General features: G+C 41.3%; 5 protein-coding genes across 9 annotated transcripts; 4 read left to right on the top strand and 1 right to left on the bottom strand.

Moving 5' to 3' along the window:
* Positions 1 to 1239: 1239 nt before the first annotated feature.
* sez6l (seizure related 6 homolog (mouse)-like) lies at positions 1240 to 23937 on the top strand. Its single transcript, XM_027020687.3, has 17 exons — positions 1240 to 1848; positions 11758 to 12225; positions 12639 to 12778; positions 13615 to 13810; positions 14549 to 14734; positions 14843 to 15014; positions 15100 to 15269; positions 15392 to 15586; positions 16429 to 16567; positions 16720 to 16916; positions 17997 to 18191; positions 21396 to 21587; positions 21773 to 21967; positions 22064 to 22099; positions 22285 to 22399; positions 22700 to 22805; positions 23059 to 23937. The coding sequence occupies exons 1-17, from the start codon at positions 1764 to 1766 to the stop codon at positions 23086 to 23088; spliced, it is 2817 nt and encodes a 938-aa protein (XP_026876488.3). The 5' UTR covers positions 1240 to 1763; the 3' UTR covers positions 23089 to 23937.
* Positions 23938 to 24133: 196 nt separating this feature from the next.
* Positions 24134 to 27172, top strand: tpst2 (tyrosylprotein sulfotransferase 2). Of its 4 annotated transcripts, none has more exons than XM_027020696.3 (5): positions 24134 to 24223; positions 24874 to 25388; positions 25619 to 25936; positions 26217 to 26415; positions 26574 to 27172. In XM_027020696.3, the coding sequence occupies exons 2-5, from the start codon at positions 24892 to 24894 to the stop codon at positions 26631 to 26633; spliced, it is 1074 nt and encodes a 357-aa protein (XP_026876497.1). In that variant the 5' UTR covers positions 24134 to 24223; positions 24874 to 24891; the 3' UTR covers positions 26634 to 27172. The 4 variants fall into 4 exon arrangements, with proteins under 4 accessions (XP_026876497.1, XP_026876515.1, XP_026876506.1 ...); XM_027020714.3 differs by having other exon boundaries at positions 24138 to 24223; positions 24869 to 25388; XM_027020705.3 differs by having other exon boundaries at positions 24152 to 24223; positions 24826 to 25388.
* A 2959-nt stretch (positions 27173 to 30131) lies between these two features.
* Positions 30132 to 32032, top strand: ubc (ubiquitin C). Its single transcript, XM_027020902.3, has 2 exons — positions 30132 to 30273; positions 31243 to 32032. The coding sequence occupies exon 2, from the start codon at positions 31250 to 31252 to the stop codon at positions 31937 to 31939; it is 690 nt and encodes a 229-aa protein (XP_026876703.2). The 5' UTR covers positions 30132 to 30273; positions 31243 to 31249; the 3' UTR covers positions 31940 to 32032.
* A 4792-nt stretch (positions 32033 to 36824) lies between these two features.
* scarb1 (scavenger receptor class B, member 1) lies at positions 36825 to 49920 on the top strand. 2 transcript variants are annotated; one of them, XM_027020881.3, is made up of 12 exons: positions 36825 to 37215; positions 37875 to 38035; positions 39805 to 39946; positions 40334 to 40537; positions 40734 to 40829; positions 40980 to 41095; positions 41356 to 41522; positions 41941 to 42059; positions 44614 to 44687; positions 44999 to 45050; positions 45257 to 45403; positions 48878 to 49920. In XM_027020881.3, the coding sequence occupies exons 1-12, from the start codon at positions 37096 to 37098 to the stop codon at positions 48971 to 48973; spliced, it is 1494 nt and encodes a 497-aa protein (XP_026876682.2). In that variant the 5' UTR covers positions 36825 to 37095; the 3' UTR covers positions 48974 to 49920. The 2 variants fall into 2 exon arrangements, with proteins under 2 accessions (XP_026876682.2, XP_026876691.2); XM_027020890.3 differs by lacking the exon at positions 48878 to 49920 and adding an exon at positions 45741 to 47024.
* Positions 49921 to 54041: 4121 nt separating this feature from the next.
* tacr1b (tachykinin receptor 1b) lies at positions 54042 to 59904 on the bottom strand. Its single transcript, XM_027021152.3, has 5 exons — positions 59498 to 59904; positions 58259 to 58453; positions 55877 to 56027; positions 54937 to 55133; positions 54042 to 54806 (listed from the first exon to the last, which is right to left on the bottom strand). The coding sequence occupies exons 1-5, from the start codon at positions 59902 to 59904 to the stop codon at positions 54569 to 54571; spliced, it is 1188 nt and encodes a 395-aa protein (XP_026876953.3). The 3' UTR covers positions 54042 to 54568.
* Between the last annotated feature and the right edge of the window lie 10995 nt (positions 59905 to 70899).

The raw sequence follows: 70899 nt of genomic DNA on the forward strand, positions 1-70899 counted from the left end.
TGTCATTTTACGTCATGTTCAGTCCCTGACAGGTACTTCAGGACAGGTACTTCCTGTCCTGTTTTCCTCTTGTTTACCCCCCAGGTCTCATTCCTGTCATGTGTGCCTTGGCTCTTCTTCCTGCTTCTGGCCCAGTCTCAGTCTGTGTTTAGTGTTTTCTGTTGGATGGGGGGGAGGGGTATTGTGATACTCTGGCGCTGATGTGCTGGAGAAAAATCACCTTGAGGTTCAACAGACTTACCAAACAGAGAATGTGAACATTATCAGCATATGAGTCATCAGACTTGTCATGAATCTATAGATAACTGTGCCATGAACCTAAAAAGAGATACAGTTAAAAAATACATCATACAGCAGTTTTAAGTATACCAGTGGTAAACCAGCATGAGAAGTATCAAATTTTATCTTTAAATGGCATGTTGAAGACAGTGCACTGACAGCCCCAGCACTATGAGATGTACCTCAGTGATCGTGCTGGTATGTGCAGACCCATGTGGCCTGAATGAACACGGATTATCCTCATCAAGGCCTTGTTGACGCAGCGGTCTGAGCTAAACATTAGACCCCACCGTACAGCCTCATTGTCAGAGTAACCAGTGAATAGTAAAGGTCTCAGTAGAATGGGCATGAATTAATTTTAACTTCCTGTTTTAGCACAAAAACAGTCTTTGGTCTTTTTGTTTGTTCTGTTTCAGCACCACGGACAGGTAACTGCTCCATATGTTGGGCACGTGAGGGCAGAAATGTTAATTTCTGCTTCATTTTCTCATTGAATGAGTTCCTTGAGATGATGAGGCATGTTCTCAGCACTCTTGGAGATATTAACAGTACTTGCCAGACAAAGCACTGTGATTCAGTATTTCAACAAGTCATTTTAAAAACAACCTTCTTTTCTAGCCAGCAGATGATGAGAAATAAGGGTCTGAGCACAACTGATGCCTCAAAAGCTCTACTCTTTTAGGTGTTCTCCTACCCACAGACTGACTTCTCACGCAGTAGAGATCAGCCCCTTGGTTTGTTGCCAGTACGGACCATGGCTGCATTGTCTCGCGAAGTGGCCTTTCCTTGCTCTGCACTCACCGTGCATAACAAGAGCTTTTTCACAGCGGGTGAGCGCAAGACACGGAGAGCGTGACACAAGCTCGTGCTGTGCCGTGACTAGACTTTAGCTCGCCGTGATTGGTCAGAATATTATGCCCAGCCCTGGCTAATGGGCGGTGGTTCTAGTTACTTCCATTTGTATTTGGTGACGCTAAAGTAATAAAGTTTCGTATTTTCATTATTCAGTGTGAAATCTTTGTGAGTTTGAGAATTTGGGGTAATATGAGTTAAAGTTTAAAGGAGAACCGGAGGCTGGTTTTTGTTTTTGTTCTTCTTCCTCTTCTTTCAATGCCCCTTTATAAAAAATAGAGTTGCGCATAAAACAAAAAAAACTGCTCACCAGCAGTTATGATACAGTAACTGAAAACAGCTTTAGACCTGCTGAAAGCAACATAGCAAGAGGGCATCAGCAACTTTTATTAGAGGCGGGCGGGGGTGAGCGAGTATGCTGTGAGCCACACTGCGGAGTTCCAGCAAGGGAAGAGATGACTCGGTAGTGGTAGAGCGGATACCGAAAATCCAAAGCACTTGGGAACACGAGACATCGACAGCGCCTGCTTGGTTAACCTCGACGACTACATCCGACTTGTTCCACGAAGCTGTATACTGGACTTCGTGGTTCTTGTGCGGTTTTTGGGGCAGCAGCCCTTTGGACTGTTATCATGCAGACTACACGCTCAGTTGAAAGTCGTGCCCTGTGCGCCGTGCTATGGATGGGTATTCTGTGGAGAGTAATCTTGACACAAGGTAATGTTCCTCTCAGCCTGTATTAAAATGACGGTCCACTGTTCGAGCCTCTGAGGAGATGCCCTTGACTTTGAGTCACGTTCTTGTAGCTATTGTGCCACGCGCATAGCCTTCCTTACCATGGTGACTTCGGAAACTTTGATTTCACTATTTGCTTCCAATTGAATTATTCTGCGACAAAATTATTTTGTTTTAGGATGTTTTCCGTGCAAGTTCTGTGCGTAAATCTATACGGTGGACCCGACATGTGGAATTCATATAAGCTAGCGCACAGATTTTTATAGGTGTCGTATGCGAATTTCTGTCAATGTCTGATGTTTTGAACAGTTAAGATTTGAGATGTGCTACTTCTGGTGTTTCAGGGAGAACGGGGGGACCTAGATAATGTTGAAAAACCAGTATGTGGGGCTGTTTTGTTCTGCTGCATGATAACGCGTATCAACAAAAGAAAACACTGCGGGAGATGTTGTCTGCGTGCCTGTGTACAAGTGAATATGTATAAATCAGCTTCCCCATATAACGGCGCGCTACTGAGTCAAACAAGGGCAGTTTTTGTGCGGTCGTCGGTAGTTAATCTTGATCAAATCGGAGGTTTAATTTTATGGCATAGACTACACGTCGGGGTTGAAAGGGAAAGAGCAGCGTTCCTTTCCTTTCAATAAAAACGTGACTGAGGAATTGTTGAAGCTGTAGCAACAGTGCCAGTAGACATTACAGTGTTTTTAGATCATTCTATGTGGCTATTTACATCACCAATAAATTATTCAGGCAAAATCATATGAATGTGTGTTATTCATACAGACAACGCAAGACACGTGTGAGTCCGCTTAATATGGTACATAGGCCTAGTGTTAGATTATTCATAAATGCATCGGCTACACTGATAAAGTGGCATAAATACAAGAAACGCATATGTGCCCAACTCTGCATCAGATCCTTAATTTAACCGTCACTCGATTTTCAATGTAAAGCAGTAGTTGTATCGCGGAAGTCATATTTCAGTAAGAAAATATTACGGACTTGTAGTGGATAACTGACCTAACCATTTGCTCCAGTTTATGAAGACAGAGTAATATATGCAGTACAAGTGGAAGATATAAGAATGTCACGATAAATTAATTGATTAGACTGGCACAGGACAATTGGGAAATGAAACGAAAACCGAAAATATGTGAGATTTAACAGCCGCCACACTGACTAGGCAAACGGTGGGATAGCACGTGGGCCAGCAGCGTCGCCTGAGATAACGTCTCATTCTACAAGCGTCTCACATGCAGTTTGCTTTGCAGCAGCGCGGGCAGCAACGCATGTCTGATTCCTTGATCCTGGTGTGCGGACGAGCGCGCACCTGTTGGTGGAGTAATGTCTCTAACAACACACAGAACATGAAGGCCCAGTTTCAGAACCAAGCGTCTGATTGTTTTGTTTTGTGATTTTTTTTCTTTCTTTGAAGCCAAAATATGTGTAAAAACGACTGTCAATCGTCACGACATCTGTGCTAAATCTAGTTAAATTGTATATTTCTGCTCCATCTCTTGTGATAGACAATTCGGCACTCGGAAAATCAGCTAGAATTGCTCCTCTCATCACATCACTTCTCAGCAGCATCCTGAGATGCCACTGTGTCTGATACCCTGGGCTAAATCAGAAGAGAGAGGCTGAGGGTATGTAGGCAAGGGAATGTCTGGAAAGAAAATAGACTGATTGGAAACCAGGAAAAAACAGATAGGAAAAAACAAGCAAGATGGCAATACAGATTTTTAAGAGATTTAGGACAAACATTGTGTTGTTTTGAGGAACAGGCACGTGAGATTGGCTGCATGTAATACAGGTGTGAGGGGGGCTTGGTCATTAGGTAAGAACTAAGGGGCTGAAATAGGTGTGTTGCTTGTGGTTCCTACTCCTTGTTCTTAACATAAAAGGAAAACAAACATTAACTCATTAAATCCTTCGAGAGCATGCATGTTCAGTATATAGGAGCATACTTTAATCCTCCTAATGTGTTGCTGGACTAGTGACATAGCGACTTTTAGAACAACCAGTGCATAAATGAACCCTAAGCTGCCAGCCAGAACACACAGGTTTGACTTCCATTTTATCCAACATCACAACCAAGGTCACAACGTTTATAACGTTGATGTGAACGTGAATGTTTATAACATTCAACACTGGAACGTCTCACAGGTCAAGGATTGCGTTCAATCCTTGTTATGGCCCCCACAGTGGGTTGGCAGGTCCCACATTTAGAACGTCTTGGAAAATTCTCTCTGTTGTGTTCTCATCAAACATGCACAGCTTGGGTTTGAAGCCCTGAGGCTTCCCAAAAGTGAAAGGGCTCTGAGATGTCTTCCGCCCTGCCCATGGGGCACTTCTGCAATCCAGGACCCCCCTTTGACTCCAATTCTCTATCCCTTTAGCCTAGCTCTTGATCCTTGGAACAGTTCCCTTAGTCACCACGGATGGGTGAGAATGTCTTGTGTATCTGCATTCTGGTCTTACAATGTCAAGAGAAAACGAGGGAATAAAGAGAATGCATCATGATGGCTGATTTTTAAATGATAAAATATATTATTAAAGCTGCCAGAAGTGCAAAAATGAACTAATGACTGAAAGTTAAAGAGGTTAAATGAATTTGATTTTTTTTTTAAATATGCCTTTGACAGCTCAGCCTTATTATGACACTGTGTTAACACACTGTGCTGTGTCAGGTTCGGCATCCCCAGGTCAGCTACAAGAATGGGCTAATTCCAGATCTCCAGGCAACTGTCAAAATTCTTAAAATTCCCATCTGCCATTATAAAACGGCATTACTTATTGTTAAGGTATTTTCTGGCACAAACAGGAATGGCAAAGATGAGGCAAAGCTCAATATCACAATTTAAAGGGAAAAAAAAGAAGTCTGACAATGGATTTGATGGGCATCGTCTCAGCAGGCGCCACGTCCTGCGTGATCCCAGTAGCCTGTCACATTTAGCATGGTAGCTGGAACTTTGAATACTGGATCTTAGCTTACAAAGCTCAGATCAGCATCTGTATAACTGAAATCAAATTCAGTTTTAATCAGTGATGACATACTGATGAATTTGCCCCTCCACTTACCTTGATAGGAAGCCTCATGGACAAAATCCTTTTTTATTTAAAGTGAAGCATTGTCATTGTTACTGCACACATGCATCAACTCTACCAAGTGAGAAGCTCACTTAGTGATGAGGACAGAACGACTCGTGACAGGTTGAGTCAAAGAAAAGTGAAACTGCATTTCATATTACTGGCAGTTTGAGGAATTATAGCAGGGCCGTATGAAAGTGTATAATATAGATAATAGTAGTGAACTCTCTCTCTCGCACAAGAGATTTCAATTCAATGCATTCTAGAAGATCTGTACCACACAGTTATGTCATGGAGGTTTATTCTAATATGACAGTGTCAGCTCAGGCAGATGGAATGGATTGGTGAAAATCATGCACCATCTGTCTAGCACATGACACTTTGATTTCATCCGGAGCATTTAACATGCTTAATATTTCAATTTCCCTTTGCTTCAAAGCAGGGGCCAAGAGTTTGCACCCCGTGATTCTTCCCAATTCATTGCCTTCCTTTGAGAAACCCACCGACACCCATTGATGTGTCCTCTGTTTGCAGATATACCAAAGTGCCACATGTCCTATGACAAACATAAATCAGTTCAAGGCTTGTTGGTAGCATCCTGATCTCAGAGGGAGAGTGTCAGTTGTAACACTGGCACGCAGCTCATCAGCCAAATGGCATTTCATTTACATCTTTTGACTGGGTTACTAAGCACTAGGGCTTAGTGTCGGTGGACATTCTAGGACATCTTCATCTCAAAATAACAAAGAGTATTTTTAGAGAATATTTAAGCTTGACTAAATGTTTCTTGTGGTGACTTTTAAGTCCTTATTCTACCCTCTTGTGTTTCATTAATGTGAAGAATTCCACAAAATTGTGATACTGCACACAAAAACACAGTAGGCTACTGAACCTGAGGAATATTTCACAAAGGAAAAAAATAATTTACAACAAAGAAATCTTTAAGAGTGTACAGTGATAGATTTTATAGCTGAATGAATGAGATGATGACATTGAGGTCATAAAAAGAAAGCTATGAGGGGTCTGAACAGGCCTGACGGGGGGATCTGTGCCGCTTCTGGCTGTGCTCACATGCAAGTCCTGCTGAGAAGCTGAATGAATGATTGGCGTAGTGTGGAGGCTCCTTGGCACGTCTGCCCATGGCAAGCTCAGTTCTCTGATGTGGGCAGCAGTCATTGAAACACTGCTCACACATCTCCCTACTTCATATCCACGTAAGGAGGTGAGCACAGAAGACAGCATGGGGTGGGGGGGAGGGCAGAACGCCCCACTCTTAGACGCCCTACTGCCGCGTTCTGCTGCGGTTATGAAAGCACTGTGTGATTATGGCATCACCAAGACAATAAGATTTGTCTTGTGCTAAAGATGTTGAAGTGTTTGTGTGCTCAGTGTGCCCAGAGAAACTGTATAAAGATTTCAAGGTTGTTCAGTAACGTTATATGGACTTCAGAGTTGTGCAAAACTATTAATAAATCAAAAAGTAAATGTTTTAAAGGCTGCATTAATTGTGAATGGTGCGTACTTTGAAAATGGGTTGTCATGGCAATACGAATATCAACACCGGGAGTCTTTCCAGAGAGGGAGAGAGAGCTCAGATCATCTATCTCAGTGCCGATCTACTTGATCCTCTTGTTCATGTAAGTTAAACGAACCCTGGAGAGGAAAGAATCACAAGGATATTACCTTTTGATCTGTCACTGCTTTTTGTTCAGAGCACAAGTGGTTAATGAGGTGTTCTCAGTGTTACTGAATCACGGATGGCGTTATTCATTGTATGTCACCTTAGGGAACGACGTAATCACAAAAACGACATTCAGAGAGGGGAGGCTGGGGTCAGCGAGGAGATGAAAGGCAGACGGGTGCCCAGCTGTCGGAGCAGGCTGCTTACACCTGCGAGGCTGGAGAGAGGAGCCTGGGCGAGGAGCTGGCAGTCCATGCCATCTGCTTCGCCCGGCTACCCACAGCAGTGCCATCCTCAAGAGTTCAGCTGCAGCCAGCCAGCCAGAGCCATGAGCTCTGCCCAAAAAGTGCACACTCCCACCAGGCACTGGGGGTTTTCACCCATATAACACAGGAAATTACAAGTCGCAAATTTGTGTATATTTTTAATTATTTAATAAAAATACTGAAACCTTTCCGCTTGTAGACTTAAGGCTTCCATGTCCAAGTCTGTTATTTGGTCGCTTGGTGTGTTTAAAGTCATAAACCTGCTTTCCACCCTAGTTTAGTGGGCTGGAGATTTTCACTGTAACCCCAATTACTGGCTTACATTGATTGGTCCTGAGAGGCAGTGGAAGCCATTGAAAGGCTTTGCCATCTGTCTCATTGGACCAAGATTGGCACATCTCATTTTGCACACCCACATGCACTTAAACCACTGCAGTCACCAACAGACTTGACTACACATACCTACTGAACGCACGTCACAACTGAGCTGTGCTTCGAACATATTACTGACGCCGTTGATTTCGTCCCCGGTCAGGAGAACAAGGCCAAAAAGCATCGATCCAGCGATGACAACACGAGAGCACTTTGGCTGAAGATGATTTGTGCTGAGGCTCGTACTGTGGGAATTGATGGTTCTATTTTAGAGCAGTGGGAGCATGGTCCTTCAGATGACATGGTGCGGACATGCTGCCTGAGTGGCACGGCATCGACCGCACAGCGCGCCTGTCTGTGCTGCCCTCATTAGCCCTCACTGGAAATCATTAAACATGCTCATGTGCTTTCTCTCTCTCTCTTTCTCTCTCTCTCTTTCTACATCTATTGCCCCTGGTGTGCTGGGTTTCTCTACAGCGATAAGCGCCATGGTTGCCGGTGTGCTCGCATCACACACGCTCATCTGATGAGGTAGATGCAGGAATTAGCAGTCCTGCGCAGGACTCCTCAGCGAGGTGATCTCAGTCACAGAGAGGTACTAATGAAAAAGTAGGGTCACATGGAAAGCGTACATGTAATTGTCATGGAGAGATGTTATTGTAGGATGGGGGAGAATGCAGTGACCTCTGCAGAATGTGTGTGTGTGTGTGTCAGCTTGATCACACTGAGGCAACACGTGTTATTTGAGTGGATATGAGATATGTGGAATGAGATATCTTGTTTTCCACAGTAGTGAGTAGTTTTAGTTTTAAGCACCCAGGTGGAAATGGGAAGCCACTCAGTCGCAAACAGCACAACATGTCAACGAATCTCTTGTAGATTACCTGTAGTAGACCTGTTTACATTTAAAACAAATACCTCTGCCATCTTTATCTCTTATGAAGTTGTTGCTGTATTTCTCTTTCAAAGTGACACTATGGAAAAGAGTTAATTTTATGTAGAATGTTTTAGTAATTACTGCAGATGGCCTTGCAGGTCGGAATTTGCACTGTTTGTGACTGTTGTCTCCAGAAAGGAGGCAGGTCCTCCCCTGAGCTTATAAAACCACATTATTAAGCAAAGTGTATGAATATTCAGTTCACACAACCATTAACTGTAGAGTGTGTTCAGAATTACACAGTGCAATTCTTAATCTACTGTCACACACTCACACATCTCAACACGCTGGCACCCAAAACACACATTCCATCCACACACACCTCACTGACACCTTTAATGAGTCAGCACCCAGTCATGGTGCTAAACTGTGATAATGGAATGCTGTGACAAGAAGAGACTGTGTGGAGCACAGAGGTTGTGCCAGAGGGAAAAAAAAATACCGTTTCTTTAACAAGCCAGTCAAATGAAGCCATTTATTTCATTTAAAGAAATGCTGGTTTTTAAGACGTTAAATACGTGCCCATTTTGTGTCAATTTGTGTAAATTGGCTGGCATCTATTCAAGAGCAAAGCAACTCTCCCAAAATAAATAAATTAATACAAATATTAAATTAAAAAATGGCCTGTTACAGCGATCCAATTCCCACCCTGTGCCAATAGGTCCGTGACGGAGAGCCCGGACAGCTGTTAAGCATGGGGACGCACGTGGCACAGTCTTGGGGGGCATTCCGCTGCAGATTTGTTAGTTCCCTTCTGTCAGCGTCATATAACGAAAGAAATCTCCCTCTGCACGTGGGGTTGAATGTGGAATGATTCTGCTGAAAATAACTACTTTTGCATTTCAGGGAACATATAGAAGAACAGAGTTTAATAGACTTTATAGGACCAGGACATCTGCTGTCTGTATGCTTTTGTAGCCCCTTAACAAGGGATATTTGCAGTTGGTTCAACATCTCCAACACCCCCGTTTTATGGGTGTAGGCTGTGTTTACGATCTATTCTTCTCCTGTTTTCGTAGCCCTTAAACTGAATGGATTCCACGTGTCATTCCTGCAGATTTGTGACTAACACAGATGATGTTGGGATTAGGTTTTGCATCGATTCGGGTACTGATATATATATTTTTGTATTACCTTCTCCTATGTTGGCCATTTACCGAAAGCGACTGCTTCGCCTCTGCAGAGGGGAAGACGGTCTGAGTCATAATCCAACAGCGGGGGAGCAGGAGCGGAGAGAAACACAACCATGAGACGAGAACAAGGGCACAGAACAGCACACGGTTGCGTTGAAAAAGGTTTAACACAATGACAGGCCGAGGATTCATTCTTCAGTCGGCGCATGGCTGGGTAGCGGGTGTGCAGGACTGCAGGTGTGAGCCTGTGCAGATTGGGGCTTTGAGCTGGATGCTGCAGGCCTTCATTACCTCCTGCTTTTGGATGAGTGCTCGCTCTTCCTGCTGTTCTCAGGGCTGACTCAGCCATGCAAATGGGTCTTCTTGACAAGAGCAATTTCAAATGAGATAGAATAGTTTGTTCGTCTTTCCACATAGAGGAGGATATTAGTCGCCATAATGATTTTTATGACTCCAGTTATTGAGGTTTTGTCAGTAGAGTCAGGACCCGGGCAGGAATTCCACCAGTCTTCCTCCCCTCGCGCGTTATTTGGATAGCACTCCCATGGCCATCGTTGGGTGGCTGTCTTGCTCTACTCTCCTCTGGGATGCTGAAAGGTGTGAATAATGACTCAAATCTTAAGTAGCCACAACCTACCCAGTGCGAGAAGCAAGTGGAGTGTCAAATCAGATTGCATTCAGTTTTTCTGACCCACTTGCTAAAAATAAGTAAGAACAAGAGTGTGAAACAGGCAGTCGGATGGAGGGGAATGCTGAGGGGAAGGACCGGAGAGCAAACGCGCTGCGGATGGCTGTGCACATGTCTGTAGGCAAGCACATGGCAGAAAACAGGCACATTCTGTTTCCAACTAAGACTTCTCAGTGTTGTGACAGAATATAATGAGCCAGGCCTTAAAATAAGAACATGAGTGCTTTATTTTTGTTACATTTTTTACATTTTTGCTTTTGTATAAGCAACTAATCTCACAATTTAAAGTGATTAATTATAATGGTTAGCTTGGAGGAACAGTACCAGAACAGCTATATGATTTAGTCGCTTTAGGACAGAGAATGTGACCTTTTGTTGTACTTTTTATGAAACATCAATAAAAAACAAAGGGATGTATCTTCTTTTTAATGAATAGGGTTATTTAATTTTTATTTTGTTTATTAAGTTTACATGATTAGAGCAATTGCACTGAGCTGCAAAAAACACAATTTCTTGGAACCTCCTTAAAATGAATTCTACTTAATTTTTAAAGTACTGTCTTTCAATAACAATGTATGATGGTAATGTATAGTACAATAATAGAATATGCAGTTGTTATTACTAAGACACAACACCCCACATAATCACTTCAATACAACAGGCTCAGTTCTTACTGGTTCACCTCATATCTAGATACTAAAAGCTGTCACCAGACAGTCTTTCCCATCTGAGACCAACTGCGTCTTTTTTTTGAGAGTATTTAATTGATGAGTCTCTTACTTTCTCACCTTGAGTTATGATAATGATTAATCTTAAATAGCTAATATGGCAGAGAAGTTCTCGTTTGACTATTGTAAGTGCTATTGTGCTGTTTGTGTATGTGTTCATATATATATATATATATATATATATATATATATATATATATATATATATATATATATATATATATATATATATATATACAAACACACACACACACACACACACACACACCACACACACACACACACACACAGACTATCTATATTTCTATCTATATATCATTGTAATCAACGGTGGTTTCTGTTATATAATTCTGCTCTTATATTTTTTCCCTTTCCTGCAGTGCAGAAAGAACAGGCATGTCTAATAACACTGATCTAGTTCAGTACAGCTGCTGTGGCATTCTCCCCTTCCTTCCTCTTTACAGCTGTGATCTCTAGTCATGTAAGGAAGATTATTCCTACTTCATTCACTTCTTATCAGCCAAAAAATGAGCTGTTTAGATGTTGTGTAGCAGCTGGCTGTGGGCTGGCATGCAGGAAACCTAGTATGGAATATTAGCATGCGTGGGAACCCGTGTCCATCTTTTTTCCCGCGACATGCTCAATTTGTGCTTCAATCCCTTCCTTCCATAAAAGAGTGTAGGCCTGAATTAGAGAGATGCAGCAAGAGAAAGGACGCAGTAATAAGGAGCTTTTCGTGGAGAGCTGGACACCCTTTGGACGCCCCCTCCCTCACCAGCTCCTGTCGGCTTAGCTTCTTTGAGCATGTGAACCAAACTGCGCTGCCACACTGTTTGCTGAACTGCATTTCAAAAATAAGATAATTCTGCGATTTACCTGATGTTATTATAAGGCTGGTGAGGACACAACAGTGAGGATGTAGTCTGTCTTTGGTGTCATTTCAAACAACCATATACATGTCATGCTATCATCAACCTCCTCACCTCTCTCTTCTAGATGAAGCTCCAACTCCTCCCCCCACCTCCCCTCCTGTGGTCCAGGGTGCAGCTCCGCAGGAAGGCACCAGTGAGGCTGTCTCCATGGGACAGGAGCTCTTGGAGTCTGTCTTGGCCCATAAGGACCAGCTGCTGGCTCAGAAGGGCATGGAGCTGCCCACGGCGCTGCCTGCTGACCTGCTCCCTATGCTGGGGAAGAGCCTGGGGTCCAGACCCCCAGCCGGAGCTCTGTCTCCAGAACAGCAGCACCTCCTGAGGAAGATACTGCCTGCACATGGTGGGGCTCCCCACATGACCCAGCCCCTAGCTGCTCTTACTGGTCTTATTGAGGTGCCCAAAGCCACAGCGATGCATGGCTCAGTCAGACTTGCCACATTGCCTCAGGAGGCTGACAGTGGTGCGCTCTCTGCCGGGACTGTGGTCACCACGGCTACGGCCACAGGACGTGAGCCAGGTGCTCTCCCCTCAGGTAGGCAAACCTTCAGAGCAGCTTCTAATCAGGATGAATTTTCAGTCAAGCTGACATTATTAGAACTTGTACGTTAGCTGTAGTACATAAATGAAAGCTTTTGAATGTGCTGGATGTTGCGTGGGCCTATCTAGCATTATTGCTGGACAGAAAGTATGAGACACAAACAAGACTTGTTGCATAAATAATCACAGTGAGGGAAACTGAATTAGACATTTTCAAGCTTGTTTAATATCTTTAGTCTCTTTACATCTCTTACAGCTCTTCATCCTTTTCTTAGACCAGTCCTCCATATTCTCACCACACATTTGATTAAAACCATAATTTTCTACTGGGCTTTCCTTAAATTCCTTAAATAAACCAGGCCATTTTGTTTGAATGTTGAACACTGAATGGCCTCTATCTTCTCTCAGCTGTGTCGAGATGCTTGGTGAGCTTCTCAGACCCCGAGGGCTACATCGATTCAGCAGCTGATCCTCCTCTCCCAGACGGCACGTTCCTGCGCTGCTCATACACAGTGAGCGTGTACATGGGCTACGGCGTGGAACTGCAGGTATGCAAAAGCACATTTCCGGATTGTTTCTGCTTTTTCTTCCGATGTGGTCTTTTCATACCTTATGCTGTAAGTTTCTGGTTTTACACCATTAAATTCAAATGTTCTGAATGTTCCTTTATCACTATCAAGTTTGTTCTTTGTCTCAATTTTAGAAATTGTAATTGAATAAGCACGATTTAATTACACATAATCAATTTTATTTCTCTCAAATTTATTATAGGGATTTCAACCAAAATATCATATCCTGTAACAGTATGCAGTTCTACATCACAGTGATTCATTATGGCCCACTGGGAAATTCAGTGAGAACAGTGAGGTTGGATTCCAGCAAGCTTTTGCTTTCTGATCGATCAGATTTCCCCAATGGACCACAGAGATCTTGACTACAGGTGTTGCAACTAGTGAAACCCACAATAACAGGTTGAAGGTGACCTCCACTGGTCATTGAAGGTACTGCGTGCTGTGACGCACAGCAGTGTAGAGCTGCTGCCACACAAACAGATGTTAGTGAGAGGCGCTAACCTGCCGCCTGCCAACCTGCTTTAATCCCATGTCTTTCTCACGGCAACAAAATCTCCAATTATCTCTCTAATCCGGAGCCCCAGTGGGGAGAACCCTGCTTATGCCATTAATGATCACGGCGGTTAATCTACTGTGCACCAAGATAGTGAAACTGGATCACTAAAAAAAATTATATTTGCTCACCAAAGAATGGTGTGTGAGTTAATATTAGTATTGTCAACCACTTTATTAATTTCCATGATGTCTGTAATACAGATCATATAGGTATTTATTAAGTACAGAAAATTCCTTTGTTTTCTTCATCATTGTAGGTCAAAAGTGTTAATTTGTCTGAAGGTGAGGAGTTGTCGATCAGAGGGGTTGATGAGGGCGGGGATCTACTGGTGCTGGCTAATCACACACTGCTGGTGGAGGGGCAGGTGATTCGCAGCCCAAGCAACACCATCTCGGTCTTCTACCGCTCCTCACCTGAGGGTGGTGTAGGCACATTCCAGCTTCATTACCAGGGTGAGTCCATAGTACGTAGAGATGTTCCACATAGTGTTTCAGAACGTAGAGAAGTTCCAGAGTGGTTCAGTACATAGAGAAGTTCCACAAAGTTGTTCAGTATGTAGAGAAGTTCCACAGAGTGGTTCAGTACATAGAGAAGTTCCAGAGTGGTTCATTATGTAGAGAAGTTCCACATAGTTGTTTAGCAAGTAGAGAAGCTGCACAGAGTTGTAGAGAAGTTCCATAGAGTTGTTCAGTATGTAGAAAAGTTCCACAAAGTTGTTCAGTACATAGAGAAGTTCCACAGAGTGGTTCAGTACATAGAAAAGTTCCAAAGAGTGGTTCAGTACATAGAGAAGTTCCAGAGTGGTTCAGTACATAGAGAAGTTTCACAAAGTTGTTAAAGTTACATTGTGTCTGAACTTTTAATTGCATCATTTCCCAGTTGGTTAATTTGGTTAATTATCTGTCTGATAGGATCTGTTGTGTCCATTAGCTGTGCAGTGTACTCTTAGATTCACTCATGAGGATAATTTCCAAGGACCACTGAGGTCTTTCTTATAGTGTCATTTACACCGGTTTGTTTTAAACAGTGGCTTACAAGAGAGACTTCTCATCCAAATTAATCTTGTTGTGCTCATCAGGGTCCCATAAGATTTTCTGTAATTACATTAGAAGATGCATATAGATATGGGTATTGGTTGTTATTTATTATTATTATATTATATTATTAATGATTATCTTTCTTTTCTTCAGTGTTCCGTCTGAGCTGTGCCTTGCCCCGCCGGCCTCACTTTGGTGAAGTGTCTGTACTGGATCTGCACCCAGGAGGCACTGCACATTTCTCCTGCCACATGGGCTACCATCTGCAGGGGGCATCCACACTCACTTGCCTCAACGCTTCCCTGCCCATCTGGAGCCAGCAGGAGCCCAGCTGCAGAGGTGAGGGTCAGGACAGGCCTCGACCAGTACACTGGACGAAACAAAAGTCAGTGCAACCCTCTGGATTACAGGTTTTTATAAACGAGACCCAACCGTTTCCCTCTCCAGCTCTGTGTGGAGGTATGGTGAAGAATGCCACCGTAGGCAGAGTGCTGTCTCCTTCACCTCATCCAGGGCCCAACAACACCCTGGACCGCAGCTGCTCCTGGTCCTTGGAGGCCCCCAACAGACAGAGACTACATCTTCACCTGGAGAGGATGGTCCTGGGCCACACAGACAGGTCAGTGCCAGTGTGTCTGCCTGGGCTTGTTTTTCTGCTCGTGTCTCTGCTGTAGATTCAAACTCTGCATCTCTGCTCTGTTCAGGCTGGTTTTGTGGAGTGGCCTCGATGCTGGCTCTGTCGTCCTGTTCGACTCTGCTCGAGGGGGTCCAATCCCTTTTGAGGGAGTCATCAGTGAAGGTCCAGCAGTCAGGGTGCAGTTCATAACGGACCAGCCGAACCAACACAACACTGGGTTCAGCATCCGCTACGAGGGTACGCTTCCCAAGTCACACATACCCCGTTACGGTAAATGGGGACCAGTAAAACCAGTAAAACCATAAATGATAGTAGAATCCCAATCACTCAGCTTCCACTCTCCCAACCCACCTGTACAGCTTTTGAGAAGGGCCACTGTTATGAGCCCTACATTCAGAACGGAAACTTCAGCACCACAGATACATCCTACAGCGTGGGCACCATGGTGCAGTTTAGTTGTGACGCGGGTCACTCGCTGGAACAGGGTCCTCCAGTCATCGAGTGCATCAACACACGAGACCCCTACTGGAACGACACCGAACCCCTGTGTAAAGGTATTCAGCATGCAGCGCGCCGTGTCTGCAGCAAATGTGAATGTTGAATCCAAGTGATAAATCTAGCACTTACTCCCATGAAACTAATTACCAATTATTTTCCCATTTGCTCTGCATGTAAGATTAGCTGTTCATTTTCTGAATATTTATCATCTCATCCCACAAGCAAATCATCTTCAGTCTTTTCAGCATTATTCTTTAAATATCATGCTTTACACACACACACATATATATATTTACTTTTTTGCCAATAGTAAGTAGATCGTTACAAAGGACGGAGTAACTAAATGTCTTGTTTTATATGGTAGTGAAGATATTGATATTGAATAAAGATTTGGATGGGAGGCAAAGGAGAGATAGTTGCAGATTAATCATTACTGGGCTAATGGAAGCAAATGGAATTATCATAATTATCTCAGGCTCTGGGTAGTGACCTCAGTTAGCCTCATTATACACAGCACAGTGAGCCATTACTTAGGCTTAATCAAGGAAACCAAATTGCAGTCTAGAGTCTCACAAGAAAACCCAACTGAAGAATTAAGAGCATGAGCCATTCACTAGTAAAGGGCTTGAAGTGGAACTGGATGTATTCTGTCTTTGACAAGTCTGTTGTCATTGGATTAATGACAATCAGTAAAACTCATATGTCTGAAGAGACAGACTGTTCCAAACTAGTGGAAATACAAAGCTACTCAGAGAGACATTTTTTAATGTTTTTTTGCCCCACCAAGAGCTGGGTGAATTGCCAGAAAAAGATGATAATTGAGACAGTAGCAGTGTAGAAGTGATGAGTGGTGTGTTTAGTGAGCATGCTCAGTAGTGCTGGTGCCGTGTCTGCACAGCACTCTGTGGTGGAGACCTCACTGGGCCAAGCGGCGTGGTCCTGTCCCCGAACTGGCCCGAGTGGTACGGCGAGGGCGAAGACTGCACCTGGCGGATCCACGTCGGCGAAGACAAGCGCGTCCTTCTGGATGTGCAGCTGTGAGTTTCTGCTCTCTCCTCTCACCAGTTCTAAGCCCAGCATGCTGCCTGGCTCAACACTGTGATTACTGATGTTTTCGAGTTTTGGCATAAGATACTGGGAGTTACTGACCCGCCTGTTCACACCTTGCGTTCTGGCTCTCTTTATCCAGGCTGAATCTTAGTGACAGTGACATGCTGACCATTCTGGACGGGGAGGAGGTGACCACACGCATCCTGGGCCAGTATGTGGGGGGCATCAGCCCGTTCAAGCTGTCCTCATCCACGCCGGACCTCACCATCACGTTCCATTCTGACCCAGCTGGCTTGGTGTTTGGCAAAGGGGAGGGCTTCGTCATCAACTACATGGGTAAGAGGATCGTGATTAAATGGCTGTGGAAGAGAACTGTGCTCATGAGAGAGGCAAGCAGCACTCACCATCACTGTCTTATTCAGGGGAAGGTTGTAGGCTTTTAGGGAGACCCTTAATAGCTACTTTTGTCGGTACTTTAAATTAAGTATTGAGCTTTTGAATCATGACATTTTTTGCATACAGTTTTATCCAGAGTAACTTACATAGAAGTATCAGTACGACAGTCTGTGTGTTCCTTAGCAATCGAACCCATGACTAATACACATAAATCCTTCTTATTTTCAGTGGCACAACATGAATTAAAAGTATTTGGCACCAGACTAGAACACACAAGAAAGTCACGTCAGAATCACTGTTATTTGCTGTGAAGTGTTTTGGACCCCTCACAGTTCCCCAGCTGGGCTGTCTCCCATTTCATTTCACCGTTCTTTCTCTGTCTATTTCTTATCTTCTACTGTCTGCATCCTCTCATCTCTGCCCTCATTCTCTCACATTGGATTTTTGTCCCACTCTCATGGGACATGGAAGCTCGAGTGTCTTCATGCAGGTATCCAAGCACAGAACTGCTGTGAATGGCTTATGCTAGCCACTCCCTCTCATACACAGACCCAGTCAGTTTAATTTTCCTCATCAGAAAGTACAGAGACCTTTGGCTACCGGTTTCCACTGTATCTAGACAACAAAGCCAATTTAAATGACATTAGTACTAATCCTGTATCCTAGAAGAGCAAAATGTAAGTTAAAACCTGTAATAGCTATAACTCTGTCTGTCATTTTTAGAATCGAATGAAATGAAATGAAATGAAAAATTCATTTATTGCTGTTTGGTGGGGAAATGCTGGTTTGCCCTTGAGGTTTGCCTGATGGGTCTAACTTTTACTGAGTTTTTGCTTTTAATTTTAAATCATATCTGAAATTTGAATGCACATCACAGTCATGCCTTACAGTGCAAAGTAGTTTGTGCTTCTCTGGCTTTTCACCATGCAGATCTATGCATACTTCCTCTTTCAGTGGTCCATCCAAGCACTAGAATTTGTTACTAGTCCAGTCCTAAGGATCCATTTCCTCTGGATTCAGAGGTCTCCCGAAACGATTCCTGCCCGGACCTGCCAGAGATCCAGAACGGCTGGAAGACCACCTCCCACACGGCACTGGTGCGGGGTGCTCGGATCACCTACCAGTGTGACCCGGGTTATGACCTGGTGGGGAAAGAGACCCTGACGTGTCAGCTGGACCTGATCTGGAGCAACCAGCCCCCCTTCTGTGAGAAAAGTGAGTCCAGAGGAGCAGAGAAATAGATTAAATCCACAAGTAATTAGACAGTGATGCCATTTCTATGGTTTTACCTCTGTGATACAGCACACTGGTTTTAACATGAAAGAAGGACTAGTGGCATGAATTGCAGAAAAGTGGGTCAGGGACAGGTGATGTCTGTGAGTCTGAGACAGGTGATGTCTATGAGTCAGGGACAGGTGATGCCTGTGGGTCAGGGAGAGGTGATGTCTGTGGGTCTGAGACAGGTGAGGTCTTTGGGTCAGGGACAGGTGATATCTATGGGTCAGGGACAGGTGATGTCTAAGTCAGGGACAGGTGTTGTCTGTGGGTCAGGGACAGGTGATGTTTGTGGTTCAGGGACAGGTGATGTTTGTGGGTCTGAGACAGGTGATGTCTATGGGTCAGGGACAGGTAATGTCTGGGTCTGAGACAGGTGATGTCTATGGGTCAGGGACAGGTGTTGTCTGAGTCAGGGACAGGTGTTGTCTGTGGTTCAGGGACAGGTGATGTCTATGGGTCAGGGACAGGTGATGTCTGAGTCAGGGACAGGTGTTGTCTGTGGGTTAGGGACAGGTGATGTCTATGGGTCAGGGACAGGTGATGTCTATGGGTCACAGTCAGGTGATGTCTGTGTCAGAGACAGGTGATGTCTATGGGTCAGGGAGAGGTGTTGTCTGTGGATCAGGGACAGATGATATCTATGGGTCACAGTCAGGTGATGTCTGTGGGTCAGGGACAGGTGATGTCTGAGTCAGGGACAGGTGTTGTCTGTGGGTCAGGGACAGGTGATGTCTGTGGGTTTGAGACAGGTGATGTCTATGGGTCAGGGACAGGTGTTGTCTGTGGATCAGGGACAGGTGATGTCTATGGGTCACAGTCAGGTGATGTCTGTGTGTAAGGGACAGGTGTTGTCTGTGGATCAGGGACAGGTGATGTCTATGGGTCACAGTCAGGTGATGTCTGTGGGTCAGAGACAGGTGCTGTCTATGGGTCAGGGACAGGTGATGTCTATGGGTCAGGGACAGGTGATGTCTGAGTCAGGGACAGGTGTTGTCTGTGGGTTAGGGACAGGTGATGTCTATGGGTCAGGGACAGGTGATGTCTATGGGTCACAGTCAGGTGATGTCTGTGTCAGAGACAGGTGATGTCTATGGGTCAGGGAGAGGTGTTGTCTGTGGATCAGGGACAGATGATATCTATGGGTCACAGTCAGGTGATGTCTGTGGGTCAGGGACAGGTGATGTCTGAGTCAGGGACAGGTGTTGTCTGTGGGTCAGGGACAGGTGATGTCTGTGGGTTTGAGACAGGTGATGTCTATGGGTCAGGGACAGGTGTTGTCTGTGGATCAGGGACAGGTGATGTCTATGGGTCACAGTCAGGTGATGTCTGTGTGTAAGGGACAGGTGTTGTCTGTGGATCAGGGACAGGTGATGTCTATGGGTCACAGTCAGGTGATGTCTGTGGGTCAGAGACAGGTGCTGTCTATGGGTCAGGGACAGGTGATGTCTGAGTCAGGGACAGGTGATGTCTGTGGGTCAGGGACAGGTTATGTCTATGGGTCAGGGACAGGTGATGTCTGTGGGTCTGAGACAGGTGATGTCTATGGGTCAGGGACAGGTGTTGTCTGTGGATCAGGGACAGGTGATGTCTATGGGTCACAGTCAGGTGATGTCTGTATGTAAGGGACAGGTGATGTCTGTGGGTCTGAGACAGGTTATGTCTGTGGGTCAGGGACAGGTGATGTCTATGGGTCAGGGACAGGTAATGTCTGTGAGTCACAGTCAGGTGATGTCTGTGAGTCACAGTCAGGTGATGTCAGTCAAGGCCTAACACATCACCAGAACTGTTTTAATATACTACACCTCAAGAGACATGAAACAGACTTTGAAGACACATTGACATTCATTGTGTATATTCAGACTGAACTTAGCTGGTGGAAGTCATTACAGGAATAGCAGCACTGCTGAGCCTGTTCTGAGCCTGTTCCTTTCTAGGTCTGGAGCGGTCCATGGTGATGCAGGAGACAGAGGGAACATATTAAAAAACCTGTGAAACAGAAAGAAAAGACATTATTAAATCAAGCTAGTTGGTGATGGAATGTATTTAGGAAAATAGTCATGATGATGATGAAGATGATGATTGTATATGCTATTGTAATTATTGTACTGGCCACACGTTTAAAGGAGGAAGGGAAGCAAAAGAAGGGAAATCCTTTTCTGAATGTGGAGAGGTGTGTGTGTACAGCTCAGGCTGCAGCAGTCTAAGTGAATGACCTCTCTATATTGATTGTGGGGTCAAATGAGCCGTGGTAATATAGCCACTGGTTTTAATGATTCTTTCCTCATGAATGTAAATAACTTGAAATATCCATAAATTCAGGAGCACTAGAATTCTGGAGAGCTGAGTTAACAAAGCATAGTGAATCCCAACCTTTGGGACCATTCATTCATCTAACTCACAGTCAGGGGATGTCTGTGGATCACAGTCGGGTGATGTTTGTGAGTTATAGTCAGGTGATGTTTGTGGGTCACAGTTGGGTTTTGTCTGTGATTCACGGGTTATATCTGTGAGTTACAATCAGGTGATGTCTTTGGGTCACAGAATACAAGCAGGGATTTGCAACCAAATAATAAACGTAATAGTTTTATTCAAAAACTCTGCTAATCTGTCTATATATTTCAGGTTTCATTAGATGTGTAAAAAAGGCAGTGATCCCTATATGGATCATCTAAAATAGTTGTAAATATCTTCAAATTAAATATGATCTTATGCACTTTAAATTTATAGAGATTGTTTCATTTCAAATCCAATGTGTTGCAGTACAGAAAAAAAAAAAGACTTATGTCCTGTTCATCTTTCCATGATCTTGTGCATAAGGGTGGTTAATTGAATAGTTCTCTAAAAAACCTTTTCCACAATACACATGTTCCCATAATTGGGAAACTGTTTCAGTAATGTTGGTAAATAAATGGATTATACATCAGTATTTCTTAACTCAGCTCAACATTTCTCAAGTAATGTGCACATTACACACTCTTGTTTTGTTTGTTTTACCTCAGCTAATTCTCAATAATCATCACATTAGATAATAAGAAAAAGATTAGTTGGAGGAACTCAGGAGCTAATAGGACCCCTAGATTTGGGAAGTGAGCTCTAGTGAAGGTTGCGCCAGTTAAGTCCTGCTTGTCTCTTTCCTGGTAGTTATGTACTGTACGGACCCGGGCCATGTTGAGCACTCTGTACGGACGCTCTCTGACCCCAAACTGCTGGTGGGAACCACCATTCAGTACAGCTGCAACCTCGGTTACATCCTGCAGGGTGGCGCCACCTTGACCTGCTACGGCCGAGAGCCTGGGACCCCAGTGTGGACCTCTCGCCTGCCACGCTGTGTCTGTGAGCTTTGGAAACAGATTTCTTAATTTGAACTTGGACTTGGGTCATTTTAATTTTTACTGTTTCTTTAAATCATTTTTCCTTAACCTGTCTCTTAACACTGCTGGCAATATCTCCTGTATTAATGCCACATTTTTATTCTTATTCTTATTCTCTGGCTGCATCATTCTCACCCTCAACCCCAGCGGAGGAAGCGGTGTCCTGCGAGAATCCTGGTCTCCCAGACAACGGCTATCAGATCCTGTCTAAGAGGCTGTATTTGCCGGGAGAATCCCTGACCTTCATGTGCTACCAGGGCTATGAGCTCATTGGAGAGATCGCCATCAAGTGCATCCTGGGAAATCCCTCATTTTGGAGTGGCCCACTGCCCCTATGTAGAGGTAAGGTCGATCCTTCGCAGTATTCCAGAATATAAACAGCATTATTGTACTGTACTATTGATTTCTCTTTTTTGTTGTCCTTTTATCCAAATTTAGCCAATCATGAGTGCTCTGGTAACCATGCTTTAGAAGGCAAGTTCCATTATTGTCTCATTCCAGTTGAGCATTCCACCAGCCGCAGTGTTCATATGAGTCTATTTTTAACATTAGCTTCAGCTCAGAAGGCATGTGTTTATTTAATTATTTAATTAGGTCCTTTGGTCTTTTCTAATGTTGGATTTCTGTCTGTCTTTTCCTAATGTGTTGTGTTCTTCTAGTGGCGGAGGCTACAGCAGAGACGTCTCTGGATGGAGGAAGCTTGACTCTGGCCATATTCATATTAGTATTACTGCTGTCTGTCTTGCTGGGAGGGGCCTACATCTATATCACGAGGTCAGTATATATTTTTAATATATATATATATATATATATATATATATATATATATATATATATATATATATATATATATATATATATATATATATATATATATATATATATATGTGTGTGTGTGTGTGTGTGTGTGTGTGTGTGTGTGTGTGTCTGTTGGTCTTGCCATATGAGAAATGAAACCACACATGTGACCTTAGGAAACCAAAAGTTTGTCTCTACAGGTTGAATGTATATACTTTGCCTGGAGCACTGTTAACCAAAGAATCAATACTGTTCCAATCTGCTGTCCTGATCTAGGTGTCGGTATCACTCCAACCTGCGCCTACCTCTCATGTACCCGCACCCATACAGCCAGATCACCGTGGAGACTGAGTTTGACAACCCCCTATATGAGACAGGAGGGGTGAGTAGAGTAAAGAACCACATTTAATGCCAAATTAAAAATTATTTTAAAGGAAAATGAAATGCTGACATAGCTGACATTAACTGAAAGTTATGGACAATAAATTAGCATGAACCCATTTACTTATTCTTATACAAAAAGCAGATGCTCTTATATCCCTTTGTAGAAGCCATTGTCCTTCTGAATACTTGTGGAGAGTTTTCTATTCCTATATTTGAAAGTGAGACATTTTTGTTTTGTTTGTATTTGGCAGGACACGAGAGAGTATGAGGTGTCAATATGAGGAGAGCTGATGCTGAGAAGGATCTCTCTGGAAGCCTTGAGAGGACGTGATGTAAATAGCTCCTGACACTTCCACTGCTGCACCACCTCCCCAACCTCCCAAATCTGAAGGATGCAATGCAGGCAGCCAAATCAGGGATATGAGAGCAAGAGAGGGCCAGAGAGAGAGTGAGAGTGAAACAAAGAGAGAAAGAAAGAGTGAGACAAAGATAGAGAGATGAGATAAGGAAAGGAGGTTGTTAGAGGAAGGCTGTGTGTAGCAGGGGTTGGAGAGGAGGTCAATCAAGTGACTGTGGTTTTAACATGTGATTTGAACATTATGCACTTATGGTAGGAGGTTCTTGGTCAACATGTGAAAGGGTGCACTTGCACACATGCCTGCATGTGTGCACTTGTGCACATGTGCATGCATGTGTGTGTGTGTACTGGAACAGAATAAAATATTTATGGTTTCAGGCGTGAGCAAGAGAAGACTTGTGGTAAGGCACATTGTCAGCAAGCCTCACTAAGCCAGTGTAATGAAGATCGCTGCACTGGAGGAACTGCTGTTCAGTTTCACCCCACGAGGCATGTGGACATTGTGTGTCTGTGTGTCTGTGTGCCCTGACTTCCTGCCTGCTGTCATTTCTAAGGCTTTCTACTCAGTTTGTAGTGCAGGTTTTAAGGTAGTATATTTCTCATGCAAGTGAAGTCATACAACAGTGAAGACCAGAAGATGTATTTATTTTGATGTATATGTTATAAGGTTTTCTGATGATTAATGTAAATTTGCTTTTGGAATTAAGATAATTTCCCTAAAGAAGTGTTGAAACCATGAAAATAAAACAATGGTAGAGTGTTTCATAACAAACGTGTGGAGATTCTTGTTTCTGTGAAGTAAATCATAGTTATGAGACTATAGTTGTTTATTCATTCCCTACTAAACATTACGGGTGGTTCTATCTGGATTTTACACTTCTGTGACTTGCTGAAACAGGAATGAAGAGTGGTTAATGTCCCGCCCACTTCCTGAAGTTGTTTATATTTTAAGTGAGCTAGTCATCGTCACTCAGAAAGCATTTTCAAAATGATCATGACCAATGGAAACATTTGAAGTCAAAGAATGTGGTTGGAACTGCTGGTGAACTCTACCTAGTGTAAGTCATTTGTCTCTTTGCATCTTTACTGCATTTAAACAGGTTTTTTTTTTTTTAGAATGATGTCATAACACTCATGTTGGCAAATTATGAGAACCAATTCCATAAAGAGCCAATAGCATTCATGCATTTAATGTCTTATATTTTTGCTAACTGCTCACAGAGCGAGGAACAGATGAACTGTTTCAGGAAATCTTTTAGCTCACAAACTAAAAATGTACTGACATGCTTTGTAGAATGCATTTCACATAAGGTCTTCTTTCTTTGTAAAACCTGGAACAATGGATTCCTAAAGCCCCTTCAAGTACCAGTGTGGTGTATTTGTCTCTCTCATTTTCTAAATTAAAACCACAAATATGACCACAAATAGAACCAGCTTGGTTTTAGAGTTTTTTACCAGTTTTACAAGGTCCTGGATTTTCTTTCTTTTTTTTTTTTTTTGTAAATGTACTGTCCTAAGCCTTTGCTACACAATGTAATGTTGTTTATTTTGCCGGATTTAGCTAAAGATTGTGACAGTTAGAAAAAGATTGGTGGTGGTGGTTATAACAGGAGAAGTTGGGTTGGTTCCTGATTTTCAGGCATCTGTTTGCTTTGCTTAGAGCTGCGTCTCTGACAGCTTTGCTTTCTGTGGCCCTTGCTCAGCACAGGGGCCATGTAGCTGAGTGATGCGTCTGTCCTTGCGACGGGGGGTCAAGTTCCTGCTGGGGGTGTCCTGTGTCTGCATGGCAGCATGGGCATTGTATTATGTGCTCAAATGCCATGGCTGGCACACCCCTGCCCTACGGGTATCGATCGTGGTTAAGGGCAGCAACCAGACTTGGTACCGCTACAGTCAGGACTCGCCGGTGGTGTTTGTGGGTGGGGTGCCCCGCTCTGGCACCACGCTGATGAGGGCCATGCTGGACGCCCACCCAGGCATTCGCTGTGGAGAGGAGACGCGGGTCATCCCCAGGCTACTGGCTCTGCGTCATGGTTGGAAGAAGCAGGGCCAGGAACGCTCAGAGCTGGAGGAAGAGGGCGTCACGCAGGAGATGCTGGACTCTGCCACGCTGGCTTTCCTGCTGGAGGTCATCGTACGGCATGGCGACCCTGCACCACTGCTCTGCAATAAGGATCCATTCACCCTGAAGAGCTCCCTTTACCTCTCCAACATCTTTCCCAAGTAAGAGGCTCAAGATAAAGGGGTTTGTTCTTCAGTAGCATCGGAGTAGATGTCACAGTGCTTTTTGTAATGTGCTTTTGGTTTTACTTTATTTTATTGCATTCTATTCTGTATTCTGATTTTATCCATTGAAGTCTTTCTCTTTAACAAATGTCACTGTCAACTCAGTCTACTTCTTACCTTCCACCATCACTAGTCTGACCTCCCATTTCCTGTAACTCTGCTTTCAGATCAAAGTTCATACTCATGGTTCGAGATGGCCGAGCTAGCGTGCACTCCATGATCTCCAGACGTGTGACCATAGCTGGCTTTAACCTCTCTAGCTACAGGGACTGCCTTACAAAGTGGAATAATGCCATAGAAGTCATGCTGTTTCAGTGCACACTGGTCAGAGCTAAACGCTGTCTGGCTGTTCACTACGAGAACCTTGTTCTGCAACCACGAACCACAATGGAGAAGGTGTTGCAGTTCCTGGAGGTACCATGGCATGAGGGGGTGCTTCACCACGAGGAAGCTATCGGCCAACCCGGAGGAGTTTCCCTGTCTCGGTTCGTCATAATCACCTTACAAAATGCCATGTGAAAAGTCATCATTTAATAACACAAGTCACACTGCTGCTACCATTTGTCTTTTTATATAGCTAAAACTCTAAAGTCACTTTACAGTACAGGATCTCAGATTAAGTAAATAGTTTTCATGGATTGTACCTTTATATATTTATTTCATATTTGTTTTATTTGCTGTTATCTAAGAAGCAGGGGTGCAGGATGCAGCTGTGGTTCTCTTTGACTTGACTTTCCCTTTGGTTTGACTTTTCTGCTTTTGCAGAATTGAGCGCTCGACTGATCAGGTTATTAAACCAGTTAATCTGGAGGCACTGACTCGCTGGGTGGGCCATATCCCAGGTGATCTCCTAGGAGACATGCAGAATATTGCTCCAATGCTCAGCAGACTGGGTTACGACCCCACCGCCAACCCCCCTGATTATGGCCAACCAGATCCTGAAGTGATTCATAATACAGAGAGGGTATGATCAAAATGTCAACACAGTGCTTCCAATAGAATATCTGTACAACCATTGGCCATATATCTATGGAAAACATAATTTGAAAGTCCATATTTTATCACTGATATTTTAATTTTAATGTAGTGTTTCTTTTTTCTTTTCTTTTTTTACTTTTCTAGGTGCTAAAGGGAGATTTCAAACCTCCAGCAAGTTTGAAAAGACAAGAGAGTGTGGTCTGATTACATTAAAATCTTGGATTGACCCTCCTATGTACTTTATAGTGCATGTTCAGTTATGCAGACCCTATGTAAAGTTGTGTAAACTTTAATTTCATTCCACCTCTCTGTCTGATATGTCCAAAAACTCCAGCACAAGCAGATGAAAGGAGAAATACTACAAATGCCTCCATCTTGCATGCAATATGTTTTACTTTTTTTTAACCACAAGCTTAATCCTTATATCTATTGATGTCACCTGCAGACATGCATAAGGCCTGATGGAAAATTTGTGTGGCAGAAAAACTGGTCTGAGTTCTCATAATCAGAGATGCAAGGAAGCAAAAAGGTTATTGAAAAAAGAACTTGTCAGTCGTCAGGAAACCCACATGGTACATCGTCTGTAGTGCTTTATCTAATGACCAACCAAACATGATTCCAGTCTACAAGCTACCAGGTGAATGAACAATGAACAATCCTCAGAATATGCCTTGTCTTACTTAAGTCCTGTTGTGATATGCTGTTGTGAAGAATGTAACAAAAATAAAGGAATGATAAAGGATTGTGCAGATTTTGACAAATTGATTGATTAATTTTGAGCCTGCAAATTAAAATAAATGATTATTTATGATCAGGACATTTATTTATGTCATTGCCACTAGCTTGCTCATTATTAGGGATCAGAGATATTTGTAAATCTGGTTTGCAACAGTATATGTTGTGACAAGTGCTATAGACATAAATTGGACTTTGACTTTGATATGATTATGCTGTTACCAAAAATCAAATGCAGGAATAATATGTGCAATTAAAATAATTTACATTAACTTTTGGCTTAAGCATGCTTTTTTCCCCTGATGTGCAGTATGTCAATTATATGTACTCTAACTGCATACATTTTACATTTGGGGAATTTTGTAATGTGTATGTGGCAGTAAAATTGATTTCCAGTTAAAACCTTTTAAGTTGGACATAAAATGAGTTACACAGTTGTAGCAACACCTACTGAAGTGACCTGAGCATTGGGCCGACACACTTGGTATGCAGAGTGCTGTGCATTGCCTATGTGTGCACTGGGTTCAGCAGTGGAAAGGTGACCTTTGACATAGCAGGCCAAGGGACACAAAACATATAATATTATATGTTATATTATATTATCTGTTATGTTATAAAATATTATAGTTGCGAAAAATGGACTGGCTTGCTCTCTGTGTCATATATTTTGCAAAAGTGCAAGTCAATTGTGACAGTATAAGCCTAGGTTTTAAAACGTTAACTGAAAATAAATAGTTATTAGAAGCGGCTCGAAACCGCTTCTGAAGCAGGTGAGAAACTGGCCAGCAGGAGCCATCTCTGCTCTTCAGGACTGTTTTGAGCAGACGACTTGGATCACGTTCAAGGAGGCTGCTACTGACGGTGGCACTGTTAACCTGGAAGAGTATACAGCATCAGCGACTGGCTACATCAGCAAGTGCATTGATGATGTTACTGTCTCCAAGACCATCATCACACGCCCCAACCAGAAGCCATGGATGACTGCTGAGGTGCGCATGCTACTGAGGACCCGTGACTCAGCCTTCAGAACAGGTGACAGAGAGGCTCTCAGGAAAACAAGAGCCAAACTGTTACGTGCGATCAGGGAAGCAAAGCGTGCACACGCACAGAGGATCCGTGGACACTTCAAAGACACTGGTGACACACGGCGCATGTGGGAGGGCATTCGGGCCATTACTAACTACAGGAAAACACCACCTTCCTGTAACAGTGATGCCATCCTCCCAGATGCACTGAATGACTTCTATGCACGGTTTGAAGCGCAGAACAATGTTGCAGCAGAAAAATCCATCCCTCTGCAAAATGACCAGGTGCTGTGCCTGACGGTGGCTGATGTGAGGCGTACTCTGCATGGAGTTAACCCACGGAAAGCTGCTGAACCAGACAACATCCCAGGTCGTGTGCTCAGAGAATGTACTGACCAGCTTGCAGATGTCCTGACAGACATCTTCAATATCTCTCTGAGCTGCACCATGGTCCCAACATGCTTCAAGACCACCACCTTCGTCCCCGTGCCTAAGAAGCCCACGGTGTCATGTCTCAACGACTACCGTCCCATCGCACTCACATCCATCATCATGAAGTGCTTCATGAGACACATCAAGACCCAGCTTCCCCCTTCTCTGGACCCCCTGCAGTTCGTGTACTGCCCCAACCACTCTACAGATGATGCCATCTCTACCACACTTCATCTGGCACTCACACATCTGGATAAAAAGGGCACCTACGTAAGAATGCTGTTCATAGACTTCAGTTCAGCATTCAACACCATTGTTCCTCAGCATCTGATTGGAAATTTGAGCTTACTGGGCTTGAACACCTCCCTCTGCAACTGGATCCTGGATTTCTTGACTGGTAGACTTCAGTTTGTCCGGATTGGGAGCAGCACTTCCAACACCACCACACTGAGTACTGGTGATCCCCAGGGCAGCGTACTCAGCCCTCTGCTGTTCACGCTGCTGACTCATGACTGTGCAGCGATGCACAGTTCAAATCACATCATCAGAGTACTGTACTAAACCAGCACTGTACTCTGAACTGCTCTGGCTGCTACCGGTGACTGCTATGTTCAGGGTAGCATGTCACTGATTGCTATGCACAACTCGCTTTACATATGCCCAGTACTGTGTACTGTACTAAATAATTGCACTGTCTACTCATTTTGTATTTGTCCTGTCCTGTATTTATCATTATTTATTTCTTTTATTTAGTTATTTTTAATGACATTTTGCACTATATTGGACTGTTTGCACTTGTGTAGCATGTTGTCTGTTGCACTGTTGTTTTTGTGTTGCACCATGGTCCTGGAGGAATTTTGTCTCGTTTTTGTTGTGTACTTGTATATAGCTGAAATGAAAAATAAAACCTCTTTGAACTTGAACTTGAAATAAAACGTTAACTTAAAACCTACACTATTCCAAAACTATTCCAAAATGATGCGTGTTCTCATATATATATATATATATATATATATATATATATATATATATATATATATATATATATATGTTTGGGTTTATCAGTAAAACTTGAAATAGGGCACTATTGGGTTTAGTTTGACTGATGGTAATGTGAATGGCACAGTGAGAAAATGAGGTCTTTGTGTGTTTGTTTGTGTGATCTTGTATCCTTTGCGTGTGCATGTGCGATCTTGCATTCTTTACGTTTCGAACAAAAAAACATTCAACAATATAAAGCTTGCGCAATTTTCAGCTAAATTATTTCAGTTTACCATCATTATGTTTTGTACATTTTATTTAAGATTTAATTCTCTCGCTCTGTCATTGAACAGAGTCGAATCCCTCCGCGTCGATTTGTCTTCACTTCCATATTGTCCAAATGTTTGCTAAAAATCTAAAAATTTTTATGTTAGCGATATCTTCGTAAAGTTACACAATATAAATAATTACAATCCTCGTTCATTTAATCATTGTTTGACCGTATGTTTTCGAACTGCACAATTTATAGTTCACTGGGCGTAACAGTGGAAGGATACATGGCGTTTGTATAAATACGTGGCACTGTGTTTTCATCATCAGTTTGCTTCCTGCGACGCTGAGGTGCAGTTCACTACAGAGTCCGTGGACACCAAAAAAAAGAACATTTGTTTGTAAGTATACATTGTCTTTTGACAAAAGCTTCACATGTGTTGCTGTTTTAACGAAAAAAATACAAGTTTGGAAATGCACATATCGGATTATAGTAGTAACTTTGCCTAGCTAGCTAACGCTTTCTTTCTCAGTTGTTTAGCCTTAAAATTGCGGTTTAGTGCTGGAATAGCTAGTTTAACCTATTTACTTGCTTGCTAGTTATCGTGTACTATTAGATTTTCACCACACATAATCACATTAAAATTATAGCGTTAATGTAGACGTTCGGATAATTTTGATAAAAATACATGCATAAACTTTAGTTGGTCGCGGGCCTAGCGGTTAATCTAAATGCGACTAACTTGGCTAGCTAACCTAGGTGATCTAACTAGCTGCTTTTACCACTCATGTTTAGTTTAACTAGACGTTGGTTCGCTCATGCCAAGCTGTTTGACTACCTCACTGGCTACAGCTGTACAGCCAGTACTTATATAATCTTGATTATTAAGGCCTTCTTTGGAGTTGTAAGGTAATTTTGTTTGATTTCCGTCTGTCTTTAAAACCCTGATAACGTTAACGTAAGTAGATAGTTAGCTACTTGTATGTTTCTTTTCGAGAGCTCCTCTCTCGAATTCCAATGTAGCTAGCGAATTAGGCGTTTTCAATATGTTTAAGTGGTAAATAAAACTGAACTAAGAACTAACTATTTAACTGTTTTTACTTTTAATACATGACTGATGTATTGTAGTAGTTCGACTAGCAAAAAGGATGGTTTCAGTCCTGGCAGGCCATGATGTTTTGTATCGTATATTTCTCGCAAGTCACTTAGCCACACCTTAGGGAGGGGGTTTCCTTTAACTCAACCCATAACTATTACTTATTTATTTTCTCTTCCTGGCAGTCATCCAAATCTGTTATGAAAACCAAGCTTGATGCATTTTATTTTAATAACTTGCTAATGCAAACATTTTTGAACTTGACTGATGCAGCGTAAAGATGCAGATCTTTGTGAAGACCTTGACTGGCAAGACCATTACACTAGAGGTGGAGCCCAGTGACACCATTGAGAATGTCAAGGCCAAGATTCAGGACAAAGAAGGGATTCCCCCTGACCAACAGCGTCTAATCTTCGCTGGCAAGCAGCTGGAAGATGGACGCACTCTCTCTGACTACAACATCCAGAAGGAGTCCACCCTTCACCTGGTCCTGCGTCTGAGAGGTGGTATGCAGATCTTTGTGAAGACCTTGACTGGCAAGACCATTACACTGGAGGTGGAGCCCAGTGACACCATCGAGAATGTCAAGGCCAAGATTCAGGACAAAGAAGGGATTCCCCCTGACCAACAGCGTCTAATCTTCGCTGGCAAGCAGCTGGAAGATGGACGCACTCTCTCTGACTACAACATCCAGAAGGAGTCCACCCTTCACCTGGTCCTGCGTCTGAGAGGTGGTATGCAGATCTTTGTGAAGACCTTGACTGGCAAGACCATTACACTGGAGGTGGAGCCCAGTGACACCATCGAGAATGTCAAGGCCAAGATTCAGGACAAAGAAGGGATTCCCCCTGACCAACAGCGTCTAATCTTCGCTGGCAAGCAGCTGGAAGATGGACGCACTCTCTCTGACTACAACATCCAGAAGGAGTCCACCCTTCACCTGGTCCTGCGTCTCCGTGGAGGCAATTAGCCTGTTTGTCCTTAGCTCTTAAGTGCTTGGAGATCAATTGCACATTCCTGTTCTTGTTTTAATGTTCAATAAAGTTTAAGCATTCCTCAGTTACTCATTTGAGTTGTCAGTTCTTTTTCTTTAGTTCTTTAATACAGGTGGTTTAATAAATGGCAAAGTTGCTTAGCGATGTTGGTTAGTGAAGCAGATTGGAGCACTAGTTGAGGCCTGGTCCATTTTTAAATGTTAAGTCTTACTATGCTTTTGACACTCCACACCTTAAGGTAATTTTTGCAGCTTTAATCTTCCTTTTGTATTAACAACCTTATTCAGTGGAGCTTTCATTAAGACATCTGAGATTGCTAGGGACACCACACCATTCCTGACTGCTTATGGTTCAAAAGGTCGGTTCAGTGCAAGGGTTTAGCAGGGATGGATGTTAATACTCAACCACTAGATGGCAACCAATACGCGTCAGCCGCATTTAGTTCAAAGGATTGCAGAACTACATCTCTTAATAATTCACAAGATTATGGTCATGTGTTGGTGTACATTTGGTATTCTGTTATGCTGTGGACAAATTCATATCTATTTAGTCTATAATGACATGCATCTCAAGGTTTTTTTTTTGTTTTTTTTTTAAACCGGAGCGTCCAGAAATGATTCTATGCAATTTGATTTTTGCTGCATAAGGTAATGGAAAAGCATTGCTCCAAGTGTGTTAGTATAGGGGCCTTATAAATTCCAGCACTGTAACACCTCAAACATGCTATTATGTGGTTATATTTCCATGTTCTATATGCAACTTTTATTTACAGTTTTGGACACTTATAATTTAGCCGTAACTAGCCTTAATTTAGCTTTTCTCTTGTTCTGGCATGCATGTTCTAGTTTTGTATCCAAGTTTTTTGTTTCAAAAGTATTTGGTTTTAGCCTGCAAAATGTACATGTAAATTTATTAGCAGTCTCTAAAATGACCATCAAGACTTGCTGATCATTTTGCCAAAAACGTTCAGACCATCAGAAGGAAGGGTATGTCATTTCCATTGGCAAGGCATTTTAATACTAATGGACCTTGTATTAGTGAAGTGCTTTGATTACACTGCCACTTATGTCAGAAATGAAGTTAGGAAACCTGATGAACTCCTCTACATTTTTAACAAGATCCTATTCACTTCAGTGGACCTTGTAGACTAGTGTCTACACTACAAGTTGGTATCTTGTAGCCGTTCTGTCTGCTGTAGCCTAAATTAGTCTCAAGCCTGTGACCACTAAGTGACTAACACAGATTGGAGATTTGATATGGAACTCTGATAAGCTAACCCTGCCTAACGATTGTTTAGGGTGGTAGGATTCAGGTTTTGGATACACTTTAACCTGACAATTGCATTGTGGGAAGTTTAAAATAGATTTTAAATAATCTATAGGCGTGCAAGTGCGTTGCTGAAAATTCCCAGTGTTTAAGCTCTTTTAAATAAAATGTTCTTTTCTGTAGTCTCTTCGTGAGCTGACCAGACAAACTGGTTACGTCTGCAGGCTCCCACCCTAAAACTTAGTCCATATAGTGTAAGTGTAACTCATGATAAACCAAAGCAATCATTAGGGGAGGAGTGGTGGCACTGTATGATTGATATAACATATTACAGAAAAGACTGACAGAAGAGATTGCGTTTGAAGCCTAAATGGTATAGCTGCGATCTAAATGCTGTCCCTGTGGGTGAAGTTGTCTGATTGCTGCTGTGATTTATAGTCCACTCAGCTCCTCAACGGCAGCCAAATCAAGTACATTAATCACATAGTACCTGGATTGCTATCTGTGAAATATTGAATGTAGCTACCAGAATGCTGCCATTGTCATTCTTGGGGACAAAAATAGGTACAAGTCTGAAACTCGTCAGACATGAATTGAAACATCGTAGTCAGATGTGGATTAAAGAAAGTTGTGGCTGGTGCAACAAGAAAGCCAGTCAACATGATGCAATTTTTTTACCGACATTCCTTCCATGTATGGGTTACCTGTGCTTTTGGCCATCATTGGTACTTCTGACTATGATGTTGACTGCTGGTAAATGGCCCTGTAAGCACATTCAGTTCATCACACATCACTCCACTGCTGCGTTCCCTTCATTGGCTTCCAGTAGCTGCACGCATCAGATTTAAAACCTTGATACTTGCCTACAAACCCAAAAATGGACCAGCACCTTCATACATGAGGTCAATGGTCAAAGCCCTTTCCATACCTCGAATACTTCAAACCTCAAGTATGGCTCAGCTTGAAATACTGTGCTTCAGGTCTCATGGAAAACAAGCAATGAGACTATTTTCTGTCCTGGCTCCAAGATGGTGGAATGAACTCACTTGCTGTCCGGACAGCAGAGTCCCTTGTAGTCTTCAAACGCAGACTGAAGACCCATCTATTCATGGAATTTTTAAGTGACAACTGACCCTGCTCCCAAATTGACTGACAAAATTAGTGCTTATTGTAGGGTATTGTTTATTACACTGATGTTGTTTAACAAACTCTAGCACTTATTGTTTATTGCACTTATCATTGTCTAAGATAGAACTTATGTATTTCTACTTCTAGGCATCAGCATTGATCCCTGTATTTCTACAGTATTCTAGATCATTTGTATATTGGACTCTAACCTGCTGTACTGGCTAGGATGTATTCTATGAGTAAACGACAAAGCACTTTTGTAAGTCGCTCTTGATTAGAGCGTCTGCTAAATGCCATAAATGTAAATCACTTGCTGAAAGCATAAAGCTGAGACGATGAGGGGTTTAGGCCTTCTCATGAACACTACTGACTGTTTATGAGGTTACTGAGCCAGAGGTGAATGTTATGGCCTTAATCTCCATGATTGGGTCCATTCTGGATAAAGCTGTTCCACTAAAGAGAGAATCAAATACAGACAATCCTTGCATGACAAAAAAATGAAGACGGGTAAGGAGCAAAATTATAAGAAGTGGAGGAACTGTAGTGCTGTAGCTCAAAACAGTGGTTCACATCTATTACTGCACGTATGGGGATTTATAATTGTAAACAAGTTGTAGTATCACAAGACCACAACATCTTGCCACATGAATATGACCTTCTGGCCAATCATTTTACTTCAGTATGGGACCAAGTGGTGCTCCTTACAGGAGCATGTTTCACACACACTCTACCTTCCCTGAGCACTGTGCATGTTAATGCTAGACTCCACAGAGTTAATGTGGACATGGCAGCTGGATCAGACTGTAGTCCTTCTTAGGTTTTAAAGACTTTTCATGAAGAACTGGAGCCGTGTTTTTAAATTATATATCCAACACAATAATTTCCCAAAGCCATGGAAAGAAGCTTTAGTCAAAGCTGTTTCCAAAAAAAGCAAAGCCCAGCTGACTCTTGTCAAATATTGTTAATCAGCTGAGTTGGCAAGGTGTGTGAAGGGATTCTAAGGATACAGTTTCCAAAACCGCCCCATCTCAGCATGGTGTTATGACAAACGGTTCAACGGTCACTGCTCCGATTCAGATTTTACAATACTGGCATAAAGCACTCAATAATAATCCCAGGATGGATATTATTGCCATTTCTGTTGATTTCTTGTGCTTTTGAAACAATAAATGTCAATTGCTTCACACATTAGCTGATATGTCCATCAGATTTAAAACAGACATAGCTGACCTTCATCTGCCCAGTCCTTGAGTATACTAGTGCAGTTTGTGCTGGGCTGACACACACACAAAAAAAAAAACTCAGAGGAGGTGGAGAGTACAAAAATGATGCAGGATGATCATCATTGTCATCATCATCATCGTAAGAGTTGGCACCAGGCCGAGGCCCCCTCCGGCCACCAAGGGGAGGCCTCGAGTCAGACACACTACCAGTCAGGCTTGATGCCCAACAGCTGGGCTAGGTCTATACAAGCCCAGTGACCCAGTCACTCACTGCTGGGTGTTTGCTAAAGTATTGAACCAAGCTCCTAGCTGGTAACTCTGAGTTTTGTGGTCTGTGAGCCCTTGTGCTACACCTCTCATCCGCTCTTTGAGGGTGCCTCTGTTTTTACACGTCCCCTCCATTCTCCAGTTTTCCCTCTCAAGTCTGTCTCTTTCCTGAGGCTTCCCTTAGCCACTAAAGTTCCTCTCTGGTTTTGATTGGGAAGTCTTAGTTTGGTTTTTCCAGTGCATCAGGGCTGCCATTTTTCCCGTGGTGTCCTTTGTTTTCCCTTTTTCCACACTCAGCGTGGTGTTTAGTCTTTCCACCCGTTTAGTCTAGCAGGAGCTCGTTCCCCTCGCAACAAAGTGGCCGCAGTTCAACTCCTCACCTTTGTTTTTTTCTTCTCTTATTTTACCGGTTCTAAGACCTAACTGTTTTGCACACAGGCCCACCATCATTGAAGCATGGTGGCTCACCCAGCGGCGGGTCAGTGGCGCCACCTATCGGACCTGGGTTTGGGCCCCATTACAATCATCTTCATCACCACCCTACACCCTCATTAACAAACTCAGTGTTAGTTCAGCTCCGTATTTCTTCCTCGGGGCAGCCTCAAAATCTACTTACTTTGTTGGCACTGGGGTTATGTAGCACCCATGAGCAGAACCAAAAGATATTCTTTTATTCCTCTGCCTCTTAAATTGCTTTCTAAAGGATTTAAATATTTTTGGTTAATGTTCTTAATTTAGTGTTTCTGTTTATAATGTTAAACTATAGTTGACTATAGTTGATTTCAGGTTTCACTGTTTAAGAACTGTTTTTATGCTGTCGTATCCTGCCTAGTCAAAATTTTATAAATAAAGGTAATGTAAATATGGCTGTAGGTTTTGAATAATGTATGTGCAAGCGATAATGTTGCATGTCGCGTCACTGTTGCCCTGTACCTTTAACTACAACCCCCGGAAGCCCTTGGTTTGCAGGGTGGAGACATGATGTAGTTAGTAAACATGCCGCCTACCCGGCAATGTCTTGGGTTCTCTTACAGAAGAGCTTGCTGTAATAGCTGAGTAGGAATTTGAAAGTTGAACCTTCGCACTACATTATTTGCTTGGACTGATCAAGCCTGCATTATAAGAGTAGGTAGCCACATACAATCAGTGTTATCTTGATCAGTGTACATTATTGCCTGCAGACGCTCACGCACCTTAGCCATCTGGCAGTTTGTCTACTAATTTTTTAGTTTCTGTGCAAAACTATTATGGCGATAGTATACTCTAAAATAGCAATTGGACTTTTAATCGCGGGGATTTCAACGCTTGTGTTCGGGACTGTTCTCGTGTTCGTGGGACCAATTATTATCGACGAACAAATAGTAAAGGTAAGTTGGTTGCTAAAGGTTGAAATTGTTCCTCTGTACCAACCAGTCAGATCACTTTTTTTTTTTTTTGTATTTCATAAAATATTAGAAACCTAGATGAAAAAGTCGTATGAGAGAAGAACTGTCACCTTGGTAAAACCCTGCTTTAAAACCCCTTTTCTTTAACTTACCTTTATAAGGTTATTCTTATAGGTTAATAACATTAAACAATTTACTTTAAATCTGAGTCCATGGCTACTTAGACTATGATGCTGAAAATGAACTGTAGGCCCTAATATTAAAGTTCATCAGGTGTGTGAGTGTAAAAAGTTGATGTCTGTCTATAAAATGCGTTCTTGAGTTTGAGAAAGACGATATATAAATGCAATTAATAATAATAATAATAATAAATTAAACTATTAAGGCCTCTATTCTTTCTGTGATGCAAGTCAAAGCCTAACTAGGATTATAAGGCAACTGTTAAATACGGCTGTTGATCCAACTACCAGTTATGGTTGAATAGCTGTAATTTGGCCATGGTAGAAACAAATTGTCTTGCATTTTTTACCACAACCTGATAGTGACTGTGGTAACATATAAAATATTTTTAAAAGAGAAAATGCAATTTCTGCTTTGTCTATGTCTCTGTGTGTCTCTCAAACACTGCTTTTATCTCCCAGAATACACAGATAAACCCCCAAAATGAGCTCTCCTATAACATGTGGAAGGATATCCCTGTACCATTTTTCATGAGCGTATATTTCTTCAATGTTGTCAACCCTAAAGAGATTTTGTTGGGAGAAAAGCCGCTGGTGGAGCAAAGAGGCCCATATGTTTACAGGTGTGTGTGTGTGTGTGTGTGTGTTTTCATCTCTCTTCCATCACAGGTCATTCTGATGTGTTCATTATGCACTCCAACACCTGTCTGGTCATGGCTTTTGTGTGTACAGGGTTGCGAATAAATGTTTTTATTTATGCTTTGTAAATCAGGTCTTTTTGTCATCGCGCATAAGAGTTACACAGACCGATGGGTGTATGTCGGGTAAGACCTACACCCGCAAAGTTGCCATCAAAAAATGTAAATTAAAATTGCACAATGTTCACAATGAATTTGTGTTCCATTCTGAGATGAATTGGTATGTCTCCTAAAGCTCTCCCCATTGTCCCTGAACCCAAGTTTCCCTCTGTGGGTGTGGTCAGTTCATTTGTGGGAACATGTTAAGTAAATAACATTTTTTACTTTCTCTGCCTGTACTTGAGTTTGACCTAACTAAGCATTCTTCTTCTGATTTAACCTGTCTGGGTGTAATCAATCATTGTTGACTTTAGTAATTTAATAGCTTGGGTCTGTAGTTATAAATCATCATAACATTGTGGAACAAGAAATACCTTTGAAATTATTTTGCTTTTGAAGTTTGCTGTCACCAGTTTTCCCAATCTAGGAACATGTACTATATTTACATATAGTCATTTTGTTGAGGAAGAAATCTAAAGTTGTACACAGAACAATTTATTTTGTCATTGCTTTGAAATCACATTCCTTTGACATGGTTATTAAGACCAAGTTTGACTGATAAACATTTGGTCAGGTACTGTGGCTTCATCCTAATTTCATCCTTAATAAACCATAAACCATATTATGGGCCATTGTGTGCAGAACAGACACAGAGGCAGATACCCATGGATGATCAGACAAAAAAAAGCTCACAAGATTTCTCTCTCTGTATCTCTCCATCTCAAGTAATTTTAGTCAATTTTCTCAGATGTAATTATTTCATATTATAATATGGAAGCTGAGTAACTGGCAATTAGTATTGCAACTTGCAGTCTACAATCACACAGCATCTCACTTCAGTAGTATTGGATGTTAGATTAGACATTACAGCTGAAAAGGCCATAGCCACGACTGTCCTGTAGTTCAGATCAAAAATGTGAAACATGCCTTTGCCCAGGACTGTAACACAGCCTTGCAAAACATGTTAGTGGAAAACGTATCAAACGCTTTGGGGATATGAAAGGTCTGGTATGTCCAAATATTAGTTTTATATGTTTGATCTTTTCATCACTACACCTGTTACATCACTTAACCTATCACCTGTTTTAGAAATCAGTCTAGTGCTTGGACAGTTACATTTTTAGCTATTTATCTAATTGTACTAAAGCAATACATATACACCCAAATAAGCAGACAGCGGTATTTTTTCAACTTCTTGGTGTTTCCTCTGTGCTTATGGAGGTGGTCCTCTCAGCATGCCGTAAACACAGAAATATGTTCAAGGAAGATGTCCAGAGGTCCATATTTGCATCTCAACTACAGTTTCCTAGTTTGAATAGAGGGCATGTGATCTACATTTAAGGAAGCTCCTTTCACGCTTCTACTCAAAATGTGTGACTTTTGCAGTCTTCAGGAATTTCAAACACGTGTCTCACTGTGACATTCTCATACCTTTCATCAAACACTAATGCTGACCTGGCTTTTTTTTGAGTGCAGCCACTTGTTGAGGCTGGCCATTTGAAAGCAAAGGTGGGTTATACAAGGTGCTGAATCTTGAAGCTGGACAGTTCTTTTTTAACTCACTGGTTCTTTCCACTTGCTTCACTTTATTTCAGTGAGAAACGTTCAAAAGATAATATCACCTTCCACACCAACAAGACTGTGTCATTTTGTGAATATCGGCAATATTTCTTTGAGGAGAGTATGTCTGCAGGCAACGAGTCTGATGTAGTTACCATCCCCAACATGTTAGTGCTGGTAAGATATTTGAAATTGCCTTTTGTCTGTTCTTCAATGGTGGTGTGAAAGTGTGGTGTGAAACATTTTTTAATAACACTTCACACCCAAATGTTGAGTGGCTGTCAATGATTAAAATCTAAAGTATACGAGTTGGCACGCTCTCTGGGAACTGACATCTACAAGGTCCTGTAGCTCATCTAGTGGAGCAAGTAGACATAGCAACAGCAAGGTCATACCTGTGAATTGTAACAACACCCGTTCTGTTATAGTGGCAACTCTGCATAGGAACATCTCCCCCATGTTTTAAATGTCATTCTACCAGCTGTAATCCATTATCATCTGAATCAGCTTTACTTTTCTTTCCCTTGTGTTTTTTCCTGGTCCGTCTTGGTCTTTTGGCTTTAGGGAGCATCGGTGATGCTTGAGAAATTGCCACTCCCAGCACGTCTGTTGATAAGTTCCACCTTCACAATGTTCAAAGAGGGCCCTTTTGTGACTAAAAGTGTAGGTGAGCTCATGTGGGGATATGACAGCAAGCTGGTGGACTTCCTCACTGCATTCTTTCCTGACATGGTGCCCATCAAAGGGAAGTTTGGCCTGTTTGCTGAGGTTGGTACATGTTTTGTCAAATGCTGTGCAGCCAGTATTCACCACAAATATAATCTCTCATGTGATCACTTTCCAATGGGAGTGCTAAGTATTTCCATATAATTTAAACCCCTAAACTGCTATTTTTATCTAACACATTTTGGTTGGTGATGTGAGAATCTTTTATCTTAGAGTTTTTGTCTTTGTCCAATTACAGTTTAACAACTCCAACACTGGACTGTTCACCGTATTTACAGGACAGGATGACATCAGGAAAGTTCACAAAATTGACTCCTGGAATGGCCTGAAGAATGTGAGAGCTAAATGTCAATTATACATCTGCATTCTAATCGCAGCAATTACACTGGAGCATAAGCTCTGTTGCATAAAAACAATTTAGTCTGAACTGCAATTCAATTGAGAATCAATACAAAATCCATTTCCCATTCTTTTAATGTACCAGGTGAACTACTGGAATTCTGACCAGTGCAACATGATCAATGGGACAGCAGGTCAGATGTGGCCCCCCTTCCTAACCACAGAATCCACCCTCCCATTTTACAGCCCAGATGCCTGCAGGTCTCCATGCACAGACCCCGCTGCATTTCACACAGCAACCCTCTGCTCATTTATGCCATCGGTTACTTGCCCCATTTGTTCAAACTGACTAGATCCGCATCAAACTGAATAAAGGTACAAGTGTTGGGTAGAGTTGTGTCGTAATATCTATTCTTGACTTTCGTGCTGAATTTACATCCCTTGGTTTGTAAAACCTTCCATTATGCTGATATTGGGTCATTGGTAAAGTCTTGTTTTTAATGACCCTTGTCTTTTTTCAGGTCAATGGAGCTGGTGTATGAGAACCCTGGGATGGTGAAAGGAATCCCTGTGTTCCGTTTTGTGGCCCCAAAAACCCTCTTTGCCAATGGCTCAGATTATCATCCGAACGAAGGCTTCTGTCCATGCAGGCAGTCAGGTCTTCTTAATGTCAGCAGCTGCAGGCACAGTGAGTGTCCTCCCACCTGCATCTGACCCTGTGCACACATGGAGTAGTAGACATCTGGCCTTGCACAACCATATTAAACCAAAGCCTCATTTTGATTCAGCCTCTGTGTGGTAAACCCTCTGCACACAAAATTGTTGAGCTCAGTTTCTGGTTTCTGAGCTTAACATGAGCGCTTCTTTGTGTCTGTATCGACAGAGCAACCCCATAGTTCGTCACTTAATTGGCAAAAATGCAAGCAAGCAAACAAACAAACAAACAAACAAGCACCCCAAAAGACTGAGAAGAGGTTGCTTCCATTTAAATAGACATATTATGAGGCAACTTCTGAATGCACCTTCAGTGCCTATTTTATGTTTGAGATATGTGACTTTAGAAATCATCAGAAATGAATGTGAGACATTTGTCATGTTCCTTCTAGAGTCCCCAGTGTTCATCTCACATCCTCATTTCTACAATGCTGACCCAGCCCTATTGGCCACTGTCAATGGACTCAGCCCTAACAAGGAAGACCACAGCCTTTTTATCGACATACACCCAGTAAGGAAAAGCAGACATACAGATGTACACAAGCCACAATTAAGAATACACTCCATCAGCATGCAGAAACAACATCCTCCTTTTTAGATTCTTATAACTAGCAAAAATAACACTTCTGCCGATGTTTGTACCCTAAGCTTTGAGATGAGCTTGGAAGTTCAAATCCCAGCTGCATCGCATGCAGACAGTAGCCTGCTGACATAAAATCACAGAGAATGAGGGGGAGCAGCTTCCCTCTCTGTTTACATCAGTGTACAGGATCATCCAAAATCTGCAGGCTGGCAGGGTACAAGAACTGAGTGCTTCGCATTCCCCCCTGAATGTGTGGGGTTCAACAGGCTTGAAGGGGGGTCTAATTAAACCAACAAACTGTAGCTGCCCCCTCTAAAAACGGGAAATTAAGCAGATGATAGAGGTGGTAAGATGTATTCTGTTTGAAATAAACATACAGATATTCAGAGGAGTCAGAAGGTTTTCTCTTCAGCTTGTATGTGATGGAGGGAACTGACCTCTAAAGGTTTTATGCAGTGGAGTTATGGCTTAAGTGCTATAATTCTTAAGTGCTTTATCTTTAAATTTGGCCATAAATGTTGTTATCTAAATTGGTTCCATTTAACATCCATGCAGTCCGACTTTATATTGCTGACCTTGGTTCAACAACTCCTTCTTATTGTTTTATTGACGTAAAACTGTGGAAACTGAAAATATTGTTTTTTGTGGTTCCTGTGGTTTAGGCTCTTTTTGGGTCCAAGAAGTTAATGTTCTACAGTTAACTGCTTGAACAATAGGACATTTGATAAACTAATTGAAAGTTGCCATAAGTAGTATGCTGTAATTGAGGTTATCATAACATTTACAGGCTGTTTTTGTTCCCTCAAAAGCATAGGATATAAACACGCTGATAGCTCTGGTCTGATTGAGTAATATTGTAAACTTTGCTCTTAGCGTCTGATTTCAATCTGTTGAATCAGGTAAAAGAATTTTCTAACTCTTGACTCTTAACATGGTCCATAAATGATTAAACATTGAAATATTATAGTTATTACTCACACTGACTTGCTTGCATTATCATTAAAGGATGTATGGTCAGATATTATTAGAAATATTATAATGCAATTTTATTCCAGTATGATTTGTTATAGTTTGCGGGTGTGATATTTTAGCATTTTGTAGTGACTGTCAGTGTAGCAGACCACATAGTCAACGCTTGACTCAGAGAGCCTTTTAACACAGATAATAATGTGATAAGATAGTGTTTGAGTTGTCATTAGCAGAGAAAGGAACAGTTCCTCATGACTAAAGTGGATCTTGGTGAATTGTGCAATCATGAATCAGACCTTGTCCTGCTCACGCATGTTTTATTATTTGCCTGCCTATGTTAGATTATGTTTGTAAAGGATTGACTTACAATCTACCAGCCTATGTTACTTAACACTTAATACAAATCTTTAGCTGTTTAGCTGTTATTTATATGTTTGGGACACACACACACACACACACACACACACACACATACACTGTTCTCTCAACCAGAAACCTCAGGCCCCTGAGAGACTGAATCAGGCACAGGCAGGGGAGAAAGAACAACCCCCGGGACAGAGTACCATCCACCACTGGACATGCAGACACACAACCATTCACACACATAGTAACACTAGGATAACTCTATTAGGGTAGCGATCACTAGGCATTCCCACACACACAACCATTCACACACATAGTAACACTAGGATAACTCTAGTAGGGTAACGATCACTAGGCATTCACACACACACAACCATTCACACACATAGTAACACTAGGACAACTCTATTAGGGTAGCGATCACTAGGCATTCACACACACACACCAGGACATTTTAATAGGATGGCCAGTTGACCTAACTTCATGTAGTCATGATGTGCTCTTGTCCACTCACCCGGTCAAACCTTTTAACGGTTCCGTTTGGTAACATTCTGAGGTTTATATTTAACAAGCAAAACTTTAGTTTCCATAATGCAAAGTATGATGTAGTACCGGGTAGCCTTTAGAAACCAACAAATCCTTATTTACCAACTCAGGATGAACTGTCTTGTTTTTGCACTGAATGTCTAGTAGTTTTACACTTTATTTTATAGCATTATATTATATTGTACTGAATCTCAGTCCATGTTTCAGCACTGACTCTTACGTCTGGCAGGATCTTGAGTTAAGGGAGTTAAGGGGGCAGGATCCCATCTCTACTAGCTAAGGCTGTTTTTCTACTTTTGTGGGCACGGTTGCTTCTTCCAGCACACATATAGCCACTGCATCCTTTCAAACTGCCGCTAATGTGATGTCACTGGACAGCTCAGTGCACTTTTAGGAGAGAGCCAAGCACCAGCTGCTGAGGGACCGGGGGCGGGGGGGCAGCCAACCCACTCAGAGAGCAAAGACAATTACACTCACTTGGACCAGGGATTGACCAAAGGGTTTTATATCAGTGATGTTTGTTTTTTTGAGAAACATGTTTATTTACAGAGTTTGTACTTCATGTCCTAAAATCCTAAAATGGTATATTCTTCATGCTTTGCAGGAAACCGGTATACCTATGAATGTGTCAGTTAAGCTGCAGCTTAACTTGTTAATAAAAGAAGTAGAAGGAATAATGTAAGTACAGCATCCCACATCCCACAGCATCCCACAGCATCCCACATCCCACATCCCACAGCATCCCACAGCATCCCACATCCCACATCATCCCACATCCCACATCCCACAGCATCCCACATCCCACAGCCCACAGCATCCCACATCCCACAGTATCCCACAGTGCTGCTGATGTTTGCAGTTACAGCATTTGTCTTTACTAAAGGTGCCATTATTCATGTAGCTATGACAGATAAGACAGCTGTGCACTCTCAGCTTTAGTGAGTGAGCTTCACTCTGCTGAACTTGGGGGCTTTTCATTATGTTCTTAGGCAAACCGGCAGAATAGCTGAAGTGGTCATGCCGATGATTTGGTTTGAAGAGGTATGTCACGTTACTTTCATGACCAAAATAACGATAACGGCCTGAGATATAATGATGTCATCATTATTATGAGTAAATGTATCTAGGGTCTGGCTGAATTGGCTTTGTTTGTAAAGCCTTATAGTGAAACGTGTGTTATTAATGTTGTGTATTAATTTATTAATGCAGATGTCCATGGCAAGTCTTAACCACCTCCTCTTTCCCAGAGTGGCCACATTGACGGCCCTGTGCTGAGTGTGTTCCGTATGAACCTGGTGACTTTGCCGATGGTACTGGAGTGTGTGCAGTACATCCTCGTGGGTCTTGGGCTAGTCTGCATCCTTGGGGCCATGGCTTTACAGCTGAGTGAAACGGTATGTTCCCTTATGTACACAGCCGTTGTCTGGTGGGGGGTTTGTGTTTTGTTTATTTTGTAGGGGACAAAACTAGATTTTGCAGCTATATTTGCATGTGATATTATCATGCATGCACTATTATGAATTTCTTTTCTCTGTCACACCGTCAAGGCATGAACACCAGTCTGTCAGAGTGGTTGTACAGTTTTGTTCAGTGTTAGCTGTTGTGTATAAACACCCTAATTTTACCTCACTGTCGCTGTTCTCCAAGAGTTCCTGTTGTTACACAACAGCATGTGTATAATATTTTGGTCATTTTGAAGCACAGAAAGAGTTGCATAATATTTTTTTACAGAGAGCCAAGAAAAGAAGGGCATTTGGAGCCATTGAAGACAAGGGGGTCAGAGTTTATTTTTTGAAGTCAATGCAACCAAATCAATCATTTCAATGATTCTGCTCTGATTGACTCAAATTGCAAGTTTTGATTATGTCATCCCTTCGACTGGGTCGTACCTGACTGTATGACGTCCTGAGTGATCATAAGAAATTTGAATGGGATTTTGTATCATTTCATTTGTGCTGTCCAGTCCAGTCCTCATGCAGCCAGGCTTTCAGTGTTGTTATGACCCTGGTTCAGAATGACATGATACAGCTCCTTTCTCACTACCCAAGTACACATTACCATCAACACACTACACAACACTTTTACATTCAGTCAACAAATCAGTGAAGAGCCACAGTCAAAAGCACACAGCGTACTGTCAGATGGAAACCACAGTACCCCCTGGGGGACCGCATCAGGCACAGGAAGGGGAGAGAGGACTACACGCAGGACAGAGCGCCATCCATCACTGGGATGTCAGACATACAGTTATTCTCACACATACACACACACACACACGGACCATTTTTAGGGTAAGCAATTTTTAGCTAACCTCCATGTTTTTGGACTGTGGGAGGAAACCAGAGACCCTGGAGGAAATCCACACAGACACAGAGAACATGGAAACTCCACCCAGATAGAGACATGAACCCAAGACCCTTAGCACTCCGAGGCAAACATGCAAACCACCAAACAACTGTGTTGAGAACTGAGTTAGAGCTGTAATGGAGAGTGGACTGGGAAGCCTTTTACTTCTGATAGTGCAACAATGCAAAAGACAACTGGATGGAAACACTCTCGTTAGGCATGTGATTAGTCTCCGTATGACCTTTAATGACCTTTAATGCCTTTCATGCTTCTGTTCGTGTCAATTACCCACTCTCTACACTCTCTACACACATCTCCGACAGTCCTACTGCAGCTTCTAATCACACGCAGCTCCACGTGGAGCTATGAAATCCTCTTCCAGCATCAATCGTCAGTTTTATGATCAAATAAAATGTTATTACGTTTGACAATAATCAACCCGAGGACAAGTCAGAATGACATCTACCCACGGGATTCTTAAATGAGGTCTGATTCCTTTAGGAAGGAGTAAAAGACACAGAAAACGACCAAGGTACCAATGAGAAGCAGAGCAAAAAGTATATGACGAAAGATACAGGTGGGTTTTTAGCTGAAATATTCCTCCTCTTCAAACTCTTCTTATCTGGCTACACGCTATGGAATCAGATGCGCAGGCTAACACGACTGTAGCTTTTTTACTGATCACTGAAGTGACTGCGCCATCACTGTGTCCCAGCTCATTCCTCAACTCACGTGTCCGCAGCTGAAAGTGTCCTTAATTGCGTCTGACAATGTCCCAGACAGAATATTTGGATAAAAAAATAAAAATAATAAGTACTGCTTTCCTCTATGGCCAAATCAGTTTAAATAAAATTGCAAGGTAAGGTGCATGTAAAAAAGATTAAGGTAAGGAATAAGAATACATTTTACATTTCTTGACTGTGTATGAAATTTCACATATTTATTGTCTTTTATATCGAAATAAAAGGTATCCCTACGAGACATTTCTAGACACAGAGCTGAACCTTTAGTTGTATTTGGAGCGTGTAGACGATCCTATGCAGTCTCGCATTGTGATTCATGTCGCCATATAGTAACGTACGCACTTTCATTCCGAATTCTGCTTCGTTGTGTTCTGTTTGTATTCCCCCGTTGTGAGCTTCTTTGTGGTTGTGATGATTTGCCACAAACTACCCTAACAAATCATACCACCAATGAACAGAAAAAAAAACTTAAAAAAGAACCTTCCTGCGTGAAAGAAAAGTTGAGTGCCAAGGTGAACATTTCTGTATCCACAAAAGGACATTTGAAGACATTGTTAGAATCTGTGTTAAGAGAATGTGTAACCTGCGTAACCTACAACCGTATTGGCTAATTCTGTCGATAACGGGTTCTGTCAATATTCTAAGTGTAAATCATATTCATGGTTGTTGTGCCTTGCATACATGTTTACTTGCATTGTATAAGATGAAAAATAAAGAGCATATCTGTCTATATTTGGATAGCCAGTAAGAATATGGAACTTGCATTACTGGCTCGTCGTTATGGTTACAGTGCACGTTGCGAGAAGCGTGTACGCACGCTTATATGGATGGATTATATATCCTATATGTCTGTGTGTACATTAGAATATTTATTTTAATTAATACTTTGAATATTTGCTTAAAATATCCTTATCCAGTCAATGAATCAGGTGTGCTAGATGGGACTAAACCGATAAAGGCGACGGTTGGCCATACTGTTCTACAAACGTTTGATAGTGAAAGTAAAAATATTAATGCAACTATTTGAGGAGTTCTTTATTAGTTTAAGCAAAGATAACTGATTTTTGTACTTCTTGAAACCAAACCAAAATAAATATTATAATATGCATGATTTCAGTATCGCTGATGTGAAGAAACACCTGTGTGACCATGGCTGAGTTCCTGGGGGTCCATGGTTAACTCACAGCAGGCTTCTCAGATTAATGGTAACACGGTCTACTAGGACCAGTGTGGCGCTGGTCACACTGGAAACGGGAAAGTAGGGAAATTTCAGCACCCAGTCGTCACCGGCCCAGTACAGTTTATCAACGATATTCCTTCTAAATGTTTTCAATAGCAGTGTTTTGCAGCGTAACCTTCTTTGTCTTAGCTTCCGTTCTGCATCAGTTGTACATTGTATGTGGTGCAGACACGTTGGTCACTTTGCATGGAGAGTTTAGTCAGTGTTATCCATAGCTACAGTCTAAGCCTTCCTCAGAGCACTCAGCACGATCCAACAGAACATTCCCACAGTAAAGTATTTCAGAATTTAATATGTACATGTATAAAGATGATGATCAAACTTGATGATACATAATGCATATTGCTTTACGAGTATTTGCACATATGTAAAAATTTATTCTGTGTCTTTATATGTCTTTAGAAATACAATTTCTTTTTTTTAATGATTTACCTGTTATAAGTCCAAAACAATGGATCTGCATGTGTGGACAGTTGACAGTAAGCATGATATCCATTTGTAAATGTAATATCACATCCCATTCCTTTCTATATTCACAGATTAATAGTGAAAGGACCCATCATCCCTGCACGGATGGTAACCCCAGCACTCCGGACAATGAGCGGGCTCCATTACTGCAGAATGTCAACAGCTAGAGCAGCCCTGCTCTGCCTTCTTCCTGGTCACTTCCTCCAAGCACAATCACCAGAGAACAGTGCTGGGTTTTGTATTTGTGCAAGTGGTTAGGCAGAAGAGCAACTTGGATGTACTCCCGCAAGGTGAACTGTGGGTTTTGCCCACTTCCCAAGGCAGTTTCAGCCCAAGATTGCTGTGTCATGACATGGCATGACATTTTATGCAGGGGCTGTCGCTGTGATTTATACTGGACCTGAAACATTAGCTAAAGTTAAAAAAAGGTAATAGATCCTGGTATTTTGTTTGGGTTTAAATATGCAAATCTAAACCTTTTGTTTTCATGTTTCCCCTTATTGTATTTCTCTTTTCTGGGTAATTGTATTAATACCTTTAACTGCTTGAAAGATGTCCCACCAACATTTTTTTTTCAGTCGCCAGTGTACTAACAGGAGAGACCTGTACATGTTTACTAAACACAAGATTACAGTAGTAATTGGAAATTGTGGTATGTGGTAATCAGAACTTTTATTGGCATGAGACTGTATCAACTGCTATTAACTGCCATTAAGTCTTATTAATCACTGTCAGAGGTATGAGTTCAGTCAATATATCAAAATAATCATTATCATAGAGAGCACATTATTTTCAGTACTTTCTTACTCTTGAATAAAAGACTTAATATTAATTTTATAAATTCATCTTGTCAACTTGCCATTGTGTATGGATGGGTAATAGGTTAAATACAAAAATAACATTTTATGCTGACACATTGTTCCAATCTTATTGATTAGTAAAAGTGAACTTTTATAGTTCAAATGCCTCTGTGTTGTTTTAACTAATTTAAGTAAATTCACATGTAACCTGTAAAATCTTTTTTAAACTCAGATATAAATCAAACGTTATTATGACTGCATTACATGAAGTTACCACTAGGTGGCATTCTACAATTGTGCTTTTTCAGTCTTATAGGGCTGTTGGGTTAGAAACACGGTTCAGTGCGCGATGTTTCTGATGCTTAGTATAATTATTAATACCATATTAACATTTCTGAATTGGTTTGAGCAAGTAATCTGTTTTTATATAGCTTGTACTTTGGGTTGTCTTGACTTTAAAGCATCCCCCTTCCACGTCCCTTTTTTTTTTTACTTAAAACATGTATTTCTCTTGAGTGCAACGTGATTTATGTGTAAGTTATTTAGGATTTAAATTAACACTGTCATTAAGTGCACCGGTTGCCAAAAATACTCAAAAGTAATTTCTTAGTGTTCACTATGCCTGACGACAACATGTGGGTCATTTCCAGTCAGGATTAGCATTTTACAGATTATTCAAGGGGATAATTTAGCTGCTTTTATTGATCAGTTCAGATTTTTTGGCAATTTATATTAAAACAGTGGAGGGAGATTGATACCCAGCCTTTCATAAAATCAATCACATTCATAAAATGGATATGAAACTTCAAAAAGAAAGTTGCTTATATTCCAGCATTCCAGTATGCTCTCCATGGTTAATTTGTTTATTTTAAAGTGCTTGGTGCTCTGGTCATTTCAAGGATGGTTACGCATACATCACAGATTTGAATAGTTCAACCCCACTCCACCACACAGCTCTCTTCATCTTCATTAGTGTCAGAGGTGTGTGTGCTTAGTGAAAAGAGGTACGGCCCTGAGAATGCTAATCTTTTTAAGCCTCAGCCTCGACTGTGCAGTGATCAATTTGTGACATCTGCAAGGAAGTGTGACCTTTTCATTGGAGGCAGGGGATTTCAAGCACATGCCCAGGGGAGACATGCGTCTCTCTTCCTTTGACCCAAGATCCTCATACTGTGCTGGTGTCATGGCTGGGTGATATGGCTCTCTGAGCTATGGCTTGGGGCTCCACAATCTGTTTTACCTTTGTTAGTGGGAAGAATCAGGGACGTTCTATTGATATGCAAACTGCTCGTGTGCTATTGCCCAGGTTTACACTCAGCCAGATCCTTCAACAAAATACTAGACATGTTTTCATTTGGCCTTAACATTATGACAGCATACGATAGGCCTACTGGTCTGAACACTGTGAGAAGCTGTTCACCACCACCATCATACGGCAAGCATGTGCACAAGCTGAATGGAGAACATGTATGACATGTGTATGACATGTATGACATGTATGACATTTTTATTCAGAGCTTCCTTCTGGGAAATGAATGTTCGAGGGAGCTGTGAGTTCTGATCACTGAGAGTAGGGAGAAGGTTTCTGCATACCCCGTTTTAGGTTTTATTTCTTGGTGAGTGTGGGTTGCCTCTTCTCTCTTTCTCTCTACCTGTGATCTCACACCAGCCTTTCATGCCTTCCTCACAAGAGGCGTGGGCTTGACATGGCTGATTTAGGTGGAACATACTGGTCACAGTGTCTCTGTTTGTGACTAATTGTGCCTGACCTCTGTCTGACAATAATGACACTGTCCTGTGGTGAGGTGGCTGGAAGTCCAAAGGGACACTGGCAAGCCTTCAAGAACATCAAACAGAGACTTGATTGCAGTTGGTCTTTGTAGACCTTTGAGCCTAAGCATGAGAAAGGTTTGTGTAAAGTCATTCTGGACTGGAGTGTACCGGTGTGAACACTGAAAGAACCATTACTGGACTGGAGTGTACCAGTGTGAACACTGAAAGAACCATTACTGGACTGGAGTGTACCAGTGTGAACACTGAAAGAACCATAACTGGATTGGAGTGTATCAGTGTGAACACTGAAAGAGTCATCATACTGAAGCAGCCCTTTACTCCCTGATATCATAGCAGCACTAAAACAATCTGGTTCTAAAACAACACAAGCTTCAAAAGGGTGGCGTGGAATTTGCTGTCACTTGGTGGGCATAAGGACAGGGCTTTGCTATGTCCCCACATATGTCTACATAGTCCTAAAATAATTTTAGAAACTGCATGCTCTAATCACCCTCAAACTGATTGCAGAATAAATGCTTAAATATTTCTGTTAAAATATGTGAGAAAATAAACTAGGTGATGTTATAATAGTGACCTCATCAGTGGCCTCGGAGACCAAGACTCAACTTTAAAGAGCTATTGATGCATTGGCCATAAACCCTGCTAATGTCCCCACTGAGGGATTTAAATGACAATTTTTAAATGAGTAACAGATGGGTTTAAGCATTATGCATTAATGAGAAGCCGCAAGTCCTCAAAGGATCTTGCGATGAAAGCATTATGGAATCACTGCAACTGATATGCAGAAAGACTGTTAAAGACTGTTTATTTCATATATATATATATATATAATGTGTGTGTGTGTGTGTGTGTGTGTGTGTGTGTGTGTGTGTGTGTGTGTGTGTGTGTGTGTGTGTGTGTGTGTGTGTTTTATGTCCACTGGAAGATTCTACACCTGATTATCAGGCACTGTCACCTAATGGCCAAACAGGTGTTCAAATGTAGCTACATTTATAATTCATCACCATTTTGCCCATGCTTGCATATAGTGTTAATAAGTTAATAAGAAGTTTATAATACGTATAATATGTAAAAAAAAAAAACAACAACAACAACATACTGTATGTGGAATAGCTTAGCACAAATATCATAAATGACACTTTCTCTCAGACAAACACAGCAACGAACATTTAATTCCTTTATTCTGCACAATGTGAAGTAAAACATATTTTAGGTTTTTAGTACAACATGCTGTCACTGATTTTCTGGAGAAGACAATAGAAAGACAGACTTCCAATCTACTACAATAGACATTTACTTTTGATAGCTAGACTGGCAAAATAATTCATTTAGTAATAATATTCATTACATAAAAATGTTGTTTTATATACATTTAATAGATAACACCCATAAAATAAACACACAATATCAGCTTGAATAATTTGAAAAGTTATTCTATACAACATCTGCAGCACATTAAAACCTCACTGTGTACCTCACAGATGAGATATCCTAAACCTCACTGTGTACCTCACAGACGAGATATCCTAAACTTCCCTGTGTACCTCACAGATGAGATCTCCTAAACATCACATTTCCATTTGTCATAACAGGATTCTTCTTCAGAACTAAATACTCTTTTGGCATTTTAGAGAGAACATAGCATAAACAAAAGAAGAAGCACAAGACAAATTGTCCTAGCCACACAAACTATGCCCACTTCAGTGAACTCTGGCATCCATGCTTTCTGGGTAGTACAATATAGGCATAGCTGATGTCCTGCTGTTTTTATCTGAAGCAAACAGAACCAATCAGTGTCCAGATAGTTGAGTATGTGGCCAACAAGAGAACTCAAAAGCTCCTTATGATGGAGGATCTGGTGGCGCTGCAGCTGTTGAGCAGTTCAAAGGGTGTGACGTTCTGATGTTGGTGTTTTGTCCTGCTGTAGACATCAAAGACATGCTCACACGTGCCTACCAAAGGGAGGGGGACCTACAATTTGTGCCCTCACAGCTGGGGGGGGGGGGGGGGGGGGGAGCAAGCACACATGACAGCCCACTAAAAACAAGTACTGCTTTTATACACACACATACAGTTTCGGGAGAAAACACGCAAAGCACAGAAGAGCATGGCATGAAGCAGATAACGAGGGAATTCAGCAACATACAGTGTAATTAGATTCTGTTGTGGTCCCTTGAATGAGAACATGTATATGGATGTCTGAAGCTCTGAACATATGCATGCATATGCATACTCTTATCAAACGAGTTCCTATTGTAATCTTCAGTTCTCATATTACACTGTGACTACACATCTCATTAATGTGCTGTAAAATGAATCATTTTCTCTTAATTGCAGTCCCCTAAGATATCAATTAATCTGCAGTATTACTATTAGCACACAATGCAGCAATTTGTGTGCAGTACTGTTAGTACGTGGAACAATGGCGCTCATTACTTACAGAAATGACCAATTTAATGTTTCCTGTTTGCCTCTATGACTACTTCTTTGTTTTAGTGTAAAACACATGCAAATATATGTTGATTTTTCTATCATATGTACATATGTACACTGTATGGCAGTGTAAACACTGACACAATGATATCTTAGAAGATGACACGTTGTTTCAGTCTTTGTTACTGTACTATATATACCTTGACTGGGGGTCCCACTATGTAGACAGTTGCTATTCAATGCATTTACACTTTCAGGCTGATAATCTGAAAGAAAAGGTACAAAACATTCCATATCTTTGCCTTTGCTCTCCCTAGTCAGTGCCAGAAACCCTGATGGACAACTGAGCAGCCGTTGCCAAGGACAGCACTCTACACAAGCCCAGTGGACTGTTGAGTGCAGGAATATACTGTGAGGGGTTACATAAAAGGGCACTACCTAGTCAGCCCCTCTGTGTGTCTGCACAGCATGCTAGTATGTGAGAGTCCAGCCCTACACTATGTTCAGAATGGCTCTGACACAACTGCATACATTGGCTTATAAATGAAGAAGACATTAAAAAGAAGGCATATATCATTCTCTTGGACTGCAAAATTAGGAAATGCCAGAGCTTCTTTTGCAGTGATATATTCAAGGATCGTAGTGATGCAAATAAGAGTGTTACTGTGACACAGCAGAATGCATGCATGTACCTCAGCATGAGCCCCAGAGGTGGGAGAACTCAGACAGCATCTTTCACAAACTTTTGGAGGAGGCGTTTGAAGTGAACTCTACTGAGAACCGAGTTTGGTTCACCTGAGGTTCTCCTTCTCCAGGTGGCATCACCGTGGAAACAGTGGTTTCCATGCGGCTAGTGCGGTAGATGCTGACCTGGGTCTGCAGGTAGGTAGCTGACTTGAGTTCCAGCCCTTCGTAGGAGCCCTCAGGGGTGCAAGGACACCAGAAAAATACTTGCTGGAATCCTGCCCGAAACCTGCCAGGAACATGCCAGGAACATAGTGGCCAGGCCTACAGTGCTATGGTATACACTGCTGTAATACTTCACTTGTACTGTTATTGTAAAATGCATGAAAAAGTATGTATTTCTTTGCAGTTGTTGGTACCTGTCATTAAGGAGGCAGTAGATGATGGGGTTGTACATGGTGGAGCTCATAGCCAACCACATTATTCCCAGATAGACCTGCTGGATAAAACGCTCCTCAAATAGGTGCGGGAAGTACTCATGCACCAGGAAGTAGATGTGAAAAGGCATCCAGCACACAGCAAAGGTGCACACCACAATGATCATCATTTTCACCACCTGAGAGAAGAACGCCAACAAAGGAAGAGGAATGAGGCTGCACGGTTTGGAGATAAATATTATATTACTATATTATTATACTGCTATAATTGTAATATGCTTTGTGACATGCAGAAGACCACTTGATGAGACCTGCTTTAAGATTAGTCTTTATTATTTTTACTAAAATTATTTCCCTTTATTGTATCATATGAGCACTGTGATTCAGCAAATCACAGTGAATGTTGGTCTGCAGCGTGTAAGAATAATCAGAGTGCACCCAGATAAAATGTGCTCAGATCACATCATACAATGCAAATAATCTATTTTTTACTAGGCATAAATTAATTTAACATAACTGAGGTTTCAAAAATACCTATTAAAGAAATTAACAATATATTACAATGTTCAAGCACTTCAACGTTCAAGCGTCTAATTTAACTCTGTAATCATAAACCTAAATATATGTCGCCATTTCTAAATATATGTATCAAATAGTATTATATAGTATAACAGTAACACAAGAAAAGTGTTTCTGAGATATCCTTTATAATTTTCTAAAGGTTCCCTGCTTAGTAAGGCAGACATTGTGCTGATCGGGACTCTTTAAATCTGATATTAAACGAGAGAGTTTAGCTCACAAATCGTCAAAGGTTGACGATCTCTGCCTTTGAACTCTGAAATGAGAAGTGATTATCATCCAAAGCAAGTTGTAAACCACTAAATATGAAGTGTGCATCTTTTGAAGAGATAAATCCCAGCACCTTCCGCTTGGCAGCGAGCTGCTCTCGGTAACGGTCTGAGGAGTCTCCCGGTATCTCGCTCGCCCACAAGGTGCGTCCCACCACCAGATATGCACAACCCATGACCAGCAGAGGCAGGAAGTAGATAAGCACAACCACACAGACATAGTACCTGTGTTACATGAGACAGAAGGATGTGAGAGAGGAAGAAAAAAGAGCAAAAATGAGAGAGCGTCCATCACAGAAGAAAACACCATCAGATGTCCACACCTGGACTCCACACACAGGTAACCTTTTGGCAGCTTCTGTGTGTTTCTCATAAATATATCCTTGAAGATGAGCCCTAGAGCCCTTCTCATTCATGAACTGTGAGTTCAGAGGATTCAGGTACACCCAGCGGGTCTCTGAAGATAGCTTTCAGCATGCTAACTGAATTGAAACTCAACATTATCTACCAACACACTCGTTTCACTACAGATTCAGAGGGAGAAAATAGAATAGCTCTCAGAATGCTGTCCTCATGAGACTCTCCAAAGATTATTTCAAGTTGTAATTTTCAATTTGCTCTCAAATTAATGAGTATCTGTAGGAAATGATATAAGTACTTTGCTCAGTCGTTTATGCTGAGACAAAGCTCAGAGTCAACACCCTGCTCGCCATTTCAAATATCCAACAGCAAATGTGCATCTGCCTAGAAGAAAGAAGTGAGTGGCTTTAGTCCAATCTTGATTGCATATATGCTGGTTAGAAAATGCTTACTGTAAAAGCATTCACAGCACCATGATGCCAGCATCCCAAAAATAAAAAAGACTTTGCTTTTATGCCACTACACCACCAAACATAAAAAAATATTTTGCATTATTAAAATTAGACAAATGTGAACTTAGTTTACCATTATACATACATTCTCCCTCTTTTTCTTACACACATATGCAAAGAGGTAGAAAGAGAGAGACAGCGTTTATTAATCAAGACTGCTTATCTCTCACAGCAGAGCTGTATGCAGGATGCTGTCTCATAGATTAGCTTTATTTCAAACTTATAGAAGAAGCCAGCTCACAGAAGACTCCCACAAGAGTGGGCCCAACAGCTATGGCCTGATGCCCTGAGTAATATAAGCTATTTCATGGCAGAGGACAGGTTACTGATGGAGTGACAGTCTAAGCCAGGAGGAAGATTGATTACATTAAATAGGAAATGGCTCAACTGTTTGCAAAATAACGTCTCTCTCCACAGACACCTGGCATGAACATTGTAAGTGCACGAGCCCAACCAAGATAGCAAAGTGAGTGAACCGAAGAAGTGCTCCAATTAAGCACAAGGAGGTGAAGTGACCCTGGTGAAGAAGTGCTCCAATTAAGCACAAGTGAAGTGAAGTGACTCTGGTGAAGAAGTGCTCCAATTAAGCACAAGTGAAGTGAAGTGGCCCTAGTGAAGAAGTGCTCCAATTAAGCACAAGTGAAGTGAAGTGAAGTGACTCTGGTGAAGAAGTGCTCCAATTAAGCACAAGTGAAGTGAAGTGACCCTAGTGAAGAAGTGCTCCAATTAAGCACAAGTGAAGTGAAGTGACTCTGGTGAAGAAGTGCTCCAATTAAGCACAAGGAGGTGAAGTGACCCTGGTGAAGAAGTGCTCAAATTAAGCACAAGTGAAGTAAAGTGACCCTGGTGAAGAAGTGCTCCAATTAAGCACAAGGAAGTGAAGTGAGTCTGGTGTCTATGAATAGCACCTGAATATTGCTACTGAGATGCTTTAGTAATGAACCTGTACATTCACACCAGTTAAATTCTTGCTTTAATGTAGTTGCAGGAAAGTCTTGCTGTTTTAAAATATTCTGGCATTTTTATAATGCAATTAATTTTATTTTTGTCTCATCTTACAAAAAAATACAATTATCCACCAGTCTTAAATAAATTCCTACAGAGTTAGATATACACCTGCAGGGCAAAATAATTTTAGATATTTAAACAATCAAATTTAAGACTGACACTACTCATTAACCACTTTGGTGTTATATAGTTGTATAATCTTTGTGTGTACTTAGGGAGGGAAAGGATGACTGAAAACGCTCAGTCTGACATGTATCTAATTTTATGCAGATTACATCTTTTATTGTCTCTTGAAGGGTTATAGAGTGAAATATTTTGCTTTTTAATATCTTATTAAAGATTTATTGTGCTTTTTTTTTGCATACACCACAAAAATATGACACATTTTAAAACTTTCATCTTCAGTGTCCCAAGTTCTGTTGTCAGATGAATTTAACTACTGGGCCCATATATGTAAAACACCCTTGTTTATCTGTCTTAGTTTTTAGACTGAAGACACTGGTTTAAGAGGATTCCCCCGACAAAAGGTCGCATCTCTAAGAGGCCACGCGAAGCCGCAACCACATGCATACTTACATCTTCCGGAAGTCCCAGACTCCATACTCAGGCCAGTCGATGAAGCAGACATCACGTCCGGGGAGCTGTGCCGTGCTGGAGTAGTGGTACTGTGGGAAGGCCAGGAGCAGAGCCAGCACCCACAGCATCCCAACCACCCCCTTGGTCTCAGCCGAGCTCAGACGTGGTTGCAGAGGATGTATGATGGCCACATACCTGTAGAACAAAGCAGGAAGGTTTACAGAGGCCTGAATGATGCCATTATGGCACTCTGTTTGGTCATGTGAGCCCTGTGTCTCAGGGAGATGAAGATGGATAGGTTATGCTCTGGTGCTAGTGACCCCATGACTTGACCTGGATGTAATCTATACTCAGGGTTATTTTTAAATTGTATCATGCTAAGATGTATTAGGTATCACAGATCACCTACCTCAGATTGCAATCAGGAGGCAACAATTTAGTAGATGAAACAATCACAGGAATGCATTCTTCTTAAACAATTAAGGCTACATAATGGATAACCGAAAAGAGTACTGCCTCAATCTCCATTTGAAAAATTCATAACCGAGGTAATACATGGTTTAAGACTATAGCCTATACTCCTTTTTCAGTAACCTTTCTTTATCCTTTTGTTCTAACAACAACAAACAAATAAGAAACAATTACTTTTCCAAAATCATCTATGTTATTATTACTGTTATGGGTTTTTTTTTTTTTTTTTTTTTGGTTGTTATTGTTGTTTGTTTGTTTGTTTGGTTGGTTTAGAGGATTTTTCGGACTACAGTTAGATGTATGACATTATTTCCTAGTCATACCTCAGGCAGTAGCTCCTCTCCCAACAAGCTGCTGTCTGGAAGGGCGACATTTGTAGCTCTGTTTTCCACCAGTTTTCCAAATCAAACTAATCACATCACAATTTTTTAACGTGCTTAACATCTACATAAGCGATTTCAAAATGTTGCAACCAATATACGTCGTATCTTCACATCTAATGCTCACAGTGATCGAAAGTACGTCTGGAAACACTACTGACCAGTGGAGACTCATCTTTGCAGCTCTGCAAGGAATTGCACGTAGGACTATTACAAATATTTTTAATTCCACACAGTCTCCACAGTAATAATTATTTATTATCACTCATTTGTTGCTACAATAAGACAGTTATTACATTTAAGGCAATCTTTTCACATACAGTACAGAAATTATCAAAAAGTTATTTTTCCCCTGACACATCGAATAAATACATCTTACGAGGCTTACCTGTCCATAGCTATAGCTGTCATTGAATAAATGCTTGCAAAAACGGCGGCAATCGGAAAGAAGTTGTGAAAACGACAATATACTAGTCCGAAATACCATTCGTTATGTACGGCATAAACGAAGTTAATAACGGTATTGAATGCTGACATTGACGCCTCCGCGAAAGCAAGGTTGACCAGAAAATAGTTGGTCACAGTTCTCATCCGTTTGTGCGCTAAAATGATCCAAATAACTGTAAGATTTCCAACGACAGATACTACGACGATAGTGCTGTACGCGAGCGCCCATAATACAATCTGCCACACAGGCTGCACAAACTGGTTTAAAAAAACATTAGTTTCGTTCGGAAAAGAGCTGTTAGTCCAGTTGCTGCTCAAGTTATCCATTGTCATGTTAAGAGGATCCATTGTTTAAGTTTTGTATGCGTGAAAATACGTTAAAATGAGAAAACCTATCGGTTTATGATCGGTTATGCTTAAAAACTCAGCGAGAACGTCATCTCTATTTCTGTGGATTCTGTGCCCTTTCGCACTGAAGGATGCGGCACATGCGCCAGTGCGTGGTCCTTCTCTCAGTCCACCGGGGCGACGGTGCATCCATCCCCAAAACAGAGGCTGAGGTCTGTGGGAATCGACAGATACCTCACACTCAAAGCTTTTGTCCTAAATAATATTCATAAGACTGGAATGTGATGAATTTTGTCACAATAAATTATTGGAATGTATAGGTTTAAATCTATCTATCTATCTATCTATCTATCTATCTATCTATCTATCTATCTATCTATCTATCTATCTATCTATCTATCTATCTATCTATCTATCTATGGCCTGTGCTGAAAATATGGGAACAGTTTCAAATATTTGTTGTTTTACCATTGTTCTACTTTAAATTAGCAAAAAGTAAAGTTATTAAGTGTTTATTTGGAATATCTCACTGTAAATTATGAAATATTTTAAGACATTTGTAGTTTTGGATACAAGTTCAGGAAACAAATGCTTTTTCTAGAATTAATAGCTTTTTTTCAGTATGTTTATCTTTCCTTACAATAAAGTGATAGAGAAAATGAGCTCTGTTCTAAAAACTGAACACATGCCAGCCTTGATGTGGGTCCTTGTGCTAAATAAGTGCAAAATGGACAAACTCTTCATCATCCTCCAGTCAGGATGGTTCAAGATAGACAAGCACTTGTCTTTAACCTACAGCTCACTAGAATTACAAACATAAAAAAGCCTAATCAATTCCACATAATTTACAGCTGCTGGGCTGTCAACATCATTTTTAGAACAAGAATGAAAGTGTGTGGAGTAATGACAGCACATTGCAGATGATGTATATTTGATTACTCCATCTTAACTATACAAGTTACACGAGGCATGTTATGTCTGCTTATTTGTATTTGTCAGTCATAATAAGATTTAGGTGTTGTTTTGTTTTTGCCATCAACCTGTTCAACCTCCTCTTCCATCTCTCTGTCCAATTCTATTTGGCCGTAAGTGCCCAGCTAAATGAGAGTTATCAGAATCGACAGAGAGAAATGGAGATTCAATTTAACATGTCACCTGCTCCTCCCTATAGTGGAATACAATTCCATGAAAGAGAGAGAGAGGAAACTCAGAAGCCTTCGTGTTACCCAAACTTTTGAGAGGCTAAACTGACAATAGCAATGGTTTTATGCCAGATTTGCTTTACCCACAAATAGAAGAACTGTTTCATTTGAGAATATAAAAATTAGCACTGAAGAGCAAATGAGTAAGTAAGTCCATGGACCTGCAGAGAGCCGTCAGAGTCCCTGAAGGGTAATTGAATTTCAAAGAAGGTGGAAAAGAAAGTGCATTGCCTTGGAAGACATGCACAGAAATAGAAAAGAGCTTTTTCTTTTTTGTGTGGAAAATGAGGTGGATAATTATCAACTGACAAAGAAGCAAAATTTTCTCTTTTGGCTCTTTTTGTCTGTGGGGTTTTATGGGAATCCATTCACAAAGGTGCACTATCTCATGGTAACATCTATTCTCTTATTAAAACATGGAAAGCCATAAATGATTAAATATAGCAGCGTAATTTAATAGGGCAGGAAGGCAGACAAACATACACACCAGTAATTTGTGTTGCTTATACAGGAGGCTGCATGAACATTCTACAGGCATCTTAACTGCATTTTTTTAAAGCTTACCTGAGGCTGCAGAAATTCAAAACAAAGGTACAAAACATGTTTTCATCCCTGTAAAACCAAACCTGCCAGATACATATCCCTAATTTTCTGTTTTTAACAAAATGCGTTGTGTTTGACACTGTGACCGTTTGCCAGATTGCTAATCTGCATATCTTAAAACTGGGCTTTGTCATAAAAACATCATCTTTGGACAGGAAACAGGCATGCATTAGAATGGGTGTGGCCTGTGAATCTTCAAACCTTGAGTGGGTCTCTTGAGACATTCTTGTCAGTGTATTTCAGACAGAAGCTTTGCACCAGTGCACCAGAGGTAGACTTTTCAGATGGGTTATGTCATGTGCGAATGGCCTACTGACTCTTTTCTTTACGGCAATCATTTAGATTAGCATGTATATTGTTGTAGATTTGTCCTCTCGTTAAAACGCCTGTTCACTGGTGCCACTGGAGTCATCATGTGGCAGCCTAAAGTAATGACTTCCAGGTGGCTCTCAACTGGTACTTATTATCCTCCTGGGTTTTGCTTCCTGTCAGACCAGTTCTGGAGCCTATCCTGGATACTCGAGACACTATGTCTGTCTGAGGGCCCCCGTCTGGTACCATTGGTTGTATGAACCTAGTGGATACCAAAATAAGTCCTATTGTTATTGTTTCTAAATAAGAACAATACCTAGATACGGAACCCAAATGCAGGTATAGAACATTTGCCCAAGTTACAAAGATCCTGTTTACTATGGACGTGCTCACTGCAAAAATCGGACCATTTCTGGTAGACCTGCTGCCACAGTACATAAAGAATTCATCCATGAGCTGAAACCTTCTATTAGGACTTATTTGTACTGCTGCTTCTACACATCTCTGAGCCCCTGAGGAGTACACACAGCTGAATGCTGATGGCTCAGTTGATTACTGAATACCCAAAAGTGTAGTTACAAATATATGTAAAGTGGATCTGGCCTAACCGTCACGGAACGCTCGCCTCTGCAACCACGTGGTTTGACCCGCCACGTGCAGTGGGAGGGTTGTTTGTAACCACACCTGCACACACCTGCACCTTGTTTGTCTAAATGTATGTGGAGTGTTGGTCAATGTTCACGTAACGTGTTAATGGTAACCTTAAATGTTATTCTCGTTATTGTTAGCTGTATCCGTGTTTATCGTGTTTGTTTAATGTTAACCGTTTCATGTTCATGTTCCTCGTCTGTAACACGTGTGAGTGCCGTTGTCTTTATGTGTTAATGAATGTTCGTCCATGTCGCTGGAGCCTGTGCGTCCTGCCCCTCGGCTTTCGACACTCGGGCCAAGCACGTTACAATAACATATTCAGTAAAAATGGGAAACCTACAGCGTTTGTTTTTATTTGAATTTTATTATCCGTTGAAATGAGCTTGTCACTTTAATTTTTTTAATGTCTAAAAATGTTTAAATAAAAGTGACTATTCACATTTGTTCACGTTCTTAAGTTGGGAGTATATCTCAAATGGCGTTTGTTGTTGTTTTAGGCTAAAAGGTTCCTTTTAAAAATAACTGGGGTGGGGTTTAGCTTGGGAAGGTATTTTCGTGTGAGGTGTAATATCACACGCGATGTTTTACCTGCGTTCAGAAGTAACGGAAGCGTCTTAAAACGCTGGTGGCTGTTCTGTGGTGATGACGCAAGGTTCACACAGACGCATGTCATTTATTTTGATACGTACACTTGGTCACTAGGGAATAGATGGTCAGCCGGTAGTGGTGGTTATATATGACATATTTTGACCACCATTAAACTGAGAAAATTGGTGAATGTGGCAGATTCTTTAAAATTGATCCTTAAAGCTAATGAAGAACTAATCTGTTAGTTTGATTCTTCCACAAGGCACAATAAGCACATTATTTTTAGAAAACATCAGACAATGTTCCTGTTGGTGTGTGATGAAGTGGCCCAAGCCCCTACAGTACAGAGAGAGTCGTGGCTCTCCATACTCCATGAGCTCATTTAATGGAGATTCTGGGAATGTGTGACAGTCTCTTATGTAGCAGATCCAGCCAAGGAGATGAGCTAGTCGAAGGTTAAACAATCATCTGATCAATGACTGATCATTACATCCTGATGACTGTCAGGATACCCAACCGCAGTATTGTTTTCTTGCTTTAATCAACAGCATCGCTCTACACTCCAGTGGATAATTAAACACTAACCAGAAAAGTGCCATAACTGGATTATGAGACCATTCTGTTCCTCTTCCTGTTCTTCTTAAACAGCTCTCACTTTGCCAGAGAGAAGTGAGACCACAAAACCATGTTGTATGGGAAAACTAGAGGGGTTGCGTGCCTGATGACACAAACCCTGAATTCTGAGAAACAAGGGGGAGACTCATCGCTGCCTCTCCTGCACCTGTGCAAAAATGTGTCTCATGGAGAGCAGTCACCTGGTGCAGAGAGACGTGCCTGTGGAGGAGGTGAGTCGATCCACAGCTTGGTGTTGAAGATGTACTTGTAATGACTCAGATAACCGATCACAGGAGAAAATGTCAACATAAAAAACCTGAAAGGTGATTGAGTCACCAAAGTAGAACTCATTTGCAATGGTACAATTCTCTCAATTCTTCCTGTGTGTTTCCCATCTAATTATACACATATAGAAAAGTTAGAAATGGACCTGATGGAGATCAGTAGTTGTGGGTCAATGGTAGCAATTGCCATTCTACTCCCATCTAGACATAATCACATGTCGTCACCCCACTGGGCAGAACACATAAAAGCCAAATGCCAAAGAAATGCATGTTTTATACTTAAAGGATCCATTCACATATTTAACACAAAAAAGCAGAGTCTTAAATACAGTTAGCCTAATAAGATTCCAGTGTTAAGAAAGCTAAAGTAGAGTGTCATCCAGTTTAATACAGTAAATAACCACACATATGGAGGAGATGTGATTTACTGATTTTTTCCATTGCATGTGTTATGGACATTCAACAGGGATCGGTCCAGATCTAAATATCAGAGTTGAATTTAAGAAGGCTTCTAGAGCTGTAAAGCCTAACAGGACATTAACATGATATGCCACCCAAGAATGCTAATATGGATAATACCTAATGAAAGCTTGCAGGAACTAATTAGCATAATCCCATTCACATGAAGTTAATTAATCCCTTCTGAATTTAACTCATTATTAGTAACATTGTTATTGCTCGATGAAGTATATTTTTAATTCATTGTACAATGTCCAAAGCCTAATCACCATATTATTGACTTTCAATTTATCTTCTGGTCCTTAATAAGGTGTAAAGGAATACATTATGTATATGGGTAACAATCTATTCTAAAAAGACTAAGGTAAAGAATTTGACTGATTTAAATAATGGTGAAGGTATAGTTAATTATATAGCATTTTGAGCCATACTTTGGTTGACTTCTTGGTGTTAATGAGCTTTGATTAAAGAACATAAGGATGGAGCCTAAAATAATAATAAGACGTTCACTTGTTCACTGCAATCACTAGGTCCACCCTAGTAACTTTAGGTCTTTGCACAGTGGACTAAACAGGAAATTCAGACATTTTAAGTGTGCATCCAAATCATAAGAAATGAAAAAGGTTTATCATAGTGGTTGGTAAAGTTTACCCATCAGTCACTGTACATCACTTTAAAATGATCCCATGAGTTCAGCAGAAGAGCCTAGGTTATGATGCAACCTGTTTTGGGAATAATGACTGACAGTAATGTCTGGACATGCCCCTCTCTCTTCTGATCCAATGAGACAGTTTAACTTATTAAAACTCCTCTTAAGAAGCACAAGAGAATGACTGTCCTTTTACATCGAAGAGAAATGTTACCAACTGTATCACAGTAACTGGATGCATCAGACTACCGAGCAGTCAGTGAGTTGCTTCATCTATTTACCCACCACGGTCAAAAGCCTTCATTCATGCTGTGAAAGAAGGCCTTTGTTAAAAATAGCACAGTTAATCTTACGTTAGCAATCTACTTGTTCCTGAAGATGTATATATAGCGCCATCCTGTGGCAAAAGGTGGAAATTTTGTTCCATTGTTGAACAAACAAAGGCCTTTTTGTTTTAGGGATGAAGACCATTTGTGTTCAGTGTGTATATTAAGCATGTTACAAAAAAGGTGAACATTTTTTTTAGGATATTATTGCAGAAACATGTCTTTTTTTTTTCTTTCTATGTGAAGCAGAAACTGGTGGAGGGAAGTGTACCTGTCACTGGCTATGTGGGTGTGTTGTACATGAATGATTATGAATTAAATAAATAATTCACTTGATCACAGCCCATAGAGTTTAAATATCACTATTGGTGAAATTACCTAAGAACACTTGCTTAATTAGTAAGTTGATCCAAATATGGTGGAATGTTTCTCGTGTGATTCATATGTTGGGTACAAAATCTGTATTGTAGTGTTGTTTCAAGTTTCAAGTTTCAAGTTTGGTTTATTTGTCACATTTGTCATACACAGTATAACTCGCAGTGAAATGGTTGAGAGTGCTCTGTCCAAACTGAGAAAAAAGAAAAACAGGGGTGCATAGAGAAATATATCTATATATATATATACAAAATATATTAACAATGTATGTACAATATATGTATATTATGTTTATATACACAATGTACTATGTATATATGGATATGTATATATGTATGTACATAATGTACAGTTCCATCTTGTAATTGAACATATTTACAGTTATATGTTACATGATGGTGGTGGTCCCCACAGTTTATCAGTTTCCCTGATTCAGGGCCCGAATGGCCTGTGGGAAGAAGCTCCTCTTCAATCTCTCTGTCTTGGTCTTCAGGGAGCGAAAGTGCTTCCCTGACCTCAACAGAGAGAAGAGCCTATTGTTGGGATGGGTGAGGTCCTTCACAATCCTCCTGGCCTTGGTCTGGCACTGCCTGTAGTAGATGGTCTGCAGGTCAGGAAGTATGAGTGATGCACTCTGCTGAACGCACCACCCTTGGAGTGCTTGTCTGTCCTGCTTGGTGCTGTTCCCAAACCAGACTGTGATGTTCCCCGTGAGTATGATCTCAATAGTGCAAGTGTAGAAGTTCCGCAGTACCTTGGAGGGCAGTCTGAAGTCTCTTAGGTGTCTGAGGTGGTAAAGATGCTGACGAGCCTTCTTTGCCAGGGAGTTGGTATGTGGGACCAGGACAGGTCCTGCTTGATGTGAACACCAAGGTACCTGAAACTATCTACTCTCTCCACCGTGGTTCCACTGATGCTCACAGGTTGGTAGTGCTGCTCCTGCTTCTTGCTGCAATCCACGATCAGCTCCTTTGTCTTATTGATGTTTAGGAGGAGATTATTTTCCTGGCACCAGTTTTCCAGGTGTTTAATCTGCTCCAGGTAGGCCCTCTCATCGTTGTCCGAGATCAGGCCCATGACAACGGTGTCGTCAGCAAACTTGACAATGATGGTGGAGCTGGAAGTGGCTGTGCAGACGTAGGTGTGCAGTGAGTAGAGCAGGGGGCTTAGGACACAACCCTGAGGAGCTCCAGTGCTGAGGGTGAGGGTGGATGAGGCGCAGTTGCCCACCCGTACTGATTGTGGTCTGTCTGTTAGGAAGTTGGAGATCCAGTCGCACAGGGATGTATGCAGTCCTAGAGCCTCCAGCTTAGTAGTGAATAGGGAGGGGATGATAGTGTTAAATGATGAACTGTAGTTGACAAACAGCATTTTAACATAATTACCCCTCCCTTTGTCCAGGTGGGTCAGTGTGGTGTGGAGCAGATGTGCAATTGCATCATCAGTGGAGCGATTGTGGCGGTATGCAAACTGCAGTGGGTCCATGGAGGCTGGCAGTGAAGATGTGATGAAGTCTCTGACTAGCTTTTCAAAGCACTTCATCACGACTGATGTGAGGGCAACAGGGCGGTAGTCATTGATTGAGTTATTCCAGATTATACTGGTATTTTTCTGATTTGATTTGCATTACAGGTGAGAAATCAGTATTATTGACAGTGATAAAAAGAACCTGTGGCCTAAATACAAATCCTGGGTTATATTTTCATTTATTACATCTAGTCACTCTTCTGTAACCTCACATGGCAGTCACACTTCTGTAAAATCACGTATGCAAATTCAAACAATAATAATTGAAGGAGAGGAAGAGTCCTGATGGAGAGTCCTGATGAATACAGCCAGGTTACGGTGGTTCAATTTGTCAGTTTCCCATGATGGAGGTCAGTGCTTACTATACTATTGCTCTGTTTCACTTCAGCTCTTCTCCACGTCGCAGCCTTTTATGAAGTAAGAATAGATTTTTTATTATGATTATTGTATTCCGACTAGACATGTAGCCTTATTTGATTATAAATACTAAGGTGATATTTAGTTATTTTTTTAATTAAAGGGTTTTTCAGGCCATTTTCTTAATTTTCAAGAGTGCATGAAATGGTTTGAAAATGAGGCATAGTGATTTCAAATTGTCAGTGACTTTTTGCAAACAGTGTTTTTCGGAAGTAATTCTGCAACTGATATTAACTTCGTATTGTGTTATGCTAGATCCTTAAATATGTGAGGGTTGCTGCTGTTTCATTGTTCATTGTTAATATTAATCACAATTTCAATTGCAATACCTGATTTCCGATATGTGTACTCTTTGTCAAAGGTTATGAGTTACTTCAGTTCAGTATTTGAGAACATTGAGGCATACTGACATAACATTCACATTTTCATGAAAATGAAATGAAACTGAGACTGCAGTAATGCATCTGATGAGAATGTTTCCCACCCGTGTAATCATGGAGACTTTCCAGGCTAATCAGTGAAGCTGTCTGGTCCAGTTATCTGTTTGCACAGTAGTTGTGCGTTCAACATGAAGGATACTGATGATACTGATTACTCTTGTGCAGTACTATCTCAGACCAGCCTTTCTACAAGGATCTCTCCATTTTGTATTCTAGTCATTGTTTTAAGTGCTTTCTCTTTGCATGTATTATATCCATGAACCCTACATTTACTGCACCAGATGTGTATGCTTCTGCAACAGATTTTTGTAAAATCTCAGTCTGTCTCACAAACATCTGACAAGCAGTTTTTTTATATTTCATTTTTCTGTGAGCATGGCATAGTCTTACAGAAGCAAGAGATCTAACTTAATGCCTGTATTATTGTCTGCATTACTGTCTACTTGGCATGAATGTCAGTTGATCAACATCAGTTGATGACTTATGTTGGCATGACACATCCTATGACAAAAGAGAGATGAGTGCTGACTGCAGTGTCACTGGACCGGGGTGTCACTTTTATAATTTACCTTTTATATGTTATATATCATATCTCTGTAGCCTGTGACGACAAGGCGGAAATATTTTAAATATAGTAATTTTAGTTATTTGTTTATTACTTGGGTAAGACAGTCCAGAGTTAGAGAATTCTCTAACTTCTAGCTCTTTCTGTTTGTTTCTCTGTGCACAGAATGGACTGTATCACAGAAGCAGGAGAAGTGGTCCTAGGAGACTCTGTGATTATGCTGGTGTGCTGTACAATTCTGCTGTTGTGTAATGTAATTACGTAGGTGTGATGGGTTTGACATGCACTGTGTTGGAGAATAATCAAACTGACTACACTGACTGTCAATTACCTTAGTAATTTCCATGGTAGATGTCTGTTGGCTTCAGCTCTTTGAACAAATCCCAAAAGATCTGGTTGATTTAAATCACTGAATATGTTGACTACATTTTGAGGTGGGCCCTATTGAGCTGTCCTTAGAAACTGTCCGGCACACAGCGACATATTTAATGAGGATATGCCTAATGAAAGCATTGACCACAGAGGAACGCAGGAAGTCCGTGGTCGAGTGACTGGCCACTCCAGCACTCTTAAAGAAATCTAAACTAAACTATTACCATAGTGATTACTCTCAGGCAATAGTTGTGTTGTTGCTGTCCTATTAACTGCTTTTTACCTGCCTTTTACCTGGATTTTACCTGGATTTTACCTGGATTTTAATGTATAACAATATTCTCGTCAGGGTCTGAGATTACTGACATGATAACGTGATCTTTCATGTTACCTTGAGAGTTAATAAGCCTATTGGCTGGGGCAAAGTGAAACGCGTTCAGCAAGTTAAATAAATAGAGTAACCAATAACCCTGCAAGAATGTTAACATAAGCAATCTGCAACAGCTGCTAGCTAACGCTGGAAATTTTTCTTGGATGTAATCCACTTGTATTTATTTAATTAATTATGTAATTGATGGGAGAACAACAGTCACTGTACAATCAATAAGGTGTTTATTGCTGTCTTAATCACCTTGTGTATACCATTAATTTAGATAACTAGCGTTACCTAGTTACTGCTTGGATACACTGAGACGCCCTTTTCATACACTTTTTCAAAGTGCTTTGCATAGAAGGAGAATTAAATGCTGCTTATTTTACTGTGACGGTGATTGCGCGAGAGGCGAGCGAAGTTCTCGAGCGTCTTTATTTCCCATGACAAGCTCGTACGAGGTGCTGATTGAATTGGTGCTAAACAGCCAGCTGTAGGACTCAGGTCCGAGAGGAAGACTGGAGAGCACAAAGCAGATAGTCACAGGAGAACAAACACGCGCGCGCATGTGTGTGTGTGTAAGTCATATTTAATAAAAAGGTACAAAGTGCATAAAATCATGTCCCTGTGCAAACTCCTGGGGGTAAATGAAAGATGAATCAATAGATTCTCAGTCTCTGTATAACACTGTTTGCTTTTGTGGTCCTGTGATTCCTGATTCCATCTACGAGCTGCATAGAAGCTAAATAAGAGCTAAATGGTGCTTGTCTGTGCTTAGTATTCACCTTAAGCTTGAGTAACCAATGAGCTCCCAAGAGTCTTGATTGGCTTCTATTGTTTGAGCAGATACACTGTCCCTACACCATTTAGGGATTTATAGATAATAGTATCTTAAACTCAATTCAGTAACATGCTGGGAGCTAGTGTAAGGATTACAGATTCAGCATAGTACATTCTGTTCTTTTGGATCTATTAAGAAATTCTGGAAGCTGCCTTTTGAATCAGTTGAATTTGTTTGACTGTCTTTTTATGAAGACTATTACAGGAGAATATTGCAGTAATCAGTCTTGCTAGAAATAAAGGTGTGGATGTAAGAAAGGGCATAAATGCATAGGTGAACTTTTATTAAGGGCAATTCCAATCATATGGTTGTAGTCACAAACCAGTAAGCCAGTAGGCAAGGAAAGAAAATATGATAAAATGACAGCAAGACAAGGATCAAAATACATAGACGCAATGT

Source organism: Electrophorus electricus, chromosome 19 (assembly GCF_041902795.1).
Source record: "Electrophorus electricus isolate QZ-2024a chromosome 19, ASM4190279v1, whole genome shotgun sequence".
Taxonomy (NCBI): domain Eukaryota; kingdom Metazoa; phylum Chordata; class Actinopteri; order Gymnotiformes; family Gymnotidae; genus Electrophorus; species Electrophorus electricus.

What these genes read in the sequence shown, in the direction of transcription:
- sez6l (XM_027020687.3), top strand. Translation starts at nt 1,764, where the DNA reads ATGCAGACTACACGCTCAGTTGAAAGTCGTGCCCTGTGCGCCGTGCTA. An exon ending in ATTCCAGCTTCATTACCAGG is followed by an intron (nt 13,811 to 14,548) that starts GTGAGTCCATAG and finishes TCTTTTCTTCAG; the next exon opens with TGTTCCGTCTGAGCTGTGCC. An exon ending in CCCTATATGAGACAGGAGGG is followed by an intron (nt 22,806 to 23,058) that starts GTGAGTAGAGTA and finishes TGTATTTGGCAG; the next exon opens with GACACGAGAGAGTATGAGGT.
- tpst2 (XM_027020696.3), top strand. Translation starts at nt 24,892, where the DNA reads ATGCGTCTGTCCTTGCGACGGGGGGTCAAGTTCCTGCTGGGGGTGTCC. An exon ending in CTCTCCAACATCTTTCCCAA is followed by an intron (nt 25,389 to 25,618) that starts GTAAGAGGCTCA and finishes CTCTGCTTTCAG; the next exon opens with ATCAAAGTTCATACTCATGG. An exon ending in GGAGGAGTTTCCCTGTCTCG is followed by an intron (nt 25,937 to 26,216) that starts GTTCGTCATAAT and finishes CTGCTTTTGCAG; the next exon opens with AATTGAGCGCTCGACTGATC.
- ubc (XM_027020902.3), top strand. Translation starts at nt 31,250, where the DNA reads ATGCAGATCTTTGTGAAGACCTTGACTGGCAAGACCATTACACTAGAG.
- scarb1 (XM_027020881.3), top strand. Translation starts at nt 37,096, where the DNA reads ATGGCGATAGTATACTCTAAAATAGCAATTGGACTTTTAATCGCGGGG. An exon ending in TACAGCCCAGATGCCTGCAG is followed by an intron (nt 41,096 to 41,355) that starts GTCTCCATGCAC and finishes GTCTTTTTTCAG; the next exon opens with GTCAATGGAGCTGGTGTATG. An exon ending in CGATGATTTGGTTTGAAGAG is followed by an intron (nt 45,051 to 45,256) that starts GTATGTCACGTT and finishes CCTCTTTCCCAG; the next exon opens with AGTGGCCACATTGACGGCCC.
- tacr1b (XM_027021152.3), bottom strand. Translation starts at nt 59,904, where the DNA reads ATGGATCCTCTTAACATGACAATGGATAACTTGAGCAGCAACTGGACT. An exon ending in AGCTCGCTGCCAAGCGGAAG is followed by an intron (nt 55,134 to 55,876) that starts GTGCTGGGATTT and finishes TTCTTCTCTCAG; the next exon opens with GTGGTGAAAATGATGATCAT. An exon ending in TACTGCCTCCTTAATGACAG is followed by an intron (nt 54,807 to 54,936) that starts GTACCAACAACT and finishes TGTTCCTGGCAG; the next exon opens with GTTTCGGGCAGGATTCCAGC.